The 72,089-nt window shown below is 46.0% G+C and overlaps 1 protein-coding gene and 1 long non-coding RNA gene across 2 annotated transcripts; one reads left to right on the forward strand and one right to left on the reverse strand.

Annotated features, from left to right (window-relative positions):
• Window positions 1–1,596: 1,596 nt before the first annotated feature.
• On the forward strand, window positions 1,597–33,265 carry basp1 (brain abundant, membrane attached signal protein 1). The gene is made up of 2 exons (XM_023815782.2): window positions 1,597–1,802; window positions 32,275–33,265. Exon 2 carries the CDS (start codon window positions 32,286–32,288, stop codon window positions 32,940–32,942), a length of 657 nt encoding a protein of 218 aa, XP_023671550.1. The 5' UTR covers window positions 1,597–1,802; window positions 32,275–32,285; the 3' UTR covers window positions 32,943–33,265.
• LOC140589047 (uncharacterized) lies at window positions 21,389–22,469 on the reverse strand. The gene is made up of 3 exons (XR_011990235.1): window positions 22,280–22,469; window positions 22,052–22,183; window positions 21,389–21,626 (listed from the first exon to the last, which is right to left on the reverse strand). It is a non-coding gene; the product is annotated as an uncharacterized lncRNA (long non-coding RNA).
• Window positions 33,266–72,089: the final 38,824 nt, after the last annotated feature.

Genomic DNA, 72,089 nt, shown 5'->3' on the forward strand with positions numbered 1-72,089 from the left:
TATTGTACTCCTGTTATTGAATCAGATCTACAAGGAGGGGCAAAGGCAGCGGTTACTCTCACATTACTATCAAATTACTCTGATTGTTATTAAACAACTTTCACTTTGCCTGTGAAGATCTCAGCATTAGTGTCTGCAGCATATAACCAGGGTGTCACTTATTTAATATGTGAATTGACTGGGGTAATTGTTTGAAAGTGATGGGTGAGAGGATGGATGGATGGATTTGTGAGGAGGAGAGGCTGGTTACCAGAGCAGAAATCAAAGCCACACATACACTACCAAATGTCACCACTAGGGGCCACTGGCGAGTTGTATTCAAACACGGGGCCTGTTGTCAATCACCATCCAGACTGGTTTTCAGCTATTGACGACTGGCTTTTGGAGTTTGCGGGTTTTTTGTTTGGTTTTGGAGGGTGTGAGTCAGAAGATTATACATAACTGAGTTAAAGGTGAAATGTTAGTTCCTGTATACATCGAGTTAAAAAAATGTAAGTGATTTACTTTCAATTAAATCCATTTTCTGTGCTGCTCTGGTCTTGTACCGGCTGCTGTAAATCAGAATGTAAACGTAAAGGTAGACAAAGAGCACAGACAGAGCTGTTCCCTGTTCCTGCTGTCCTGACTCCTTGCGGCTGAGCCCAGGATACCGTCTTCCTGACTGCTGCGATGGATGACAAGTCACTGTCCCTGCTTCCTCCTGCAGCAAAGCCATACATCACCAGCAATCAGCCGTGATTAATATGCCCTGGAAGTGGCCCAGTGGCTTTCCTGTAATTACACACTGTCTCTGACAAATTCAAACAGATACAGGTATATGTACAAACCATCTTTGCTCAGACTGTCGGTCTTCCTGTTGCCCTGTACTACATGAGTGTGAATTACTCTATAAGGTGCCATCATATAGAGAACTGATTTATCTTCATATCCAGAGCATTTTTGCATTTATCAAAGATGTTTATGTGAAGGCTTCGATCTGATTTATCCTCCTGGGATTCAGCCAGAACCCTAACTGGTGACAATTTACAGATCTGCAAATTGCAGTCTGAACGTTTCAGCTACAGTGTGCCAGCCACTGGGCTATAGCTGTAACCACAACTTTTTTTTGAAAACCTTCCTAAATGATGCACTCATACATTCACATACCACATACATATTGACATACCTCCATGTCATATCTCCATATAACGAACAGACACTGATGTCATGTAAGTGTCATGTTCATATTACGCAGGTTTTAAAAAAGGTATCATTACATAAGTATTTCAATCCAGACTTCAGAAAGATATCTTATAACCTGTTCTAGGTCTACGGTGCCAGAGATTCTACACTCTTCTTTGTATCGTCTCGCTAAATGTTACAAATATGGTCTTGACCTAAATGATAACTGGGTTATGAAATTATGACTTCAGAGGATAATTTTATTTCCCTGACACATGACATGCTCTAATATTCGTCGTTCAGGTCTAGTGATGAAAAGACTAGTTTGTATTTCGAATCAACCCTTAATGGTGGGAGGGGGGGAGCATAAAATGTCGATAAAGAAAAATTATTTGTCTGGCGCCACAGTGGGACCGTAGCGAGCTCGGCCGGCACAACAGCGCCCTCCCAGGTCAGCAATGCCGTGAGCGGCGCTCGAAACAGCCCCTCAGCTACAGTGCGCGCGCTTGCGAGGCGCAGACGGAGACGCGCACAGCGCCACTAAGCTGAGGCACCGCGACCGAGCGCACAGACCCCGCCGCTGAAAAAAAAGCCCAGAACATCCAGCCGCGGACCCCTGTACAACTTCCCCGCAAACACCGGTAAGAGTCACCTAAATGTCCAGCTTCATGCATTTTATTCCTCAGTTTTGTTCAGAAGTGGCATATTATTTTTTTTAACTGTTACATTCTTCTCTAGTTGCGTTTCCATCTCCATTTGCACTCCAGCGCAATTTGGAATAATAGGATAATATATTTGATAGAGAAATGGTGTGCATATAGAAAATGATCCGCTGGTAGGATACCTTTATGAAACTATGGGCCAGACTTTAGAAATGTTTTGCAATAAAGAAAAACGTGAAGCCGTTTCTGTTGGATTTTTAGTTAGGAAAATGGTCGCACAAAGGGGCGTGTTAATCTCTGCACTTGTGCTGTAGTCAAAATTTCTTTTATTCGATACGGACACCTTCATCGGTGCCGATACTTATAATACGTGAACCATGTACACGTAATTAAGTAATTTATCTGTAAAGCAGGACCAGATATTCAGCCGCTCAGATATTAAAAAGTTGTCTAGTTTGATAACTAAACGAATTGCGGAAAATGTGTTTTTCCACGATGAATTTAGCTTTATTTATCTATAGAGACCCCACACATATAAAGATGAATTCTTAATTCTAAAAGCATTTTAACAGCACCCCACCCCTTTGTGTCTATTTGGGGGTGTGACATCTGGCTCGTTGACCAGTTTTTTCTTTTTCTTTTTTATTTTACTATAATTTCTTTTAATATAAAAATCGTTATGCTGGCTTTTAATATTTTGTTCGTTGTTGTAGAAATACGCAGGAGCCGCTCATTGTATTTAAGTTAATAATGCGTGAATCTAATGAAATAGTCCATCTTGATTTTATGACAGAAATCTGAGGATGCTCTACGGCTATGATTGTTATCATCATTAAAATAGGAACAAGCAGTTCGCGTGGCGTGGATTGGAATTATCGTAAATGTCAACGCAGCCGGATGCAAATACGCCTTCATATGGCGCGCTATAGCGTACCACTGTTATGTCTGGGGAATGAATGAATCACGTTAAGTAATTGTTCGAGTCCTTTGTCTCATAGGGGCACATGCGCATTAGAGGTAGGGTGTGGATGGACGATTGATCCCCCCCACTTACAAAGTGACTTGTGCAATTTACGAGCCACTAAGAAAACGTGTTTTAAGCGTGAATGATGCATTTTCACTGCTGTAATTAAGGACGCTGATTCCACGCAACCTATATATTCATGTACTAGGAATTTAGACACATGTATATTACGTGTCCCTGTCACTGCAAAGACAGATTCCCCCGTAAAAGTAAAACCAATATCCCAGAAAATATCCCACAGCAACCCGCAGGCTTCCTAACGGCGTAGACTAATGTATCTCTGGGACTGGGAGCGATGAGGATAGGATTGGAAATCGTTGCTTATAGGTGGATGATGCTATTGCTGTAATGTTATGTCATCCCCGTTTTGACGGTCCGGCTTAGATAAGCGTTAGGAAGATGCGCATTAAGGCTCCCTTAGGATGGAGCGCGTTGTAAAACGCGGCGGATGCCTAACAGGATCGTTTTCGGCTCCGGTATTTATAGGTTATTTCCTTTTGCCATTGAATGAGGGGAAATAGACGTCCTTCGTTAGATACCAGTATTGCGCATCCATCTGCATTATTTATTTATTTACGACAGGGGGGTGGTCTTCATATTTTCCTTTTAAGGGTAAATCAATCGTCGTTTTATCCTCATCATGCATGGTGTAGAAGAAACAAGGGTGGAAAATGGCTGCTGGTACTGGCCGGGCGAGGTACCGCATTCGGTGGAAGCGCACGCGTCTTATGGGGCGCCGCGCTCCGGAGCTGTTTTAGGCTGGATTTCAGCGCGATCTTTACTGGCTGCCTGCTGCCTTTAGTGGGCGTATGGTGATACGGTTCAGGGGCATAACGCAGGTGCAAACGTACTACAGTATATATCTGCAGCTCACACACTACGGGTTCACTGATGGTGCCATTATTATTAATATTATTACTACTACTGCATAATTGAAACGTGCCTGCGTTTGTCACATTGCCTGATGGAAAGGCGATGCTCATGTGCTTCTGTGAATTTGCATGTAGCTCATGCATGCACTGTGTCATCTAAGAGCAACGGGGACGCTGGATCCTCACCGGTGCTCCATAAATACCCCTCGTGGGACTCACTAGCAGCGCAGAGCGGGATGGTGAATCTCATTAACTAAGAAAGTGATTTAAGTGTTTGGCTGACGCTTATTCGGCCCAACTTACGGTGATTTTCTTAGCGTTTAATATGGCTGGATGTCTCGCAGGAACGATGCCACGTGACTGCCTTGCTTAAGGTTACTACAGGACCCTTCATTTTGCGTGCTCATGCCGGTAAATGTAGGTATTTGCTGAGAATTGCACTTTATATAGGGGAGGGGTTGCGGAGTCTATGAAAGGGTGCAAGAATTGTGGATCTAGGGGCAGGGTGGAGGCCAGCAAGTACAGGAGTCCACGGCTACAGGACAGAAATAAACAGTCTGCCAAGTTGTTGTTGGTGTAAGCTGATTGGCTGATCAAAGAAAAGTTCAGATGTGATAGGCCCAGCTTTCTAAAAACCATCCAAGTACTGACCCAATGGCAAGTGGGCATGTGGCATAGAGGGGAGGGGCTTAATAGCTGGTCATAATTCTCTTGCATTGCATCTTAAGTATTCACTCAATTTAATCCATGGTTCCATATAACTCGATGTCTATGATAAGACACGAAAGAGTGTACAGAAGACGAGCCGACAGGGAAATAGAACAAAATGAAACATGGGAAAAAATTCCTGTTGGAACCACATATGGAAACTTAGTCATCTCAGGCTTGGTGGCTCTCTAGGTTAGGTTTCAGTAATGACTAGTGGTAGCGCAGAAACGTGTGCGTTTAATCAGAGGGTAAGGTATGGTTATGATGTCAAGACACGTATGAATATAGAACACAGACGAGAGGAGGGGTTGAGTTCGCCTCTTTGGCTTCGTTTTCCCAGCAGAAGCGGGAAGATTTTCGAAGACTTCAGCGGGCCTTTCTATTTTTGGGCCTCTGCCATCTTCGCGAAAGAGTCCCAGTTCTGTCTGTTTTCATTGAGGCGATGGATGCAGGTGGCTGGGGCCGTGGAGGGGATCACTGGGATCTGTGCGGAGCCGAAGCCGGGTGATAGAACGCCGTCCTGGAGATGATTGGACGGGGCTGAGTGATGGAACGGCTTCGCGCAATCAGGGCTCCGAAGGGCCGTAATGGTGGTCTCTTCCCCCCCAGACCCCTCGGGGGCTCCTCGCATGCACATGCTACTACACCCCTCCCCTTCTGCCCTGCCGCTGCCCGCCTGGCCAGACAGCGACGGGCACGCAGTCTGGGTCCTGATGTGACTAGACTTGTCAGTTGGATAAAGTGGAGGCGGCTGGCCCAGAAGGGGGACTTAGGCAGCTGGATGGGGTGGGGGGAGGGGTTGCACAATCTTCGTCTACCTGGGGTTTGTCTTCAAAGCGATCCATCAACTTCAGAGAAAAGGAGGGAACCGCAGACCTCGGCGTCTCTAGAATCTACAAGTCTGCTAACGGTGAAATAAGGTAGCTCAGAATACAAAAGGGAATATTAAATATTTTAACGCTGCTTGTAATGTACCGAGGATTTATTTTTTTTTTGATCAAAGGCGCCTGGCTGCTGTCTGAGGTCTTTTTGTCACTGATTACCTCCTCCTGGAGAAGCCTTGGCGGTACGGTGCTGGGCGAGCCGCCTGGAGCAGCCGCGCCGCTGTTCCGTTCGATCGACCGCGGGGGAGAAAAGCCTCAGCCCCAGGCGAATCGATCTGCTTGGCCGTATCTTACACTCTCAGGTGCGCCAGCGTGCCTCCATTCCCCGTACGCTTGATAAAACCGTCGATTTTGTCATGCCGTATGATGATGGTTATTGGGACAGTAAGAAATCGTATGACACAGAATGAACAACGTGCGATTTGAAAGATCTAAGAGGCCTGAATGAAAATACTGTCACCATATTAATTCATTTTTATCCCCTTTAGATTCCTTAATGATGGACAGATTAGGTGACAATATTGACTGTTTCTCTTCCCTGTTTTGCTATTGAAACAATGTATTTGGCTGTTTTTTTTTTTTTTTGCCGAAGGGCACTGCCACATCGACGTCCCATTGCTCAGCACGTAACGAGTAGCACTGAAAACCTGCTTTGCCGTGAGAATATCTTTTTTATCTGAGAGGCGAGTTCGTCTGAAATACAGAAGGTTTGACGGCTCGCAGTTACACCTGGCAGCAATAACTGGGTTTCGTTCTCGGAATGGAGAGATTTGTCGTAATGGACCAAAGATTTGTGCGTAATGGGCAGAAGCTGCGAAAACACATGTTTGCTTCTGCTTTTCTCTGCTTCCAAATGTGAAAGCTAATGGGGGGGGGGGTGATGTGCTTCGGAATATGTAGGGGAGCCGAAACTTGTAACTCCCTTCTCTCATAATTACAGCGCAGGAGGGAAGACGGAAAAGGGGAACGGAGAACGATAATTATAGGGCCTCGTACTCATGAGGGGAACGTGGTGTGGAAGTGACATGGTGCTTAAAGCCGACCCCCCCCTGGTTCTCTGGAGAAGATAGCACATGCCAAGCCAGCAGAGGGGTGGAAGCATTTATTGGCATCCATCTTTGATGATGTAACATTTGCTGAGATTATTTGAGGCATTAGGCAATAAGAATATGGATGGTCTGTGTTCATACCGTGACTTGTATGGCCTTTAAGCGACTGGATGTTGTAGCCTGGACTGCTCAACAAACGCATAATTGTTTTCTTCAAAAAATATATAAAATGGATTTTTAATGTATTATGTAAAATGGTAGGTGTCTGATGCAAGCTAGAGATGATGCAGGAAATGAGACCTACTGGTCCAAATCAACATTTGGTGTGTGGTGGACTTGGATTTCTAACCAAAAACCTGTTTAAATGCGGGAGGAGGATTCTGCTGTACACATGAGTACTTGACCCCTGCTACTTCAAAGAGAACCCAGTGAGGAACCTGAGGCGGTCCATTTAGTGAGAACCCAGTTAGGAACTTGAGATGGTCTACTTTAGTGAGAACCCATTAAAGAACCTGAGATGATCCACTTCATTGAGAGCCCAGTAAGGAACCTGAGAAGATCTGCGTCATTGAGAACCCAGTGATTAGCCTGAGATGATCCACTTCAATAAGAACCCAGTAGGGATCCTGAGCTGATCCGCTTCCGTGAGAATCCCATGGGATAACTAACCTCAACCACTGCAGTGAAAATCATGCTGTATAAAAAGGTATAAACGTGGAAACTTCACAATTGAATAGTGATTTTGTCTCTTGAAGAGTATCTGTATACGGAATAAATATCAGCAGCATTGAGAACTTGCTTGGAAATCAATGGAGATCGCTCCACCCCCTTCGATCTGAGAGGCCTTGGTGGCAAGTGAAATGTGTTGAATGGAAACTGCTTAATGAGCAGTTGGAGAGGAGCGATCGAATCCCACACCCCCTCCGCTAGCCACAAGCAGAACGAGGCCACTGTACTCGGGTTCGAGTCGTCGGCTTCCGCACATGACAACTCGCCAGGTTTTTTTTCTTTCCTTTTCAGCTCGGTGGGACCTGGTGGAACATTCATTATTGGGCATTTTCCGTTACCACCGGGCTGGAGGGGTAGCGGGACCCAAAGTATGCGCCCTGGCATGCGGGCCTGTATTTCTCGTTGGCGGGATTTTGGACCCCATGTTTGTGCCTGGCTCCCACCAGCCCGACAGAATACTGCTGCTGCTGCGGAAAGGCAGAGATCGAGCGTCACAGGCATGGAAATTACTCAGCTCTGGCCCAGCTCTGGAGCACCGTTCACTTGGGACCGTTTTAGTAGATGCAGAGTAAGGATGAGCTTCTGTCGAGATCAGCAGGAATTTGGTTTCTCTCTCAAATGGGTGGGCTACTGCGAGACTGGGGGTCTCAGGGGCTCTGCCGCTTCTTGTTTGTTGTCAGTGACGACTTCTGTAATTAAGCTATTATCTTCACTATATGTCACCTGCTGTGAATCAGTCGCTAATTAGCCAGCTTCTCCTGAGTGACCCTGAGGGACCACGGGCCCATGATGGGCCCCAGTTTGCTGCACTCTGGTCCGAATCCATGACACTCCCCTCGCTCTGGCAAGAGCCACACTCATCGCTTGAGTCCCAGAAATCACACAGCCAGACAGGCTTAGGTGCAGACAATTAGCGCGCTCTCGGCCGGCGTTCAAGTCCCTCCGCATCTCAGCTACTTTTAGCGGCTCTGTGATTTTTCACTAGATCATGACCTCTTCCATTCTACCTGGATTAGCATACACTATATGGACAAAAGTATTGGAACACCAGCCTTACCAACATCTTACTCTGAATCAAAAGGTATTAATACGAAGTTGGCTAACCCTTAGTTGCTATGATATCCTGTACTCTTCTGGGAAAGCGTTCCACTAGGTGTTGGAACATTGCTGGTGGGATTTGCTGCCATTCAGGTGTGAATATTGATGTTGGGTGATCAGGTCCTCTTCTGTCAGCTTGTGTGGCTGCCACATTGCAGCTGAACTCGCTCCCAGATGTTTCCACATCACTTCAGTTGCAGTTGACCAGGGCAACTCCAGCAGGACAGAAATGCTGAGAACCGACTTGTTGGAAAGGTGTCCAGTGATGTCCAGTGACAGTGCTAGGTTGACTAACCTCTGCTGTATGGCCCCCCATTCCGCTGCCATTGGTTGATGCTGGAGATCACATGGCTGTGCGCTTAATTATACACCTCTGTGTCAGCAATGGGTGTGGCTCCTGTGGCCAATCCCTGTAATTACTATGGGTGCCCCAATACATTTGTCCATACAGTGTAACTAGGGATCCTGAAGAACAGTTTAAAGCTGTGTTCCCCAATCTGGTCCTCGGAGACCCGCAGACGGTCCACGTTTTTGCTCCCACCCAGCATCCTGCCAGACGTTTCACATTTTTGCTCCCTACTGGGACCTGGGATGGAGCAAAAACGTGGACCGTGTGCAGCACCCCTAGGCCCAGATTGGGAATCTCTGGTTTAAAGCATGTCATTCCATCTTGCACGGACCTTCAGCTTCTTCGTGTGTTTGGTTTAGATTCCTTATTAACGGCATAACGAGGCAAGTCGATCTGTATCAGTCCATGTCACATGGGAGAAATGAGGACTGCGTGAATGAGCAGAAATAAATGTTAGATGCAAACCTGAACAGCCAACGCTATAAATTTATAAAGAGGCTATTCTGATTAATGGTCTCTCAGGATTCCATGCTGCTCGTGTTCTACCAGAGGTATGATTTGAGCAATTACACAGTGATGCAGAAGAATCTCTTCACAGGTCACGTTATCTATTGTGTAAATGGCTCCGGGACACATTTCCTTCTTGCTATCATCCTTAAAAGCCCGCCCCCGATTGCGAACACAGCAGTGACAGGCTGAGGATAGGTCTCCGAATGTTCCTGCAAGACGGAGTCCGCAGGGCTGCCAGAGCGAGCTGAAGGCGGTTGTTTGTCCCTGAGAGCTCCATCTTGTTTTCTCAGCCTGGATGGTCGCCGCAGGGAGGGACCGCCCGACGCGCAGGACAAGGCAGCGATGGCCAAGAGACAGCCGCGGTTGCCTAGCAACGGGAGCGGGCGCGAGTGGCAATTAGCACGTCGCCGCTGTCGACCCTCATTTATGCAACCCGCCTCGACAAGCCAACACGGCGTCAAGTGGGAAATTGTTTTGTTTGCACTGGTTATGTCGGCGATGGGGGACTGATTTGCTTAAATAGCCCCGCATTCCTGTACTCTGGAAGAAAGAGGTTGGAATTACGATTCCCTGTGTACCCGACGAAAAAGGGGGATGTTTTCGTTGTCATTTTGGCTTTCTGAGTATTTCTGCCCAACCTTTCACCGACCTGGAGTAATCTCATTATGTCTGTGGCCAAAGTGTGAATGTTCAAATTTAATATTAGTGCGTGATTAAATTACTCCATTGCAGTTTACCACTGGCTTTCAAACGAGGCTGATTCGCTTACGAGATCTGAAATGAAACAAAGAAGTGAAAGTGTGTCATTGTGAAGATATGAGATGACATGCGGATAACTTGATCTGGACCGAATCAGTTGCGGCGTTGCTTCAGTGCCGGATGAGCATCACTGTGATGAGCTAATGTTCAGTGGCCTTTTCATGTCACTCATCTCTGCAGATGGACATCTAACGCCAGCCTTCATGTCAAGGACTGTGCTGGAGGTACAATGCTCCATTTATGAGATTTAAGCCCGTAACCTACAGGTATGAGTCATCAAACACTGCATAAGGTGCAGTTTAAGGGTGCAGATTACAGAACACCTCCCAAATTGTACTTATTTAAAAAAGAAAGGCCTTCTATTTTTCTAATTTCGATCTGCCCAGGAATGTTACTTTCTGAGATGTTACCGGTCCGTGAGCCCTGCTAATCCTTCGTTTTTATTCTGCTCGCATACTATTTCCATTTTATCTCTTCACTATGGAAACTGCAAATCTATTTAAATATGAAAAACATACAGCCATTTATTTCCAAGCTATTAAAAGGAACACATTACCATACAGTAACCAAAATATTTGCAAATATCGTAACAAAGAAACAGCTGCTGTATATTTACTGAGAATTGTTTCCATTTTGGTCATGTTGAACTGTTACATTATTTGAAACCATGAAGCACCTCAGCATGGATTTCCGACCAGAGTCATTTGGTTTTGTCATATTTTTCCTGATTTGGACGTATGTTGCATCATATTTTCTCGGTTGCCAGTTAGTGAAGGAGAAGTTCCGTACGCACGCCGCTTCTTTTGTGTCCATATGAGCAGCTAGTAGAGGCCAAGGTGTCCTGTTTCATAGCCCGAGTTTCACGAGCGTGCACGTCTAGCAGAGCCACCAGTTACATCAGAGGCGAAGGTTGGCACAGGTCACCCCGGGCAAGATTCAGCTCGAAGTTGAATCTTCAATGTGGCCTAAATGGCTCCACTGTGGGAGCCGAATACCTACAACGTTTAGATGCACTACAAGCGTGACTTTAAGTCAACCAGCCAGCCAGGATTTCTGAGATTTTGTACTGAAAATGGGGAACAAAGGCAGGGTAGATTGGAACACCCAAATTGACGCCTACAGGATATCAGCCACCAACATTTCAACTCCACCAAATGGGTGCATAAGAGTTACTAGATGACACAAAACCTCATATGAACATTCTGGTTTCTATAAGCTTTTCAGAGTCTGCCTCCAGCGAATGAGTAATTTGCCATGAAATACCATCGTAAGCAGGCTTTAAGTGGTCCGTGCAGAAAATCAAAACACACAAAGCCCATTTCAAAGAGCATTATCTCAGCATCTGTTAGTCACTCTACAGTGATTGATCAGCTCATCTTCCAAACCATCAGTTATGTCCAAAGGCGTGTGATGCATATATATATATTACTCTTTTTGAATCAGGTATTTACTGCAAAAACGTTTTTTTTTTTTTTTTACTGATTTTAATTTTGGGTACAGGGCTTGATTTAATGAAATTAGACATTATCTTTCTGCCAACCGTGCCAAAACATCAAATTAAATAAAGCTGCTTGATAAGTATTTGTTCATTGTGTCTGAAAATGTGATTCCGTGTTGTGAAGAATCAGAGGCAGCCATTCAGAGCAAAGCTAATTCTTTTTGCAGTGACTGTTTTTCTGCGGAACCTAATATGCATTTCGAAAGAAGTGCTTTGTTGCTGACACATGTTACATCCGTACTCTGATGCTGTAACCTGGCTCCGGATTAAATATGTTTTTCTTGAAATCTTTACTGAGATGTTCAGCCAGGATACAGCATGACGTCTCTGACAAAGCTTATTATTGATACCCTAGGATCTGAATGGTGGTTTTGTACGGAGGGCTATTATACTTGAGCCATTAGTATTTGTTGTAAAGATAGAAATGTAGAATCAATGTTTCATGATTGTTTGCTTTGGGCTTTCTGTGGCTCTGTGATTGACTACATTTGCCTGGCACATTGCCTTTATCTGCTGACGACCTGCAGGGGTCGGTCAGGAAGCCGTAATAAAATACAGGCTGCGTGTCAGTGGCGGGGGGTGGGTGGGGGGGGGGGGGTGGTAGATCTATGTGGATAAATATTTGACTTACTCAGTGAGCTGCTCCGGCACACTCCCATTGGCCGATCTCCTGGTTGGCCCAGCATCCATTTTGTGAGGTTAAAAGATGCAGCTCTTCTGTATTACCCCCCTCCAGAGTTGTGCGTGGTTGCTAAGCTCCCCAAATCCCAACCACCCTCCCCCACCCCCCCCAGCCTCATTTGCAGACCGATTCTCCTCTGAACTCGGATTGATTAATAACAATGTCCATGTCTTCCACGAGCGGGACAAAGAGAGAATTCCACGGCGATGTGCGTGGGAGGGATTTGAGGAATTCTCTGTCTGCTTGCTGTCTGTGATGGAGCAGGGAGAGAACAGCAGCCACTGGGGGGGGGGGGGGTGCAGGAGCAGCCTCACATTGGAGCAGCTGCTGGCTCATAACCCTTCTCCATAATGAACACCTCAGAGGTCCATATCCCCCCCTCCACTTCCTGTTATGATTACTGGAACTGGTAGGTCAACCTCCCGAATTCTCTTTGGGTCCACGGATCTCAGATGGATCGCTTTCCGTGCGGTAAGTGCCGAACTGAGGCGACAGGTGCGCCGTCGGGAATGAGGGTCCTCGGCATCTGGACGCCGTGCTGGTTGGGGGCTGCTGGGTTTGTGGTAGGAGATAATCGCCATTTTGCTGTGGGGTGGACAGCACCGGGCTCCATTAGACAGCCCCTACCCTGCTTGGTGCCGTTAAAGCCAACGCAGATCCTGCTGGCGGAGATATCGGGTGGCCAGTCACCGAGGCTGACACCCTTCAACATCACCACGCTGAGGGCTTAAATGACAATGTTATCATCAAACAAGTTTCCGTTTAATTGATTTGATCCTAAGACTTACTCTTGCTTGTGAGGTTTATCCTTTACTGTAGCCTCATGAAGTCCTTTGTGTAGCTTCTGCCGGTGATTATCGTAATTGCTCCAGTTTCGGGCATTTATCGTAATCAGCAAGTGTGCGATAAATCACCAAAATTCGACGAAGCACAGGTACATACTCTCTAGTCTCCCAATTACCCCGAGGACCTCTGTTATCACTAAAGGCGCGACAATAAATTTAGGTATCACAGTATGTGCTTTTTTCCCCCACAAGAATCATGCAAATTATGGGCGGCAGTCATGTTTCCTTCAGCAGTTCAAATGTGTGACATCGCTGGCAAGGATTCGCATTTTCTTCAGATGCGTGGCCACAGGGTACATGCATGCTGCTCAACCGCATGGCTGCAGAGAGCAGATCCGTTAGCATTAGCTGGGCCTATCCGTAGTGCTAATCCTGCGTAAGACTCTAGAGCTCATTAGTCATGGCCGCCTTGAGTGACAGACACCCAGGAAAGACCCTCTGAACGCCGTAAGGGTGCCGGCTGGGTGTCTCCAATCCTGAAGTGGACAGCAATGTGAGGATTTAGTCACTCCGTTTTTTTCCCTTTACAACTCCCCTAAATCATGACGACATCGACCGATAGCTCCAACGCCAGCTTCTGGGACCGTGTCTTCATGAAGACCTTTTAGAGAAAGACAATAACCAATTAGATGGCGGGGCGGTTTATTGGAAGTGAAATAACAGTCACACCAGGTCCCAATAATTTGTACTCTTAGAATCTGAGACTATGGTTTCAAGACTGTTTTATCACTTAACTGATAGTGGAACAACTAGCCTAAGATCATGTAATGTGTCCTGTTCGTTATCTCAAGGGTGCGAGTTTTTGGTTTATTGTTCTTTCTTTTATCAGTATTCCTTTATTTCAGGAGTTATCCTCATTGGTCGAGCTGAGGCTGAGGGAGATATATTTATCATGGCAGATGGTCTTTGAAATCCCTTTCCCGCTGTGTTCCCGGCACGTGACTTGGCTTTGCCTAGTGGCCACTCTTCAGCAGGGAGGCGGGAGGTCGCGTACACAGTGGGGCCCCTCTCAGCTCTCCGCCTCTCGCGTTTCGGGTGAAGATGTCCGACCGGCTAACGGCCCCGAAGCCCGACGCACGACAGCAGACGGGGTAACATGCAGCATGCGTGTTCCTTTTTACCGTGCCACGTGGAAAACCACGTCCCCGCCCGGCAATCCGCAGGGGAACCGTGGGAGCAGATGGGAATCGGAGAGCTGTGGTTTGTTCTGGTGAATTCGCCTCAGGAGGCGGCACCGGAAAGTCTACGCGGTGACAGCAGCCTGCCCAGAGGACGCGGCCGGGCCGTGCTCCTGTCTAATGAAATCAGTAGGTAATTCAATTAAACCTCTTAGAGAGAGAGAGAGAGCGTTCGTGAGATGGAAAGACACTGAGGCATCGCCGCTGCCACCTGATTCATTTGGCTAATTAAGTTTGTGAATATTCACTTTTACCCTGGGGTTACAGCGCCCTGCCCTCCGAAATAAAAGCGACGCGGTCGCTATGGCAACAAGGCTTCAAGACCCAACTGGAGAACAGGTCGGCGGTGGCGCTCGAGGCCGTGCCTCGTTTACCCTGCCCCTCATTCAGCTGTGGGCCCTGGGTCTCTCTCATTTTGAAATCTAGGAATTGCCTTCTTAAGTCCCGCCTCCGACTCCTTCTGGCTCAGGCGATTGGCTGCCTCTCGGCAGGTCTCAGGAAGTGCCCACACATTCAGCCTAGGTGGGGGGGGGGCAGCTTTTGGAGACGGCCCGGTTCCACCGACAGTCGCGTTCCAGTGAGCTTGACTCATTATGCAAACGATCAGGCTGTCGCAATTTGAATACTCTCATATCTGCGTGGGTTGATTATTAGTTATCTTGTATAAACAATAGGTTCGACTTTTTCTGGTTCAGAAGGTCTTTTATGGAGATACCATCATTGTAATATTGCAAGAAATAATTGCGTTTTCCAGTGTACGGCTCAGCGTATTTACGTCTCCGATGCTACGCTAACAGTCTGCGTCTGCACCGTTCTGCATTTTTGCATGTGGAAGTTCACAGGCCGCCAGATTTGCCGAGTTAAAAATGATTTGCGTATTTATGTGCTCGTCGGAAAATTCACCAGCACGTAAGAGAAGAGCCTCTCTGCAGTGGTTTCTTTTCTGTTATTTTTCTGTTATTTAGTTGGCCCCTATTTCAAGTCTGGACCGTGCGCCAAAGCCCTCTGTCTTTAAGCTGTTTTGTTTTTTTTTTCTTTGGGTCAAGTTCAGAGATTGAGGATGGAAAATAAACTAAGGATTCTACAAATGAGATGAGTATTTTTTGTGTGTGTGTGTGTGGTTGTTGTTCGGCCATCCCAGCTGCGGTTCCTTCCAATTTCCAAGAACCTCCCCCTTTGACTGCTTGCTCCGCCCATCACGCCAAAGTCCTCTTGGGATGTCGCCGCAGGGACCTTCCCGTTCCCGTGAAAGACATTAATATCTACCTAAATGCGATAAATAAAGGACAGACAGTGTTGGCTGGCATCCCTAGTGCTATCTGGCCAATTAGAGCACGAGGCTACAGTGATGACCTCATTGTTCTGTGGTCGCCGTGACAACTGGCTGCCTCCTCTCTGAGGAGTTACACTCTGATCGAATTTACTATAGCGGAACTTTTGTGACAATAGGTTTAACTTTTTTAGTTCCTGTATAGATAACGCTTCCCACACTGTGTATATATACACATAGCGTGCAGACCGGCTGATACGTGGCATGTACATGCAAATATTCTCCCCTTGATTTGATTTTGCTCACCCTCAAAGCAGGAGCTTTTCAAGCCCAGAATGGGAATACAAAGCTTTGGAACGCCCCATATAAATGCAAACGCAGTGAAGTACAGTACCAATGCTGTACCTATAGGGGGCAGTAGTAGTGGCAGCGGAATGGAGGGAGGCAGACATAGGTGAGAGTGCAGAAGCTTCTCAATGTTAACACACCGAGGTGGTTTGGTCCCTTTAAGCCAGGGGTCTGTGTGTTTGGCAGTGTTTACATTATGCTTTCAAGGGGGAGGGCATTTCTTTTTTTTTTGTTTTCTTTATGGCAACCTTGAATCCAAGCAATTACGTGTAAAAAGAATGGAAGACTTGGGCAGGTCAGGGGTCACATATTTCCCAGAACGAGCATCCAGGCAACTATTTAACAAACCGTCGGAAAAATATTTGACCCTCAGCACTGCTCGTCCTTTGGTAGCTGTGCGGATAGGTGCCCCCGACATGGGGAGTGGGAGTCTGTCCGCAGGCGAGAAAGTTCTCTGCTGCGCAGCTTTGCACAGCTCTGCACCCAGCCCCCGTCGACATGTCTGTGCATCTCACATTATCGTTGATATCATTAGGTGCCGTCACATCGGTTTCGACTTGCTGGGATGGCCCGTGTTTTCTGTCCGGGCCTTTAGGTTCCCCCGCGGCCTGTCCTTTATCAGAAACTCCAAAATAAACCTGAAATTACAGACTGGGTATGAGGAGTGCATTTTTTTCTGGCTTGCTATTTATTTGCTCGGGTGGGGGGGGGGGGGCGCGTTATTCACATAGACGGTCAAAGCCGGAGTGGGGGGCCGGGGGGAGGCAGCAGGTCCAGAAGCACCCCAGTTAAAGGGTGACACATGCCGCAGAAACGTTCTAAAATGAGACTCAGCTTTGTAGGTAGGTGTGAAGTTCTTATATACAGTAGGTGAGCTTACTAAAGGGGTTAGTGCACATCGTGCCCCCGTTTTAAAGGGATTTATTTTCACAGTGGGGCTCCCCACAGGTATACTCCATGCCATGGTGAACAGCCCTCAGTTTGTTTCCATACTTTACTCATCCATCCATCCATCAATCCATCCATCCATTTTCCATACTTGTTGGTCCTGTGCAGGGTCCATACTTTACATGAGCGGGGATTTCACATGAAAAGAAAGAGGCACATATGAACATTTTAGAATACGCCCAGATAGCACAGCCCAAAAAGCACTGCGCTAACTCTGCTGTCAACCCCCGGAAGGTTCCGGGCACACGAAATTCACATCGGCATTAGCGAAGGAACAGCTCTCAAAATAAAATTTCTTGAAATGCCCCTCCTTGCCTTTGGCTTTCTGTTGTAATTCTGAGGTCCTGTGTTGTGTAACATGCCCTTCTCTCCCTTAAGACGTCGACTGGGAATCTAAAGTGAAGACGAGGAGTTGAGGATGGAAGATCTTCTGTGACATTTATTGCTCCCTGCTTGCTACGGGCTTTCGCCCCTAACTGCAGAAAGACCTTGTCTGCTGTTGGCCTTTCATGTCCCCTGCACTCTCTTCTCTGACTAAGTGCTCATAAGAAGCAACATTTTGTTGTTCTCCTGCATAGAAATTAGCCATTCAACCAAGCCGTGTGGCCTTTGAACTGACACATTTTATTTGGTGATCGATTAAGCGATCAAAACAGTGAGCTGACATCCATCCCCGCTTAAATTAATCGATGAATGGGTTAGTCGGCTGGTCCTTTGGTGTCAGATATATGCCTTAAATTGGAATTTTTCATTGAGTGCTTTTTAATTCCTTGTGGGAAGACAACGTAGCTGTCACGTTAAAGTGGAATTTGAGAAACCGGGGAAATCAGCCGCCGTGGCTTGACTGCAGAATACGGCCCGTGATGTCAGAGACGGGAGACCGAGCGGCGTTATCTAAGGAATGCACTGCATCATTAAATTCATCTACAGCATCACCAAGTAGAATCTGTGCAGATCTCCTGCTGGGGCCATTAATGTGTGAAGGCCCTCATGACAAAGTCAACAAGTACGTAGCCAATAGCTGGAGCAGATATCACGCTGAGGTAGGAAGGCCGCTTGGCACGCACTTGGTATGTCCAAACAAACATTCTTTCGTTTTTAAATACTTGTTGACTTTTTCCAGTGTACTTATGATGAATCTAAAACCAGATCCAGTTATGTAAGTACTTTGTCAACACAGATGAAGAATGGTTTTGCACTCCGCGTCCTTAAGTGCCCCGTTTTCTGCATTTTTAAGAATCTTCAACGGCGTCCTTATAAGTGGCGGCTTTGTCGTTTACCTACCCTGCTATCCAGTAGAAGCTGAAACATCTTATAAGTGCAGTGATGCGTGGGCATTAACTGATATGTGGGCTTCATGGTCGGTTGAGAAGATGCTGTTAGTGGTAATTTGTGTTGGGGAGCAGATGTAATGTATGGGGCCACCGCAGGGACCTGAGGCAGGCTTCGTGCGGGAGGTCCTGGCCAGTCTCAGTCGATGAGCGCAGCTGAAAGCTGCACTGTATACATCAATTAGGTCGCCCACACTGCTGAACCCTCTCAGGGATGCTCGGCATCTTCAGAATCAGCCTGTGTTCAGCTACAAAGTGGCGCTGAAATCCCAGCGACAAGCTGCCAGTGCTGGGGAGGAGATCATTTAAGTGACCTCAGCAGTGCAGCACTGCTTCATGCATCAGGCAGTGAGGGCACTGGATTCCCATCACTTTGAGGTGTGTAGCACTGCTTCATGCTCAGCCAGTGAAAAGTGAAAAAGTTCAAGTTGGACTTGAACTGCTGACTTTTTGATCACAGACACAGAGGCTTAGCCTGCTGAACCATCCATCCACCAGCCATCCCTCCATCCCTTCATCCATTCATCTATCCATCCATCTTCCAGCTGCGTATCTGGTACTTGGCCACTGAGTCAATAATTTCAAAGGCCCTGATTTCTAAACTTTGTAGAACTTTTAGTCAGTTCCTCATGTGTGTCATGTCTGTATTGAATTTACTTCTGTAAAATACCGTTGATATATTCCGGAATAATGAAGCGGAGGTGGCTGAGGTGTTCCTCAAACCTGACGGACAGCGGCGGAGCTGCAAACCACTGCATCATGGAGCCTTTGCACACAAAGCCTGTTACTCAGATGGTTGCCTTTCTGTCAGGGGGCTGAAGCTGCCGGCTCCTGTTCTCCGGCCGTGTAAAACATCGACTTTAATCTGCTGCAGGAATTTACCTTTTGAAGTAACCGCTGAAGGAATAATCATTCAGCAATAACTTATTAAACAACTTCCAGTTTGTGCAGCCAGTGCGGAATTACATTTACATTTATTTACTCAACTCCTACCCTGCAGGCCTCCCTGCAGCTTCTCAGCGTTTTCGGGCCGAATCGTTAACAAACACATGCGGGTTCCGCTTTCATTCCTTGTTCTTATATTTCTATAAGGATTCTCCTTCCAGGTGCACCTCTCAAACGATCTTATTGTGCTTAAATCTTAGACAATCATTGACTTACTTGTTAAATATGTCGAAAGTACTTCTTAAGAGTGCAAGTTAAATATTAGTTCCTTATGTTGGTGTTTGGCATAGTTAGACTTTCAGAGTGTTTTGAATACTTCTCAAACACAGCCTGATTTATCTTGGAGTCACTCAATGCATTTCTGTATGGTTCTGTTTACTTGCAATAGGGAGGAATTTCTTGATAATGATAAATAAGGCAAGAGCTCAAGAAGTGGGTGAAAATTAGCCGGAAAATTTACCCTATGGACTAAGAAACAGCAGAACGTTGAGTATCGTCTGTGGTCGAGTATTTGGAAAGTGTATGACTAATGCCCTCGGGATAAAAACATGAGCTTTAAATTTACGTGGATAAGTCCCCAAGTGGAATGCAAGCAGAGCAGATAAGAAAATCATGCCAGTTCTTCTGGAAACTGGACGAAAACATGCCCTCCACATATGGTGCACCTGGCACGTCGGTTTGGGAGGAGTACCCAGAGGCTAAAACGGAGTCTAATTAGTGTCCGAAGAGCGGCAGGCTGTGACAGGAGCTGACGACTCTCTTCCTGTGTGCAGGCAGGGAGAAAAAGATCGCCACGTTTCAAACTGTTTAGCCGTCAGATAATTGGCTATCGAGCGGCCCAGCCGAAACCTCGCAGACACCTTAGCGAGGGGGGAAAAAACAAGTAGTAATTGGTCATTGTTTTATCTATAATACAAATAGGTTACTGCGATTTTAAAGCTGAGAGCCCTTTGTGCTCGGCAGAGCAACATTTCGCAGGGAAGCGGATCTGGAGACTCTCAGAACCCAGAAGCATCTGACAGCAAACTTTTTAAGTAGCTACAACCCTCTCCAGAGGAATATTACATTTTATATTTCTCAATTTAGCTATGAAAAATGGGTTCATGGGACATTATTACTCATTGCGGGATGTGTGGAAGAGTGCACGGCATGAGGGGTAAAACATGCCTCAAGTTAACAAGATCACGTGTTCGGGAAACGATGAGCTTCATACCGCTTGTGGCAGAGTGATGAATCTGTCTCGGAGAGCACAGACTATCCAAAGCATTTCACTGAGAACCACTGACCCCACATGACTAAGAACAATGAAAATACAATGAAATAGCACAGAAATATGTTTACAGTCATCATAATAGCTATGCGACGTATCGCACCACAAAAAGGACGGCTAACTCGTTTGCATTTAGCGGCGTCATAAAGCGAATCGTCATAGAAAATATACTCCGGCGCAATGGAGAGCGAGAGGGAAATACTCTCACTAAACATAGGTTTCCATTGGTGGCTCACGAATGTCGAGCTGCGCAGAATCTCAATTTAACCTGACTTTGGTGTTACACAAGTTCACAGTATATACTGATAGCATGTATTATTCATTGTAGTATTTATTGATTTATGGGCTTCAGCCTTTGTCTGGCCCTGGTCTCATATATTTTATGTGATATTCTGTATTCTTCCAAGCTGATAGTATTTATTGAGTATTCATACAAAGTACTCAAAGTGACTCCTGAGCCACTGACTTCACCGCATTGCATGTTCTCCGGAAGCTTCTGCTTCTATAGTCCTCACCTGCCACTCATGCCCCCCAACCATTCATTGCAAATTGGGTCGAATGGCACATTTAGTTTAGATATTTGTTCCATGCCAAACTTAATTTCAGTTAAGTCATTATGTAATGGGCTGAATCGCTTTAATTCTGAACCGTCACCTGTGGTAATACGATAATAAAATAAAGGGTGATGGGCGATCAGGGGTATGTCACTGCACGGCCATTGACGGTATATCACCGGTCCTGCCTTTGGGGGACGAGGGAAGGCAGAGGAGTCTTTGTGGGCTGATGGTACCGCGTCCATCTGCGGTTCGGTCGACCCGTCCTGGGCGCTGTGGCAGCTCTGGACACGGTTCTGGGGGCATCACTCCGGGCCCTGGCCTGAATGACATTATTGTTTGGAGAAGCGCGTGAACAATTGATGCGACTCGCACAGGGTGAAATACAGAAGTGGGCTGGCAGGATCACATGTTCCTGGGCCGGGACCCAGCCTGCTTTGCCAAACCCCGCCTACTTTCATGCCATTGACTCCATTTCAGTGGAATTAAATCATGCAGCCTGGTTTACACATATTCGGATCTTTTAGTCATCAGTCACGTAATCGTTTCTGAAGCAAAATTATCAGGGAACGAAACAATTTTTTATCGGCTTTTTTCATTCATATCTGCCATTCCTAAATGGAACATACATTAAACAAACAATGTGCGCATTTAGTTATTTTATTTTATATCGATTTTTTTATTGTTATATTAAGGTCGTCCCTTAATCATAAAATGCAACACTTCCTCCGTAGTCTATCCAAGATGCTAAACGGCAGTGAGAGCGTGGCACCTTGTGCCTGCCGTTGGACTGTCAGGTTCCTGAAAGGGTTAGTAGACTAGCAAGGTATTAAGAATCTATGTGAGTCCAGACCAGCTGCTGCCAGTGAAGCATGATGCCTCAGAGGATCTGGCTATCATCAAGTCCCTCTTGTCTTCTGTCAGACGGAGGTGTGAGAGCCTCTGCTGGAACCTGGGAGGAACGGGGAACGTATTGGACTCCATCTCAGAGCAAGAGCCTCTGGCTTCACTGGATAGCTGTATAATAAATGGACTCATATAATCTCATGTCTGTGGCTTTCTCCTCTTTTACTCTTCCTGGCACGGCGGCAATGTGGGAAGAGCTTTTGCCGCGCGTGACATCTGTGACTCAACCATGCTGTTTTTAAAAAATTCCCTGCTTTTCATGCCATAAGATGTTGATCCTCTCCTTAAAGGCAGTGTGCTGAATGTGAACATCCCCTTTAAAAACCAGTACCCCTTTGCCTGAACACATACTTATAAAATGTAATGTTGGCAGTGTGGAGAGTGAGCGTGGTTGAAAATTTATCAGACCAGAGACCACAATCCTTAAGAAGCAGGACGATCTACCTCATCCCCACATTGCAATTGACTTGCCTGGTATTTACGATGCTGTTATTATGGTAATATTAAGAGTGCAGCTTGTTCTTCACGTAGCTTTGGAGCAGAAATCCTGGTTACGGAGACCATGTGCCAATTGCTGAACTACAGAGTGCACAAGCAGGCAACCTTAAAAAGAAAAGTCTTTAAAGGGCATTGAAATTTCTTCATGACATTGAAAGCTTGCAAGATCTGCATTAAAATAGCAGAAACAGGGATGTTTACCGGAAAGAGGAGACACACAGCATACTGGGAACCATTTCAGCTGATAGAGTGGTTTTTTTTTGAGGAGGTAGGACGGACAGCGTCTGTCCACGTCTTGGTTCCCTGCCTACATCTGTTGCAGTTCTGGAATAGTCGAGGAGGGCAAAGGCAAGAAAAAACATTTTAATGACTATAGTCTTAATTTGCCCCTGACTACTGTCATCATTTGGCACCCCCTTTGGAATCTTCAGAGTCCGCATTCCCCCCCCCCGGAAATGACACGCTGGCTATGGAATCTGCATCTGGCCCGTCTGCCGCCGTTGAATAACACTAACTAGAGATGCACGCAGAGCTGCGATGCTAAATGACAGTCGTACCTTTCAGAGATGGGGATTGGCCGACCCGACGGGTCGATCCGCTGGATTGGACCCGAGACGGTCACATGAAACATTTTGCTGCGATGCTGCCGCCGCGTAAAATTAGCCGCTGATCCAGCCGGCCGGAGGTGCCGACCCCCCCTGCTGGTGGGCCACTTTCAGGAGCGCATAAATCTCACTCTACTAGCAAGCAATAAAGGCAACGACTGTTTGACTTGGCTGTCTCTACCCTCAGCCGGTCCAGCTCAATAGGCAATTCTGCAATGAGAAGAGGCTCACAGTGTCTTAACAGACTTGGGCCTTGTTGTAGCTGTTATCTTAATTTGTCCCACATCTCAGATGCAACAGACAGAAAGTCGTCTCACCTTATCCTTCATCTTTTCCAACCAATCGTTTGGTTGAAATTACTATGCACCTTAAATAGTATGGATATATTTGCAATTAGTTATTCCTGAGCTATGAAGTAATCCAAGTAATCCGTGCAATTTGTTAATTCATAGTCGGTTTTCAGGTAACCGTGACCCTCTGAGCGGGAAGCAGCCAGCAGTTAGTTAACTGCGAGCAATTACGGAAGATGGATTGATGTTTTTATTATATGAAGAATGTCAAACAGCTAAGTCATGTCATGCTTTAATAATTAGGTCAGTGCATATCACCCAGTTTGCAAGCTCCCAGTTTGAACCACCAGATGTCCTTTTCCAGTGCGCCTGAGCTCCACAGTTTTAGATGTCGAGCTTGTTGAGTTTTCAGATGAATGTGGTTAATTTCAGTCTCTGCCTCGTTCATGACTTGATATAATTATGAGCTGAGAAGGGAAAAAAAAAACTAATTTTCCCTGCGCCTGGAGGGTTTCCTTGCTGAAATGATTTTTAAGAAGCACAGTAGCTGCAGACTGGGGCCCCGGTAATCCTGAAATACCTCAATAAAAATTCAGCTGCGTAAATGAAGCCTGAGAAATGGTGCTAGGAATCAGGATGGGGGGAGTCTGATAAGCCAATAAAATGGGGGGAGGGGGTTCTACATTTTGCCCCATAGTCCAGAGAAATTAGACGGCGGATCCGCGCAGATCAGACACCTGCGCTCGCGGTACGAGTTCATCTGGCCCCTTCTGGCACAGCGAATCCCTGGGGAAGCTGATCGCCGCGTGACAGCGTGTCGTCTCCCACGTATCGGATGGCGGACAGCCACCGATCGCTAATCCCGCCATCTTGTGGCGTCCGTCATAGGTGTCAGTGCCGAAGGGTTAGGAGCAAGGGCTTGACCCCTTGATAGAGATGCTAACGGGTCGATGCAGACCCTCGGAGACAGGAGTAACTTCATTACATCCTGCAAGATGATAGCCTTTAATTGGCCTCAGTATCACTATGAAATTGCATACTCAAAGTACTCGTGAGTATTGTTGTAATTCTCTTTGGGTATATGAGTATACATTGACCAAAATTCGCTAAATAATTACTTAATTGCTCAATATAATTATAACGATATAACGCATGTCAGGATGCATTTAATATTCATGTATCTTTCATTAATTTAATCTCAAGGCTGTTTAAATCATTATTGATGAAGCTGTGAAATAGCATGTGGTTCAGCTAGCATGCTTTTAATTGTTTCGCGTTTTCTGCGTAATGTCTGAATAGCTACGAGGCGAATGTAGATACAGTACATGGCGCGCCTGCCGTGGGATTTATGTGCTGTTATTAACAGGAGAGAGTAACGTGTCCAATATCTTGTCGTCGGCAAAATTGTTTGACGTCTAAATTATACATGAAGTCTCTCTAAAAGCCAACCGACCCATTTGTAATACAATATTTAACTCAGTGCATTATGATAGGATGCATTATATAATAACTGTAATCAATAAGTCAATGACAAATGTGAGCGAAGTTCAATTTTGCCTTGGCAAACCTTTGTGTCTTGGCTAACCCTTTAATTAATATATTGAAAATAATACGAGCACCGGGTTGGGGGGGGGGGGGGAGAGACTCAGTAATTGTGTAATAAGTACATACACTTCATTCCCTGGATGCCTTTGTTAAGTCGCATACGGTGTTAAGTAGCTTGATTAAAGATGTTAACGTGTTTCTTGGGGTAGGTGGGCTGTGATCCAGTTTGAAATGATTTTGCTTTGCAGCTGACTTTGAGTAACTCCCTCGTGGGTGCAGTGTGGAGAGGAAAAGGCAGATCAGAATGTTATGAAATCCCTTTGTTATTTTGGTGTCCAAGCTAACATATATCATATATCACCAATTTAATTTCCCTATCGGATTAATGGAGCATGAATGTCTGTGTAAAGATGTGGTACTTTAGCAAAATCTAGGTTATTATCATATTGCTTTAATGGCTGAGATTTCTCTTTACGCTGACCTTTGATTAAAGCTTATAATTACCAGAGATGGCTGTGACAGCTGGGTTCGCACAGAACTGAAGGCAAGCCCACTGCGGGCCACTTTTCCATCGCAAGGGAGATCCAGATCACCTCCTCTGTACCAGAGGACCAGCAGTACGGTTCCTATTTGCTGACTGAAAGAGAATAGCCGAAATGGAAGGTTCCAGAACTCATGGATTTAAATAAGTTGTGGCCATTTTGGCTCCTGGGCCTGGCCGCCGGCGCTCTTCATCCGTGCCTGAGGAGGTCGTGGTCCCAGTCTGTCAGGACATGCATTACCCCTCCCTGCTCTCGCTGAGGCACCACCCCCTTCTGTGAAACAGGCCACGAGAAGCTCTCGCCATGGGCCATCCAAGTCAAAAAGATTGCAGTAAATTGTTCTATGGTTATTCTCTAAAAACATCCTTTAACTGGGTTAATAGTTACCTATCTGTTGACCTTTCTGAACCCATCCCCCCACACACAACCGTTGGGTCGATACTAATTCCCAACTAAGGGTTTCACCATCCAACTCGGCCTGGGAATCGATCTTCTAAACTACTGATGAATTGTGTTCCAATGCCTTTTCTGGCTAGACAAGCAGTTTGCCTGGACTGTAAGCAAAACTCTCCTCTTTTGGCATCTCTGGACTAACGTTTGAGCCTTAGCTGAACATACATGAAGCCTAAAGTATGACATTTGATATGGAAAAAGGCTGGTCACTATTCATCTAGTAAAAAGAGTAATTTAATGGATGCCCATTGCATCAGTAGACAACGTTGTGTCTTAGTCTCTTGATGTATAAAATGAAGGCAAAGCAGTTACAGTATATTGTCAGTAGAGCTGATGAGGGAATCAATGAATTCATAATGTGACAATTCTGTAAAGTTCTTTAGATGTTCTCTGGCAGTAGCTGGTACAGTAACTAGTTACGAATGTGTTGCGTTTGCCCAAATTTAAACGTTTATAATCAGACATGGTCTCGTTCTTTTTTTTAGAATTTCTATTTGATTAGGAGACGGCCTGAGACTGAATTCTGAACTGGAGTTAAAGTTATTCTTGCTCGTCGACTAGCTCCCAGAATGCTTTGCGTTACCCAGTGTCTCAGCACTTCGCCAGTGTGCCAGATTTTCTGCTCTATTTTTCCAGTCTCCAAGCTAGGGTCTGCTCACACCCCCATGCAGGCGATACAAAATAACTTCTTTCCCAATAAGGTTGGCTACTCGTTGATAAACCCATGTTGGCTTGAGTCTCATTTGGTGTATTTTTCAAGTTTTGTCAGTATGCATGTGATTTTAATATGCAAATGAAAGTTAGTTCAAAACTCCTTTGAGTGGAACAGATCATTCAACAAGAATACTAGCAATGTAATCAGACATTAATACACATCTTATCAGATATTTAGTTCCTGAGGTGCTGAAGAGACGAGGAAACTCACCGTCAGATCTCTGAAGCGAGGCCTTGGCTGTCACGCCTGTATCTGGCTTTTATTGGTTTGCTCTGTTGATTTACTGCACACATTCCCAGCATAGCCATGACAGATGTGTTATAATGGAGATGTTGAGCTCCTTGACACAACGTAACAGGCTCCATACTGTGGAGGAATGATTTTCTGTTGCCTGCCTCTTATTTGATGTCTACCAAGTAATGAATCAATATGTAAACATATTTAATATATATTACTTTCATCGATATCCAAACCACTTACCCAGTACTGGGTCTTATTTAGCCTAGAGTGGATCCCTGGATTCACAGGGCGTAAAGCAGAGGGTCACCCAGGAAGGACACACACGTGTTTACACATCCTTCATGACACAGAGAGGACATACAAAATCCATCCACGAAGATAAGGGGATTCAAACTCCCAACCCTGCATATTTAAGGCAGTAGAACTCCACACTGAACGACTTTACCAGCCTAACATTCTTTTAACATACATTTTTAATTTAAATTGTAGAACTTGAAATGCATTTTTTTAAATTTTATTCCCGATGGCCACAGCCGAATCCTATTTCTTTGCATTGACCCACGACAGCAGACTTCCCCCCCCTTCCCCGCACCCCCCTGCTTACACCTATACCAAATATGCATATGATGTGGGATTTTGTGCGGAACAGAAGGATCTGCTTTGCGCTGGCACGCTTCTCAGCGATCTGCAGGAAAATCACCTGCGTCGTCATGCGCCGCCTGCTGGGATCCTCATCCGTTGCCATGGAGACTTCATCCCAGTAGCATCTAAGTGGAAAAAAAAAGAGAAAAACCAGCTCACTTTGCCCCTGTTTGCTCCCTTTATCCAGTTTTTACAGAGTGCAGCTCTGTGTCTGGTTCTGTGCGTTCGGCGTGCATGGCGGGATTCTTCGGGTGCCCGAGATGTTATCTGTTAACATTCTATCCTCCCGATGTCTGAGCTTGTGCTCGCGTGAGCCATTTGCCAGATGTAATGTTCAGAGGTCTGTTCCATGCATTCTGACTCGCGGCCTTGGATGCCGCCGCTTTTGCCTGCGACGGTTGACGTTCTCCCCTATGCGCTTTCTGGGCCCGTTCGTCTAGCTTTCATCCCTTGGGCCTGGAACCCTCCGTGCCGAATGTAGGAACGGGAAGTCCAGATTTCCTGGTCGGCATCGTTTATGGTTCCCAGAGCCACATCCGGCATGATGCCACCATGTGTGAGGGTTCCAGTGACATAAAAACAGATTATTGGCCACAGTTAGGATCTCCTCATTTCTATAACTTTTTGCAGCCGTCTGCACAATAAAAGAGAGACGTTCCTATTAAGGTTTAAATTATGTTTTTTTTCCCCCCCAGCTTTCATTTGCAGGTATTTTGTTGACAGTTTAATTTTTTGATAAGCAGTTTTTTTGTTATAGTCTGGGGCTGGGTGTTGAATAGGTGTACAGAATGTCATAGCTTCATTAACTCACGCTTAATCCCCATTTAAAACTTCTCGGAACTGTCCGATGTTATCTGCGAGATTGTGTTTGCGTCTGATTTTTCTGTTGAAGTGTTTCTGAAATATTTGTGATAGTTTATATATGGGGTAAAATAGGGCAGAGGAATCTGCTCGTAAGGGGAATCTGTTCTAGATCAGCGTAAGAGAGAGGGGGCTTGAAATTTCAAGATGGAGGCAGGCCACTGACCAATAGTATTGGTAGAAACGTGTTACAAAGTAACACATTATTATCATCCCACTATATTTGGCGGGTAAAAGTAATGTAGCTAATTACCTTTTCAAATTAAATACCACAATTAAAATACCGAAATTTAAATAGGCTCATTACTCGTTACTTTTGTCTCGCGTGAAATTATTAATGGGCAAAAGCAGACTTTTCCTGCTTATGATCTAATGTCACTCGACGTTACGGTGGTGCAATGAACGGGTGATATTAGGTACAGTGACAGATAAAATTTGACACTCGCCATGTCACAGCAGCAACACTAAAATGATATAACTACCCAGACAGCACACATGTATAGGCACAATGCCTCTATCGGTATCTAGCCACTAGCACAACGTCACAGATACAACAATACCAAATGTTGATTTGACATTCCCCCAGTGTCTGCACGATGTACTGCAACAGTAATACGATGTTAATGAGATGACTGCAACATGTATCTTACTGTTATTATTAGGCTATATAACCCACAATAGGGTTATACTACATGCATTTTTATACTATACAGTAGATTTGTTCTGTATATCCCGCATGTAGTCATGCTGTTTAAAACCAGATACCAAACAAACAATTTAACTGATTAGAAGTTATTTAAAATATTGGCAACATGATAGAACTACTAATAGGTCTGGCAGTTATACTGAAATGATTAAAGCAAAGTGATTGAAAAAAAAAATGTGCTTGCCGAAACACAAGTTCGCATATGTTATTATTTAAATATTGTTAATAGGCCTAAATGGAGTGCAATAATTGAACAATGTTTTGAACTTAATCTAGCAACATATGTGTGCTGGGAGTATATGCATTAATAAGGGAACTGAAGTAATGCAAAATTACTTTCCCTAAGAACTAATTACTTTTATATACAGTAATTGGTAAGATAATTGAATTACTTTTGAATGAAGTAACTAGTAACTGTAACTAATTACTAACTTTCAGTAACTTGCACAATACTGTTAATCAATGTTGAAATATGCAAACCGCCATTGGGTCAGACTGTACTTTATACACATTAACTCGGCAGACAAAGACACTATTGTCCCTCTTGGTGTCTTAGTCATTGTACCATTTACTTGTCATCTTACCGACCTGAAAACCCATCAGGAAATGCTCAATCTGCTCTTGCACTTATCTCATCGTAGGTTAATTATTTGCCTTAGTGATTGTTTACCAAGACAAATAATATTTCTGTTCCTGTTTGACTCAAGGAAGCTGGAAAAGTGAAATATGTGGTTCTTGCAGAGAGAATAATGTCTATTTAAATCCATCGTCGTAATCTGCCAACACAATGCAGCTCCCGTATTTCAGCGACTCGCTACACATCAGAGTAATATATTGCGTGTTACTTTACTCGTAGAATGCGAATGAAAAATTTACTAAACACGCTGCGAATGATCAATACGGGCTCATTGTTCTGCGCCGAATGGCAGATCAATTAGCCAGTTTGTTGCGATCAATAGCTAATAGATCTCGCCTTTGAACCCGAAGGCATTCCATGTTAGTTCAGCACATTGGCTGGATGTTTAGTCAGCATCAGGTTTGTTAGCGGCCCTGCATAACCCGGTCATTTACGACATTCCTTTAATTAGCATCAACTTCTTTAAGACTGCTTTCGGTCTACATGTTTTATTGCAGTTTACTTTCCTCTTTGTGACATATTTGATGTGTAGCAAAACTAGCCTCTGTCCGATTGACGTCTCTGTCAGTGTCACTCAGGCCTTGTTTTCCTGGTCTACTTCCTGGTACCCTAACCCTAACCCTAACCCTCCTCTCTGTCCGCTCTGTCTACTCTGTGACCTCCTCACACTGGCCTTCCATGTTTGTCTGGTGCACAGAGATCAATGTCCCTACATGGTGAAGGATCCAACTTCAATTCATCCAACAAATGCACCTTCCCCACTTCCTGTCTCTCAGTACATATAATTAAAACAGCAGACACTGTATTGTATTGTCTGTTTAATTAGAGAATATCTATTCAGATGCCCGCACATTGTTCTAATTGTCTCAAAAGCGGAACAGACTTTGTTCTAAGTGGAAGTGTCTGGTTCGTGTCGTATCTGCACCTCATAGTGACCTTCCGGCCTGCATCCGTTCCTCCTGCTGCATGTCGTTATCCACGATGAGTCTTTTCCCACCGCTCACCCTGTCTACCCCGGAGCTTAAAAGCTGCAGCATTGATCCATTTCACATGGTCAGCGACCGTTGGCTTACTTTGGTGTGGTTAGCCTGCATTGTCGGGCTGCAATGGAGGCTCTGAGTCAGCAAGTCCAGGAAGCCATCCTTCAGCTTCCTTCTGTAAGGGGAGTCTTCGACCTGTGGTCTTGTAAGCGTGTGTTTGCAATGTGAGCTCCGTGAATGCGGTTGCCCTCGGTGACTATGGCACCCCAGTAAGGCCAAAATAAGAACTTTAAGCCATGGACCTCCATAACTGAAAACGTGATACCCTTCTAGAGCAGAGAAACAAACATTTGCATGCTCTTAATTCTTAAAATTAGTTGCCAGCTGAATGCCTGAATAAAATCTCACGTCCACTGGACAGGTAGACATATTTGTCGTGGAGATTGTGAAGCAGTAGGGATCCAGCATTTTCGCACAAGTTAAAAGACCCTCGATGTGCCGGGTAACACACCAGAGGATAACACAGTTTTCTCCTGGCAAATTGTTATAGCTGTTTCAGTCTGGCCCATTTTGTGTGTGGGGTGCCCGCTTGTATCCAGACAGATTTAGCTCCCTGCCTTCTTACCCTCATGAGCCCGGGCCCTTGGTGCCTTGCCAAGCCTTCGGCCCGCTGCCCTGGCCACACAGAGGATATTGTGGTGTCAGTGGACCATGAGGCCTGCTCAGCACATGGGGCCAGGAAAGATGTGATCACGGTCAAACATCCTCCTCCTCATTTCCTGTGTCAGTCTGGCCGGGGATCTGCATGCATCTCAGACCCAGTACTTCACCAGTTGCATTTCAGCCGAGGACGTCGCCGTGGCAACGCCGCACTATACACTATAGCGCGGAGCTGTTGCACGTTGGAGTGACGTGCTGGGGTGTGATGAGGAGGCTCTGTGCTTGCAGGTGTATCTCAGCCTCCCTTAGTTTAGCTTTTAGCTTAGCTTAGCTTCTCAGTACACCCCAGGGGCAAAGAGCAGACTGAGCCCAACCAGGGAGGGGGTCGCTCATTATCATCCTGGTACCTGCGTCTTCGGTGGCACTGACTCCTGAGCCCCCCCCTAGCTGGCAGTCTGCCACCCCTAGTGTTCCGTGCCGCGACACACGCAGACGGACCCCCTACTTGGTCATTGTTCCGAATCCTAAAGTAGTGCCATCGCAAACCCAGAATGATCCATCGCGATTGTGTGCCCTCTTCCGGCGAACCCCACGGGTTCAATAAAGCCGTCACCACCCAGGTGCCAAATGCCCGCCGGTTTCCTGGAGACAGATTGGCCGCGCTGGCACTCACCCACACATGCAGCTTTGCGGCCGTGCCTTTTCAAAATGTCTTCCCACGTGCCCAAGGTGTTTCAGATCTAAGCTAGGGCCCCATTCTGTCATTGTGAATTGGACTTACACACGTATGATCGGCCTGGAAAAATCCAATTCACATCCTGCAGGTTTTTTTGACATGAATCGGCCATTTTGCATTGGCGTTGCCATAGTAACAGCAATGCCCGTTTGAAAGCCATTGGCAGCTCTAGCCTCAACGTCCTGTACTGCTTACACAGTTTACAGGACTGTGTGATCTGATCCGTAGCCTTTACACAATTTCTACGTGGGATTTTGTTTTCCGCTAAAACTGAGTAACCCAGGGACGTATCTCTTTGCAGTCGCCATTACTGGATGCACTTTAGCAACTTATCCCTTTTGCAAAAGCCTGCTTTGGCTGAAATCTGCGAAAACAATATGCTACAGTATACCTGTTAGTCACCTTTTAATCGATTCAGTCTGAAATTACGGCCAGCTTTCCAAAAAATGAAATCACTCGGATTTTGGGCGGAAATGCCACTCTTCCTTTACAGAAATACTAACGCTGGTGTTTTTGCCATTTCCTCAGCACCTCGGACTTGTCAGCACACGTAGCTAACGCGCTTTGTTTCCCTGCCTTCTCAGAGACCGGAAAGATGGGAGGCAAGCTAAGCAAAAAGAAGAAGGGCTACAATGTGAACGACGAGAAGGCTAAGGACAAGGACGCCAAGGCGGAGGGGGCTTCGGCCGAGGAGGGCGAGGCCCAGAAGGAGAGCAAGGAGGAGGCACCGGCAGCGGCCGGGGGAGCGGAGGCGGCGTCCGGCGAAAAGACTGAGAAGGAGGCGCAGCCAGCCGGCGAGCAGACGGCGGCTAAGGAGGACGACAAGGGTGCAGCCGCCAAGGAGGCCAAGGAGCCTGAGAAAGGAACGGCCAACGCCAAGCCCAAGGCCGAGGCAGCCAAGAGCGAGGAGCCTGCCGCTGCCGCCCCAGCTAAGGAGGCCGCTCCGGAGGTGAAGGCCGAGGCCCCGGCGCCCCCGGTGGCCGAGAGCAAGCCGGACAGCAAGAACGAGGCCGACGCCAAAAAGACTGAGGCCCCTGCGCCGCCGGCAGCTAAAACCGAGGCGGCCGCTGCCCCCCCAGAGCCCAAGCCCACGGAAGCGGCGGCCCCTGCCCCCGCCAAGGAAGCCCCGGCGAAAGAGGCGGCCCCTAGCTCTACAACGGCCGGCCCCGAGAGCGCGGCTCCGCCCAAAGAGCCTAACGCCACAGAAGCTCCCGTTCCCAACAAGGATCAAACCGTAGCAGTTCAGGATTAATGGACAGCTTCTTTTAAAACAGAATCAACGACAAAAAAAACGAAAGAATAAAATCAAATTGAATTGCCCATCCACATTATTATTATTATTATTATTAATATTATTTTTCTGCTGTAGTATTTGGACTTTGATACAGGTCTGTTTTACCTGCCCGCCTGCCCTTACATCCTCATCGTCCGCAGCCATGGAGTTCCACCACGCCATGCATCCCTCCACCAGGTTGCCCCAGGACCATAAACCATTGTGCTTTCCTGGGCTATCCACGCTGCAGATGTCTTAAAGTGAACCGGAAGGGTAGAATCTCTTTACCAGCTGGACATGCACTCTTCCAGACCCCGCCTGGACCTTCCCCGCCCCCCCCCCCTCCCCCTCTTTCCCTTCTCCTCTTCCCTGCCCCCCTCCCCAAACGCACACCCTCCTCCTGGGGTGCTCTGCTCTTTTGCTTTGCGCGTAGGGCCAGCGCCGAATCGATTGCGTCATGATTCTCCATCGTCCCTGCCACCCTCCCCCCCTGCCCAAACACGCGCACTTAGCCCCCCCCCCGCCCCCTCCCCCGTCGTCCTCGCATCTGGTACTTTTCACCTTGCTTTGGTGGTTGTCGCTCCCCCACCTCGTCCCCCCTCCCCTCTGCCCCCTCCCCGCCTGTCCTGCGCAGGCTGGAGCTGTCACTTTCCGCCCGCCCCGGCAGGACTCCGGCAGCTCGAGGCCCATCCTCCCCCAGCGGTGTCCTCCTCCCCGTCGCCCCCCCCCCGGCCCCCCGATTCCTCGCTCTCTTCCTAGCTTACATATCTGTCACATGTCTGTCGGTGTCTCAGTGTCTCCCAGCCTGCATCCCAGCCGGACTGCCTATAGACGCCTATAGACCTTTGCCGTCTGCGGTGTTAGGTGATTAACACCCCCACTGCGGTACCAGTGATCTTCCCGCGGTAAATCACGGGAGAGGATCCATCCTTTTTTCTCTCTGCGCTGACAGCTGGTAGGTCAGTGAGCCAGAATCCCGGGGTCCGGCGCGGCTGGTAAACACTGATCCCACCGACCTCCTCCATACCTGCTCATTCTGTGGTCTTTTCATTTTCTTTTTTTCCCTCTAGGTATATAGATATATATAAATATATATTTCTTGCTATTTAGGTTTCTACTGGCTAGCATGCAACGTTCCCCCGGATGTCGATGCCGCGCCCCCCTGGCGCGGCCGCGCGCTTAAAAACGAAAACAGACATCTCCCCGACGTCTCCAGAATGTTCTGTTGGCCGGGCCACCTCTTCCTCTTTTGACCGAAGTAAATGCATGTCAGTGGTTGAGTGCACCTGTAGTCCTGTTTATCGATCAAGTGGAAATGGAATTTAAAAAAAAAAAGAAAAAAAAAAAAGTCTGCATTCATTACAGTTACGGTCATTCTGTGTCACCGACACCAAACGCAAACCACTGAGGAAAAAAAAATGTAAAATGGATGCATTCAAATTCTATGTACTTGTATACATGGTGCAACAGTAATAAAATGTAAGTAATGGATTAACAAATGCCTGGAAGCTAATATTTTGTTTGCCGCGTGGCTTTTAAAAGCACAGAGTAGGAAGGGATCCAGCAGTAATGCTTCTGGATAAGTTAGAACCTGGACGTTTAGAGGTCTTACAGCGAGACAAGGTCATGTCTCTAATTCATTTACATTTCCCTTGTTAGCATATCTTCAGATATTTTCAAGTCATCTTGAAGCTGTTTAGATATGCCTAAAACTGTGATATTCACATATTAAAAGATATTTTTGTGCTCATAAATGCTAATATCATTAAATTTGTAGGCAGCTATTAATTATTACAAGGCGTCTTTAAATGACTTATACGCGACTTAAAAATATCTCAGAATCACCCTCTATCCCCCATGTAGGACATATCATGTATTGCAGGATATCTCAACCTCTGAATCACAACTCAGATTGCCAGAGACGTATAGTGTCTCTTTATCTCTCCAGAGAGTCCAGATAAGACAAAGGGTTTAAAATGAGGGGCACAGCATCATCATCAGCCCACATCTTCCAGTTTGAGATTATGTCCGGCACCCAGGGGGGGTGAGACATCAATGGACGAGTCTTTCACAACAAATTTACTCCCATCCCGCAGAGGCCCAGACAATTCTCTGAAGCACCCACGTCAGATCTGCTTTACTGGTCTCCGTACAATAGGCTAGCATTTAGCCAATGGTGTGTAATGTTCCCCTTTCGAAATTTGATGATAAATTTTCAGCTTACTTATCTTGGACAAAAGGTAGGGTTCGCTCACAGGCATCCGGCTCAATCTACTCTGCTGATGGTATCGTCTGGCCAGGTGCTGGCTGTGGATTTTTCAAGCACAATTTTTTTTAGCTAGAAGGAATTACAAATCCAGTATGTCACAGTGATAGACAATTGCCTGTCTGACACTGAGGTATTATGGGTAAACTACCAGTGCAGTGATGCGATAAAACAGCGCAGAGTCCCGTTTTCGATACCCACGATCTGGCGGGGCGGAGGGAGGTAGGGTCATATAGGCTTGTCACGGGGTGTTAGGAATGAATTCATATTATTGTCTGAGTTCAAAGATATACATCTCCACTAACGGGATCCTACACATGGGAAATTAACAGCACCTGGGCTACTCAGCTGACGCCATGTTCATTCCTTCAGTATCTGACTACAGACTCCAGGCCTCATGGGAAATTCACATAACAAGCTGTGGCAAGGCCTGCGAATGGCAGCCAGCATTCAGTACCATGGAGGGTAGCCCTATTCTCCCATGTATTACCTGCCGACATCATTACAAAACCACAGCGGCTTTGACATAGACAGATAATGCTGTGCTTAGGTACCAGGATGGGTCTGGACAAGGAACCCAACACTGACACCAATGCTCTGATAAAACACCTCTGTGAATATGAGGATGATAGTATTTTTTTCTGTTTACGCTACATGTTCACATTCGAACAGACATCGTAGAATTTAAACTGAACATTTATATTCGATACACTCCAGCGGAATCCATGCCAATTTGGGGGAAGAGTCTCTCATCAGCCTTGACCAGAATAGTTTGGACGGTTTGCACTAAAGCTCACATCCGTGTTTAGGACTGTCTGCTGCGCAAGCAGAAAGAGACCGAACGTAACGTCACAGGTGACTGAGAAGCAGTTCCTTAAATCGCTTCTCAATGCAATGGTGCAAATCGACGCATGCGTGCCAAAAATGGCGGGCCTGGGCATTCTGTGTGAGACACCGTGGTGCTCATTTGATGCTTGGGCGAAGACTCTCTGTCTTTCATGTGGAGCGCTGGCCTTGGATGAATCACCCCCCTCACCCCCAACTCCCACCAGTGCTGGCTGCTTCAGGTCATAGCTGTAGGTGCTCTTCTGGTCATAGGCTATATGCTCATGTGTCCTACTGAAGTTCTACAGCACTTTCAATCTGCCTCCATTTATTAATAATAATCAATACTTTATTGATCCCCACGGGGAAATTGTCAACATCAACAATATTATCTATCAGAAGAACAGCAAAAACCAGGACACATTTCTCAATATCAAATACTATTGACAATCACAAGCTGCCTGTCGTATAAAGTATCACGGAGAGAATTTGAAACCTTTGTAGTTTTATAGTGTCACCAAACTTCTTCTGGCTTCTTGGTTGACACAGATCGCTAGTGCAGCCACAGTCGACCGAGGCAGCGTGAGAAGGGTTTTAAGGTGCATTGGACCTTTTAGAAAACACAGTGGGACTCAGCCGTCGACCAAGATGGACGAGTCCGGCCTGGTACAAAACACGAGCGCTCCGCTTGACGTTGAAAAGACGAAACCCTTCAGTGACACGTTTTAAGAAGATAAATATTTTCATCTACAATCTTGGCTTCTGAAGAGACTGTTTGAGTCAAAAGGAAATTCCCTTCCCCAGTCCCTCGTAACTCAGACTCCCATCAAAACATGCGACTTGTTTCAGTGCCCTATAAAGCTGCATAGGTGCTTAACAGCCCCTTTTAACCTGGATAGACACACTCGCTTGCCCCCACATTAGCTATCCCTGGCTGAGTGGTGCTGACATTCTCATAACTGATGCTGCATTCCACTGCTTCACGCAAGAACAAACACTAACTTCATAAATTCTTGTCGGGGCTTTCTTGTTCCTGTTAGATTAATGCTGGAAGCTGTATTGTCTTATTCTGTGCCTCACTCACATCTATGCCATGCGCTATTAAAGAGTCAATAATTGCAAACGACACACGCATGCAGCCGTTAAACGCGTTACGCTGCGTCCTTTTCGCTATTCTCATACGATAATTTTAATCCTTTGTTTTACAGAGGATTCCTCTCTGATTATGAAATTCTCCTTCATTTAAAATAAAATAAAAGAATCACAGTTGACCAGGAAAAAAAGAACATTCCGAAATGGAACTCCATTCTCTTCTTTTGAATGATTCCTTGTTACAGCATCTTCATTTTATGCTCTTGGTTCTGGAATGTGTAGTTATGGAAACAACGGGAATGGGAACCATCCGTCAGCCAGGTTCCTGGTTTAGTCATCGGACCCCCCCCCCCCCCCCCCAGAAGACTCTCAGTCACTGGTTCCTGGATTGGTCATTGGACCCCACTCTCCACAAACATCATTTTTTTCCCCCTCTACGAGACATGTTTTCTTGATTTGACTTTCCAGGGGGCCTCTCTGATCAAAAAGTGAGTTACGACGAACTGTTTCCACTTGCTCTAGCGAACATGAAAAATTCTCTGGGATGCTCGGCCCTGTGGGTCCAGCAATCACATTTCCATCTGTGCCCCCCCCCCCCACCTCCTCAGACAAACAGCTTGCTGGAAGGGCAAACAGTAGCAGCTTAAAGCCAGATGGGTTTGGGCGCTATGATGGCATCTTTGGATGTCAAATATGTTTTTCTTGGAAAACGGACCATTTGTAGCATGACCTGAAGTATCATTCTGGGTTTGGGCCTGTTGCTGCAAGGTCACATTTGGGCTCCATGTCCCTATGACACAGAGTGTCCTGGAAAACGTTCCGGAATGTTCCCTGTCTCATGATTCCTTGGCATTGGGATTGGTTTCGGTATATTTGCTTTGGATATGCAGTTATGTATGGATGGGTCTTGCAAGAACATTCGCAGACATCCATCACAGTCATGAAAACTATTTCTAATATTTAAGTCATGAGAGAATAAATGAATCTTACTAGGCTGGCTCTGATACTCTCATAAGATTCAGCTCCTCTATAAACCAAAAATCACATTTGATGCAGCTGATTCTGGCCCACGCTACCATCGCAAAGGACCCATCCAGAAAAAAATGCATCCCCCCCCCCCCCCAATGTAAATCAGCATCAGGCTACTGCTTGCAGATTAAGAACTGAAGTCCATGGACTAAACTGCCCTGAAAGGGTGTCAGGAACCATGAGAAAGACCTTGACGCAAAAATGAGATTAAGTTGCAGTTATGTCACAAAGGGCAGTGACCCATATTACGCCTGCAGTCTTATATTCAAGGACAAACGAATGCATAGGCTACAGCCCGGGGCCCCACCGCACCTCAGGAAGGATGGATCAAGTGAAATCAGCAGCACCTAAATCTCCATGCTGATGTCAGCCCCCATATAACTATATTTTACAGGTTTTTTTATGCCTCAAAAACTTATTCGCAAACAGATACGTGGACATCATTACATTAACGATCAAAAAACACCCCCGCCCCCGACTCGACAACACTAGGTCTCATTTTCAAGGGTGCAACAGCAACCAACATAATCCTCTTCATAATTTCGTTTCTTCTGTCCCCGAAAGGCTTTCATTTATCTCCCATTTACTTTTATCTCGTCAGCTGTGCTGGTTAATTTGCTGCTGGAACAAACCTGGTAATGATAGTATTCAGTGATAATTAATTATTTCAATCAAATAGATTGAATGTTATTGCTGTATAGGGGGGTGACCTCACATATTCATTGGAAATTAAAAAATGAAATGTTATTAAGGTTCTTATACCTCTTATCTACAGTATATACACACTTTTTGAAATAAAGAAATAATAGTATTATGTGCAGGAAAAGAGACTAGCTTATTTTTTTAGGTGTACTGGGCTTTTACTGTTTATTTCCTTTACTAAATGAGAACCAGCTGATTTGCCGATAGATTTGGCCACTAACCATTTTGATTTCCACTACATAGAGTTTAAAAATGACTGCATACCGTTCATTGAGGTTCAGTGTCTGACGTAAAAAAGACATGAACGACGTACAGATCTGTCTGCTACATTTTACGTTACATCCTCCCGTGGAAAATGGGGCAGATGAGCACCAAAATAATGTATTGAACTTTTTATTTGATGAAAAAGCACCATATTTTGGCTGCTGCATCGCAATACTTGAGGTACATTTTCCTTTAAAAGGCAATGAAAATTAAGACCTCTTACAAAATCCCTTACCAAACGTTATGGCAGAAAGTGAGTAAGGCCCAGGAAAGTGAATTACTGTAGGTCAGCGAAAGCGGTCGATGTGTCAGGAACACACGTGCTGCTGATTTTCTGCCCCGAGAGCCATTGCTCCTCGATGACTGTAAACCATCAAAACCGGGAAAACCCAAACTTCCCCGGAATCGTGTGGAATCTCAGCCTGCCAGTTTCAGCGCTGTGAGTCTCACTTACAGAAGCGTGTTTACTCTTCGTGTTAATAAGTATTTCTGCTGACTTCATCTCCCACATTCGCTTTTCATTTAGTCAGATTAATGACAAGTTTCCAGTCGGCTTTTAAACTAAACGTATGCATATTCATGGTCAGGAAAAAAAAAAAAGGTGTTCACATTTATTTATGTGGCCCGGTATTGGTGATTAACGCTATTCGGCATTACTAATGGCAGCAAATGTACAATAGATGAAAACCAGATTTTAATTGTGTGTTCATCTACATTACAAGTCTAACATAGTAATAACCATCCTAATTGTAACTCCGCCCTCCCCTCCTGCACAATCAGGGTGTGATGTTAAGGAAGACACCAAGGAACAGATTATAATTTGGATCACATTTGCGGGCAAGATATCCCCCTCTCCCTGGAGAAGGTAATATACGTTAAGGCTGTCGAAGGTAGGCTCTTTACCTCAGGCTACCCTACATCAATTTAATCCGTGAAGCATAGAAAAACATTTTGGAGAAGAACTACTGCCTCAGTGTGCAATCCTATCTCATCACTCAGGTACAGCAGCGGACATCAGAGGGGGCTCCAAGCATCTCGACCCTCTGTGCCCCCACCCCTGCCCCCCACCCAGATCAGACACGCAACCTGGGTTTCATTCGCAGTTGCCATCAGCTTGCTGTGCTATTGATGGTAAGTCAACGTGATGGACCATCGCTGTGAGGGCGCTGGAGTGGTCTAAGTGCCCCCCCCCCCGTAACATCACCGTGGAAGTTAGATTGAAATCGCAGTGGATGGGGGTGCCTTTGTAGCTTTTAAGCTTTAGCTGCAAATTTGCACAAGTGTGTTTCAAATCTCATTGGCACTAATAAGCAATTTGATGTATCAGTATAGGCTGAACATGTGTTACATGGACACGAGCATAACTCTACAGGAAACAAGAATTAACTTAAACCATGAACCAAAACAGCCGCGACTTTCCAACTTAAAAAAAATGCGTAAATGCCTTTGAACTCCACCAGCTAACAGCTCTCAGGTAAGAGATGAAAGAAAAAATCCTGGTTCTATGTGCACCTCCCCAACCAATGAAACGGGTTATGTTGTGGGCTGCCAGCCAACGCACGTCCTAAACACCAGCGAAATGCAGTCTTTGTATGAAATTTCTTGCATTTATTCATTCTGTTCCTGCCGCCCTTTGCGTCGCATGATGGCGAGCGGGTTGGTTTATAGGACGCGAGTCGGCAGGCGCATTTGTACATGCGCCCGCATGCGGGGATCGACAGGCGCGCAGCGAGCTTCTCTTTCAGCGCATTCTGGGAATCCAAACGAGGCCCCTGCTGACGGCTGAAATGCCGCATGATCTAAAAATGTCACTTCTTCTCCCGCTTAAGCGAAGCCTGATTCGCCATCAGACGGCAGGCCCGGCGGGAGGGGGGCTGTTTGTAGTCTTTAACAATCGCACACATGCCGTCTCCCCTCTCTGCTCACCAGCCAACGTGCCGCATCAAAAAGCCAGTATGATGCTATTAAGAGCTGCGTGTGTGTATGTGGGTTATGTATGTCCCCACAATGTGATAGACACCTGTTATTTTGACATAGTGGGGACCGTTTTTCCAGTCCCCACAAGGGAAACTCAATTTTATAAAAGTCTGTGGCTGCAATCAAAAAACTAAAAATGTCTTGTTTTGTCTGGATACTTTCGGTTAAGGTTAGGGCTGGGTAGGGGATAAGGTTGTCATTGTTGGGATTAGAGTTATGCCCATGGAAATGAATGAACAGTCCCTACAAATATAGGAATATAGCGTGTGTGTGTGTGTGTGTGTGTGTGTGTGTGACCATGTTCCTTAGTGTGTCCTTTAATATTCTGTCGATTCCATATTTTACTCATACGGTCTCTGTTCAGGCCTCCAGGCACAGATATTAACTGTAATGCACTGTTAATTCATATGGATTTAATTGATTTGTGAGATGATTCTCCTCAGATGCAACACAGCCCTATCTATCCATCACCCTCCGACTGGACAAAGATGGGATATTTAAGCAAAACCATCTGCTAATGGGGAATTGATGAACAGGGAAAGCTGCTTAGTCTACGTTAGAGCTAAATAATGTGACAAGAAATTATATCTCTCTTGCAGGGAGAAAGAAAAGTGTTTAGGTCAGAGGAGTCAGCTGAACTGAACATTTATCATGAGTATATATGTTTGGAGACGGCAGTTAGAGAGATTCTAGTATTTAGAATTTATAACCCTATCACAGGAAACTTAAATTAGAGCAAAGATACAGAAATGTGCCACAACAGTTGTTCTTTAGCCAGCATCATACATGCAATCACAGCACACAAACACCATGTCTCAAATTAGCAGTAATACCGTGAGGAATAAGGCATCAGCTGACCAAGACTGGCCAATGGTAATAGCTGCTGGGCTCTGACATCATCGGTTCACTGGCTTTAGCACTGCCTGCGGTTGAATATCTCCCCTAGCAACAGGCTCCAGTTCCATCAATCTCCATGAATCGACACGCTGAAGAAACGGCAGACGGCTCATGCTGGCAGGGATGGAGAAACGGTTTATAAGCACAGTGCTCCGGCGTGTGGAAGTACGATCCAAGCCAGCGTCGGGCCCGCTAGTCTTTGCACCATGTAATTGGCATCGAATCCTTTTTTAAATGGTTGCCTTTTGCCAGTTATTGCTGCTGTTTTTTTTGTTAGACTCTCTAGTGTCTGATTGTAGGATAGCTACGTGCTCGAACCCATGGGTTCGTGCCCCTTCAAAGACTCTGCTGTTAAACAGAGACTGAAATATCTGTTAGTCTTCATGGGTGAAGATTGTATTATTAGGACAATAATAACTGTATTGTTTTTTTTTTCCGCTAAATTTCGGCTAAAAATTCTGTCTGTTCTTGTATGGCTTTGGGGCTGTCAGACTGGAAACACAGATGGGTGCTGGGAGTTTGCTGCCCGGCTGCTGAGACGCGCGGTTCAGTCATGGTCAGTTGGGCGTGGCTCCCAGCGTTCAGCTAGGTCACGATGGGGAGGCTGAGGCTTTTCTGCTCCTCCTGGTCCGGGGCTCACGACTATGGTCCACATCCTTTAATCCCACTCCAAGCAATAGGCCGCTTCTAAGTGCTGTTACCGTTCCCCAGACTGGAGCCAATGTGACAGACCACACAAAGCCCAGTATAACTGCCGGACCCAGCTTGCCTGACATCTGGAAGGTCTCCTGGTCCAGATGTCACAGTCTGTCCTTTGAATAAAACAAGCAATAAACACCACGCGAAAAAATGGATGGGCAGAGTCTCCACGGTGTACGCAGAATACTCACACAGAAGTGATCTTACTTGGCTGTTTATGGGATATCCCGAAATTAACCCAGTACATGACTTGTGTGTGTAAACATGATGTAAAGAAGGACCCCCCCTGTCTGTTTTCAATATGGTACCTTCAGTCTCAAAGCAAGTTTTTTATATATATGTTTTTATTTGATTTATATGTGTTTCTATATATTTTTTTATATAAGTTTGTTTTGCTTTATTTTTCCTGAGTAGTGCTACACAGTAAATTCATTTATTCGTGCCCCTAGTGTTTCAATGTCTGCATGAGGGTCTTCGTCTGTAATACCCTATCGTCTCATTTGGGTCGTCCCCTGCCTTGTGCCCCTGTGTTATATGGGGGGGGGGGGGGGGATGGCGAAAATGTCTCCCTGTCCAATGGTGAGAAATGATGGGAAATGATGGCTTGTCACAAAATTTGGTAACAAAACCTGAAATCCAAAATCCCAGTTTCAGTAGTTTTTCAGCCATTGGATCCTGGGTTCTTCAGAATTTGTAACATCACCGCTAAAATGTAAATTATAATAAAGCTAATGGCAACAGATCTTTGCAAGATTGAGTGTCCCTCCTTCAAGAGATACCCTTGTAGATGTCCGTCGCAGTTGATGTTTGTTTAATTATTCAGCCTTTGGATTCTGCTTTGATCGGATCTGTTCCAGGTGTTTCTTAATTACCTGAACAAACGTGAGCTTCTCTGTTTCCCATAGCTAACTAGATGTATGGGGATTGTTATAGCCAAGCCCCTGCTTTAGTAGGGAAGTGTGTTTTATTTTTCTGTATTGCTTTAAAGAATTGGCCAATGTGGGGGGCAGCTCTTTGGGATTTCTAACACGTATAGGTCAAGCTTTCAGGAGACAGGCAGTGAACTTTGCACTGGGAGCACAATAGATCTTGGCAAGATAAAGGGTAACAACATGGGCTTCCGAAGCATCTGCTGCTGCTCTTTATAACCATCTCAATATACCATCGCAGCATTCAACCCAACACAATAATTAATACCCATAACATATAAAGATATTTTAAGGGTGTCTTGGACATAGTTTGTATTTGAAATCTAGTTATTATTCGGGGAATATGAGGAAGGCATTTCACACGTTAACTATTAATTATGTCAGCAGCCACTTGTACACTTGCTTCCTATCTAAAGGTCACTATTGCCGAATCCTGAAATAACCTCATTGGCATAATCATTGCACCAGATTAGACCTTAATGGTCATGGGCTATTAACATAAACAAGTCTGATGTTTCTGAAGTAACCGAAACGTGACTGAAAACCCTTAAACGCCTTGTTGTTATGTAGCATGTATGTATGTATGAAAGACATAGTACACGTTTTTCATTGTGTGTGTGTATGTGTATTTGTATATTTTATAATTAATTATATACACTTACCTGCAGCTGTAAATCATTTTCACACAGAGGATCCCTACCATTATGGTATCCCAAGAATATAAATTTTGTAGTACATCTATTACAGATATTTAATATACACTTGAGTGCACTTATATAATTTAAGATGAACTTCAAAAAGCAAGATAATAAGGAGTGTAGTGACAGTAATAGTTCCTAATAGGACAACAATTGTGCTTTTTAAGTAGGCAATAAAACAGTAAAGGGCTGTAAATTCCCTGTAAAGGTCCAAAGTTTTGTACTATAATTGCTTATTTAAATCACAAGTGATGCATTACATCTCTTGTGTTGCATTTCTTATCTGCACATGGGTTCAGAGGTTTCCAGACCACTGCATCATTCTGACTGGCTGAAGGAAAAACAGGCACTGGCTTTGAGTCTGTCGGACGTCCATGTTCCCTGATTCATTAGGCTGTAGACAGACTCCTTTCTCAGGTGTCTTGCGTCACACTTAGAGGGATAAGCCGGTCAAAGCTGCCTGACCATGTCACATTTTCCGCTGCCGATTCCCGTTTGATCCAGAGTGACACCTGTGAGCTGCTGGCCCTTTAAAGATAGGAGGCGATGAAATGACGCTCAGTCATGCCCTATTAAGAGACTCTAGACTTCATTAAGTCCAGCATCACGTCAAATGGGGGCTATAGAGAAACTTCCCCCCCCCCCCCCAGAGGATCTATCGATTGTCTCCCATTCTGTCCGATGAATCGTGCTCCCGGGCTCCTCTCGGCTTGATGACAACGCCAGTGGTGGAATTTCGCTCGAAGGAGCCACAGCTGTGAACGTCAAGGTGACATGAGCCCCTCTGATGCTGTGATCTCAAGCAGGGTGTCACGCCCCGCTCCGTCCGCTCCTGATGTGTGCCACGCCCACCTCGTTACCTCGTGTTCATCCCTGGTTGTGATCACCTGTGTCCTGTTATGTCTGGCTAGTCTTGTGTATTAAGTCCGCGTCTGAGTACGTCTCGTCAGATCCATCATTGTATTGTGATGTATTGTTTCGTGCTCGTTTTATGTACTGGAATAAACCCAGATTACCCGTCAGTCCGGCTCCTTTCAACTACTTCCCCGCTCGCTTGCCTGCGTGTACGGAACCGAACGTGACACAGGCGGTCCGCATGCCACCCGCGTTACGATTTATCGTACGCGGCGTGACCGAGTCTGGCAGTTAGAATGCCGCCCATTGGCACTATGGGCATCCGCAGCTACAGCCGTTTGACGTTTAAGTGCAGAAGTGATTTTCTCTTAGTCACTGGGCGGAGCTGCTGACAGCTATTTAGGTGCTTGAGATGATTTCTTGACACACGCAAGCTGTGAACATTTTAGTAAGTGACATTTGGAGCCCCGAGTCTCAACGAAAAAAGAAAAACAGCCTGTCGTTTTTTAATAAACTGGCATTTTGGGTACCGTGTGGAGTGCTCAGCGTGGACATGTACTTCAGGTGTGGGGAGAGATCATGAGATGCATCAGAAGAATCAGGGAATCATCATAAAGGATTCAACACGGACCATTACATTTCTTCCCTAAAAGCTCAATGCTCTACGAATATTTTATTTCATCTCCAGTATTTTACAGTAATGTATCCTGCATTTCAAGGTTGAATTTTTCAACATTTTGCCAGGATGTGTCTAAATCAATTCACTGCAGTTAGTTAAATGCAATGAATAAATACAGACTAATATCTATAGTGCCTATAAAACCTATACTGTGAGAAACTGATGCAAAGAATGTTTTACATGCATTATAATGACTGTATGGTGTGTGAAATATGCCAGTATTGCCCGATATAGTATAAACCATCACCTGGCTCGATAACAACACATGCAGTCTGGTCTTTCTGCATTTTTTTTTTGTGCTGTCCACAAAAATAAACCAGTCTAGCAAAACGTATGATGAGCAAAACTGAAATAGAAAAATAGCTCTGGTAGCACTTTCTATGAATGCCATGTCTGTTTATTATGCATTATGAATGCTTTATAAAGCTCTCATCTATAATGCAGTATAAATACCTTCAAAATGCACTACAAATCATCCTTAATTCTTATGCTGACCATTGTAATGCATTATAAAGGTATGGATAGTACATTGTAGATAAGAGCTTCATTGGAGCTTATGAAGTATTATAATCAATGCTATAATTCCTTATGACTGCCGATGGATGCTGCAGTTATATATTAATTCTAATACTGACCATTATAATGCATTATGAAGGTATCTATACTGCATTATAGATGAAGTGTTATATATTATATATTATAGGTAAAGTGTTACCATAGCTTTCCACACTGAATATTCCATGTTTTGTAACAAAGGCGTCAGAGTCACTCATTGTGAACTTGGGTCTTAATTTGGTGCGGAGCGTTAATCTTTTGTCATGTTAATTGACGCAGACACCAATGTCTACATCATCTTTGTAAGGTCGCAAAAAAGTCACTTCAATTTGCAGGGTACAGCAAAGTTTGATGTATGACTGTGTCTGCTGATGCTGCTTTAGGATCAAGGTGCGCAAATTGATTTCACTGAATAGATTTGCTTTGAAAAATGATGACATTCAGCTTCCTGGTCATCAGCTCTTGCAACAGCTTAATCTGTAATCAAATCATTGCACGTGTGGACTTCTGAATAATTCCCTGGATGCATCACAGGACGTCTTGAGGAACGCGAAGCCAAGGAGGTCTGCAAATTGTCAGTGCGTCAGCAGTGTGTTCATAGTGGTGTCTTCCAGTGGTCTTTGTGGTCTCATGGTTCACTTAGGTCTGGATCTCACTGCGATCAGCAGCATGGCTGCATCTGAGAGCGGGCAAGCTGGAAGGGAAGGAGGTAACCGTGATTCCACATGCGAGGCAGCCTCCCCCGAGCATGTTTTGTCAGTTCTGGGGTGTCGGGAGTCGGTGGGACAGCTTTTCACAGGAGGACGACGGGGGCCTTCGGGCGAACAACAGGCTCCTGCTGCGATTCCGTCGTTGCTTAACAGAGACTGAAAAAACGTCACGGCGACCGAGGCGACGTAGACGTCACGAGGCGGAGGATCTTCGGCGGGGTGCTGGCATGGCTCTGTAAACGATGCACCCTGACAGATGTCATCAGCCATGGTCACGGAAGCTCAGTGGTCCACAGCCAAACTCACAAATGCCTTATTCCAGGCTTGCCAGTCACCGAAGGAGAGCGGCTGACACACTTGGTGCTCGGTTTCCAAGCTTGCAATCTGTCAAAAGCAAAACCACAGGAAGCATCAGACGCCGGTAGGTCATGGGGTTAATTAGATATTGAGCTGATTCTCGACTTTGCTTCCAAATCAAGAGATTTTGTGTCCTACTGACTTACAGCTGTCATTCCAGATAAAGCGTATACAACCGTTGCACTCCGTTTTCCGCCTCGAAAAGCTTTGGAATTAATTAAAGATGCCATGATTTACATCTCAGATGAATATTTTTTGTAGACTTCCAGTGACGAGGCACTTGCCGGCTCTAAAACCACGAAGAAAAAAAAAATCAAAAAACGATACTTGATTTATGAACAGCACTATACATATTCATGGACTTAATTAATATTTGGCCTGAGGTAGCTGACTAGCTGATTTTAATAACTGCATAATCAGTATTTGCTGTACTGGGTAACATGGTGGAGACTGGCAATCGTGAATAAATTTAGACTACACAGGAACACAGAGTTGGGATAGCTAATACATATTTATGGGCTTTTTCATGCCGTTGTAGAATCCCAGCCTGTTAACTTCATCCCGTCAACCCTAGTTGGAGTGTACGGTGGTGTTTGGGAAGTAATCAGATTTCTCAGTTTTCCCAAAACGCCTTTATTTGTCTTTTTTTTCAGTGGACTTTGTTAGAAACAGGAATGTTTAGCGGTCCTTTAATAGGCAGCATTAACCACAGCAGTAATATGGCCACCTGGCCCTGAGTTCCTGCCTTGGCTTCTTGCTTTGAATCCCCCTTCCGCCCTCCCGCGATCTCCTGGGAGAGACCTATCAGAGTACCTTAGCCTGATGCAACATGATAAGGGTATTAGCGTTAGCGTTGTTCAATCCGCCCGCTACCTCAGGAACATGGATTCCCCGGAGTAGAGCTCACATCAGGGATATGCGTGGGCTCCGGCCCCCTATCGTCGTGCGGCGTCTATTTAACAAGCTGACATATCCCCATATTACAGGGTTCCGGAAGAAGCTGGAAGTTAAGCGAATGCTAACGATGCTAACCCTGTGACTCTGTGATGTAGGGCCTTGCATCCTAGGACTGCTGGAGCCTTAATGCCTGGAGCCTTTTTTTTTTTTTTTAAAGCATTTTTAAACTGGTTGTGAACTTTTAGCTCATTAACCCCCCTAGAGCAGGTTGCCACTGGTTTTTTTCTTTCTCCCTTTGCCACAGGTTGAACAGATAACACCGCAGTCAGAATACGCTCCGCGGCTGCCAAGGCTCCAGGAGATGCCTAATTAGGCCGAACACCTTCATCCGTTAAAACCCGGAATGACACGCTTTTAGCCACCGGCGGCCTTTTAGCTTAGCGTAGCATTTTGTGTGCCGGTATTAAATGCGCATTTCCTCACTTCAGGAATGCTGCCTCGTCTTAAGGTTGCGTCGGTGCAGAATGAATAGACAGACCTGAATCCCCCAGCTTGCGTGGGGGGGCGACAGCAAAGCGGCCAAGGGGGGGGGGTTCGGCGAGGTAGGCCAGCTTATATGTGCTCCTGCTACTGAAGCGGCTGCACGGCATCATGGGACGCTGAGGCCTGGCAAAGGGCCCCTTCCCCCAGTCCTTATTTATGGAACAGCGTGGGGAATAAAGTGCAATAATCCACACTCCCGACCACTTACCTAAGCGTCCCTTACTCCGTCCAACCTCACCTGCTACCAGCTGAAGGACCCTAGCATCTCATTTACTGCTCTGATTACCTAACAATTAGATAATAACGACCCCAGAGTCAGCGATCCCACAGGCTTCCCATGGTCCTTGGCAGGTTCATTTGACTCAGAGGACATTTGCTTGATTGCATTTGACAAAACCACATGTGCATTTCATACAGTCTCACTGAGGCTAAGACCGGTGGCTTTAATGTTTAATGTAATCTGGAAGCTTTCTTGGCTTTCAGACGGCAATGCAGTGAGGTGTAGAAGAGGGATGGGCGGAGGGGAATCTAAAGCGTTCAGAATTCATGGTCGATAGACTGTATTCCCTTTACTTTTCTCCAGGTGACAGTCTGCACTTCAACTTCATTTTGGCATGGAAAATGAGACAATGGAACAGAGATAAGTCTCCAGGATGGTGACTGGATAAAAACTGAGTGTTTCAGCAGTGACCAGAAGTAACAGGATGTCTTTCTAACCCAGATTTTTGCTTAGAGGAAATGTGTATATTTATCTGTGGTTGTGACGCCTGAATATATATATATATATATAGAATATATTCTACTGAATTCAAAGGGATGTTCACAGAAGATGTTGGAGAAGGAAGCTATTGAACTCTGGCCCCGAATCCACAGGCGATGAAAATATACATGCCATACACATTACACTGATCCCACATCAGCTGTGCATGGAAGCTCCACCAGATTTTAACTGGGATTTTGGGACGCATTACTGGGCGATCAGCGCCAGCTTGATGACGGTGATGACTTAAGGCACTCAAAGCTGCAGAAAGTGCCGTTGTATGTGGAAATATCCATGCAGTGGCTTTTAGAAACTTCATCTTGGGGATTGGTTTCTGGGCAGAGGAACTGGCTTGGTTTGGGTAGTCCATGCAACTTGTCCGTGCTGGGTGATGCCAACTAACTCAATCAAGATTATACCAGCTGAGATCAAACCAGATGGTCTTCTGGTAATTTCTGCTAGTAGATGGAGCCCTTGATGACTCTTCAGCAGGACTGGGTAGTCAAAGCGAGGTGAGGAGGTGGGGAGTGGGTAGAGGGGAGCGTGTGGAGGCTTGGCTTCGGGTGAGGGGTCCAGGGGCTTGCTGAACTGCACCCTGCTGACGGCCTTGGCTGACATTTTGCAAACATCCCCGGGCTGACCTTGTGTTTACCTCACTCCTCAGAGATCCTCAGCCTAATGGAAAGCTCTCGCCCCGAAAGCCACCTTCGCCCTTATTTCCGGGGCGGCGCCCCCTGTTGGGTGCACAAGCGTCATGGCACCTGTGCCCCCCTCGCTCCTTCATCCTTTGTTCTAATCCTGAGCTTTTTCACTGAAAGGCAGAGTCTGTCATTTGTACCATTTTTAGAAACATACACTTGTTTGGAATGACATGATTCCCCCCCCAGCGCTGATTTGATAATCAGGACCGTCAGATTACATGGGTAGCTTGTTGTACATTACAGTTTGCTGCAGCTGCTTGCTGTCACGTTACAAGAAGAAACGCTATTGCTTCTTCCCTCTCTGTTTTTTTTTTTACATTTACTTCCTCTTCTCAAAGTGACTAAGGTTGAAATTGGGATGTTTCGACGAAAATAGATAGATTAAAACCGAATTGTTGTAATTTCCTCTTCAAAGCTGTCTTTCTTCGATCATTTCGGCCACCTGCTTTAGCTACTGCATGTTTTAGTCCATCTCGGGGGAGTCTGTACGTTTCATTGGCCTGCTGGGTCACCACGGCAACCGAAAATCCCACCGCCTCCTGTGCGCTGTTCTGCAGCTCCTTCGAGATTGGCTAGTCAGATACGCAGGCAACCGAGAGACCGCCCCAATAACGGCGCTTAATATATGCTTCTGGATCTAATGTTTGCGGGAGCAGTCTCCCTTTTCAGCAGAGCTGCGAGTTTTAATTAATGCTTGGCGGAGTGGGGGGGGGTGGGGGGGGTGGGCGTGGTGGTGGACAGAGGAGTCAGCGAGGAAAGAGGAGCTGACAGTGGGAGGGAGGGCATGTGTGAGACAGGACACACCAGAGCAAGACCAGACAGGAGATTCGAGGACCAGGGAGAGCGGGAGAGGGCGAGACAGGGAGACAGAGAGAGAGAGAGAGAGAGAGAAGGGGAGAGAGACAGAGAGAGAGAGACAGAGAGAGACAGAAGGGGAGCGAGACAGAGAGAGAGAGAGAGACAGAATGGGAGCGAGACAGAGAGAGAGAGAGAGAGAAGGGGAGCGAGACAGGGAGAGAGAGAGAGAGACAGAAGGGGAGCAAAAGAGAGAGACTTTTGACTTTTAAAAACCTCTTTATTAACATAAATGCACAATTAAGCCTTGCTCAAAAAGATAGATGAATAATATAAGGAAAAACAAATAAAAAAGAGAGAGAGAGAGAGAGAGAGAGAGAAGGGGAGCGATCTTCCTGCCAGTCACCTCACTGCTTTTTAAGGCCTTTAAATCCTCTAGGAAACACAGGATGACGTGGAAATTCCCTGATCCAACAGGAGTAACAGGATGTGGCCTGCTTTCAAGCGCCTGCCACAATCTCTACATGTGCCCCCCCCCCCCAGCCACCCACATTAGGAGAGGCGGTGTTCAAAAGAGCCCCCCCCTCCGATTTTCATGGCACGGCAGTGCGGTGCTGTTCTCGATCATCTCCCCCATTGATGGTGGAGCTGGTGCCCAAAGCACGTCTGAAACGTGTGCCGTTAAACGGCCCACTAGTGTGAGCACAGCGTACATAAGTTCACACAAATGCAAGTGTGAGCCCCGACTGACACGATCCAGGAGAACTCTGCACTCCCACTTAATTACCTGACGAAAGACATGTTCATTATTTACTGAAACATCCAAAGATTTCCTTTAACCTGGGACTGTCAAGCTGTCTGTAAACTGATAAACGTGTCCGTTGCAATACTCGTCTGTGCCTGTGACTAAATGTTTTGATCGAGAAGAAAAACCTATGTAGGTAAAAAATACATTTTGGTCAAATTTTCCACCAGAACTCCCCAAGGGGTTAACCCGTTTTTAGCAAAAAGATCAGAAAAAACTTTTTAAAATCAGTAGCGTCTTTAAAATGTGGAGAGCACCCATCTTTGTAGCTTGGTACATCATGAATGAATCATGGCAAAGTCTCAGACTGCTGGATTGGACTTATCCGAAATCTTTAGGGGAAGCAATTTCAACGTGTCCCTGAGAGATCACCTGTTCATCTCATTCAGTGCTTGAGCTCCCACTGACTACGGCTCTACAGGGAAGATTCCGTTCGTATTGAACAGCCTGCATCTTCCTTGTTATTTTCTGTTTCCAGTCTCATGAATGAAGGTCAAGGATGTAAATGACCCAGCCTTGACCTTACATAGTTCAGTTTTGCAGGGTGAATATCCTTAACTCCCTTAAACTGACAGTTACAGTAACATTATGGTTTTTGTTTGTTTCCTTTTTAATTGTATTAAATCCTCGTGATTTTTCACAGCTCCTTTGTGTGACAACGTTTTACATTTATATTCAGTTAAATTCTGCTGCTTGATTAGACAGGAAGGGTCTCATTTCCTATGACCTGAGCTTCCCTTAATTTGCGGGATTTGCATATAAACTTCAATATTCGCGTATAAAGCTTCTGCCAAGGAAGACTTGGATTGGGTTTCCATCGTGAAATGCCACTGTGCCAAGGTACGAAAAGATAGAGAAGACCAGGGATGTGGCACGCTGGCAAGGACCACCTTCTACCCTGGTGTTTATGAGTGGGCACCTCGGGGGGGTACAGCGCCCCTGTTCACCCCCACCCTCTCCCGCTTCCTGTGGCCTCTCTCGTCAGCCATGCTAAAAGTGCCTCTGCTTTTGAAATTGGGGTTTATTCCTCGCTGACTGTTCCATTTACCTCGCTCCGGCCTGCTTACATTCAGAGCTGTCTGTCCGGGCCAGGAAAATCGGCCCTGAGGAGCGTGGTTAAGTGTCAGTCTGTACCCTGCACACTTGGTTTGCTCTGTGACACTGAGCTTTGGGACCGGGGAGGGCAGTTGAGAACCGCGACGGCGAATGAGTGTGCAGTGCTGGCTGCAGTTCCAGGAAGGTAATGAATCCCTTGTTTCTTGTTCCTTATACTGTAAGGAAGCAGTCGCACTCTGAAATAGCACACCTTTATATTCTACTTCTGCTATATGCAGTTGCTATGAGAACAATAATGCATACTTTGGTTCTCTGTTTGTAGTAATAATTCGATAATGTGTATTTCATAGAACACATTGTTTTTTCTTGCATTTAGCCCGAAATTTTAGGTGCCCAGGACTTTGCTTGACGGCAGAGACAGTGTAAATACAAAGGCCAGTTGCTTATCTCAGAAACATTTCCAGAACCACTATGGAAACCACACTGAAAGTGCACTAAGCAGAAACTGGCACCATGGCGTTTAGGCCCGAGCCCGTAGTGTACCTTCAGATATCCTCAGAGAAAAGCCCTTCGCAAAAGATGTTAGATGAGAGAAACCCAACTCCTTTGAAACTTGCAAGCCAGATTTTATGAGTCTTTGCCATGAGCAGCTGGACTCCTGTCATCCGTCACGAGGAGAGCCATTCCTAGAACCGGCACGGCCCCCAGCCGACAGTGGACGCTCATTTTTATTTCATTACTGAGCTGACACTTTCATTCAGCCCCGTACAGGTTTGGCCATTTTCTCAGCTGAGGGCTGCGCTGTGGGAGAACCTTGCCGAAGATCCACCTGGGACCCAAACGACTTTCAGGAGATGATCCTTCATCCGTCACTCCCAATCCGGATAGTCCTAGAACCTCCTGGTGATCACCTGAGTTTCATGTTTGATTTATTTTCCATTTGCTTATTTATTTGGCTGATGAGTGTTATTCAGAGTGACATCCGCAGCCTATCATGAATTAAAATGTTGCACTGATATATAGTTGGCAAACTAGTTCGTATATAGACTGCATAACATGCTGCAATGAGCGTTTTGTTATGATCTGTCCTTGTCTATGTAAGGTGGCCTCGTGACACTTTTCGAAACTGAATCGAGCGCACTTTCATATGCAAACGCTGTGGATGTCAAACAGCACTGTGATTATGGCTGTAATCAGAAATTATTCCATTTGAAGCTTGAGGCTTTCAAACCCACTGCGTGTAGGATTACGGCGTGCTGTCAGTCAATCCCAGGTTCAGATTAATGGGAACCATTCAAGTAGCCAATGGGACGTGAGTAAAATCTGTCAGGGACTGACAGCATGCAATCATTCCACCCACCTTAGGCCTTAAGTCTTATATCTCCCGTCGCTAGCAGTGTGAAGCTAGTCAAAGCGAATATGTGATTGTTGTATCCAACGAAACAATTTATTACACTGGTTCACCAGTCAGAACAGAGTAACCCATGATAACATAGCATGTTACTTTAAATAGCCATCATTTCTGTTCAACTTTCGAATGTATTCCCTTTTCTTTCATAATTATTAATCAATTAATTAATTGATAATTAGCGATTGAGCGAACGGTCATGAGTTTATTCCGATATGTGCCTTGTGTGCTAACGTAATAATTAGCATCATATGTGGGGAAGCTGCTTTTGCTATGGCAGCCCTGGTTTTCTCTCACAGATGCTATGGGTTTAATGTAAAACACAAGCCCACAAGGCAGTGATTTGTGTAACGTGAAAGGTGTAAGATTTATCGTTTTTTCCTTTCCTGCTCTGGATATCAATCCTTGGCCCCCACTAAAAGTGAAGCATGGTTATGACTTACGGGTGTCTTTACAAGATCACAGAAATAGGCACTTCTGTGATCCAGGTTGGCTGGACGGCGGGATTTTGGGTAATATCCTCCTGAGAAATAGGTTGAGTGCTTCTTCTGCTCCGTCCTGAAAGCCTCAGCACAGTCACAGCTATATTGAGCTTCAGATGGTCGCAAAAAAATAAACCCCTCAAACGAACAATCAACCTTGTCTGCTTTTCAGCTGGGCGGACTTCACGGTTACATCAGCTCGAGGCCTGTTATGATAAGGGCCAGATTCTCTTTTGTCCCTGGGGACAATGGTCTGTAAACACAACACGGCAAAGAAGCTTGCTCATAGCTAGCACTGTCTCCTGTCTCTAAGCAACTGGGTCCTGTCCTGTCGGCCGTGACCAGTCAGGCTGACCACAACACTGCCTGAGCAAACAGCAGCATCATGAATATTCTTAAAAGACTATTCATGCCAGCAGACAGACATATAAATTTTGAATTTCTGAAATTAAATCCATTGTTGTCTGGGTTCAAGCTTTTATTGAGCTTCAGTTTCAGGTGAAGCTATAGGCCCTGAAGTGGCTCTCGCCTAATGGGAAAATCTCATCTCTCCTTCTTGAGTTGCAAACTGGGCATTTGGTTTTATTTTGGATGCTCATTCGACTTCTTGCTTTACGATTGTGGATTTTTCCAAACACTCTGTTTGCAGGTAATATGCCTTTGCCTGCCCCTGGACTGTGATCCTGGTATGGTGAATTGGCTTCTAAAATTAAAATCCAATCTTACTTTGCTGGTTTCTCTTACTCATGATGAGAGCATAAGGCACAAGGCCAGGAACACAGCCCGATAGATAGGCAGTCTATCCAACACATAGACACACCTACTGTAGAATGTACTCACACTTAGCCTGGGTGCCTTGTACTGTGTCCGAGAACGATCCCCCCCCCCCCCCCCCCCAGGGTGTGATGGACAAGGAAACACAAGTTGATCCTTGGATTGATATTACTGTGTATGATTTGTTTGGTTTATCAGATTTCTGATTTCCACTCTGCACTTTTCTGTACCTTGACTTTGGCTGATTTGCGATTTGGTTTCGAGCTCTCGCCCGCTTTTTGGTTCACGTCTTCTTGTTGCCCCTCAGACTTCGCCGCTCTGATCTGTGCGCATGTTCTGTGAGCGCTTCAGGGAACACATTGTGCTTAACGCTCTGGGCCCAAGCACGCTCGCATCATCACTGTGCGACATTTTGTGTGTGATCACACAGCACAGTGGCGCTGATTAATGGAAGCTGTCCTTATTTTATGATTTATTTGGCGTCATTTTGAGCACGATGACATAAATCCCTCAAAGATGAATTGAGCATGCAACGTAACAATTTTCATTTAATCATGCTGCATGTATAAGAAGACGGTCCCGTATTTTACATAATATCTCAGAGTTTTTGGGTGTTGTTCAGTGTTCCAGTTGTTCCTTGATACTCGAGAGCTCACATTTCCAGCAAACAGTGCACTTCTGCCATAGACCAAAGTGATCCCCAAAGTGATTAGCCTTTCCTAATCCCCGGTCCATGTATAGTGTACATGTGCACATGCGTGTGCCAGTCACATCACTGATGTAATGTCTGTGTTCCGTGCTCGGGCACGGCTAGTGAACACACTATGCCTACCATGCCCAAGTCTAACTGAAACGTGCCCCGGCCGACCTGAACAAACGTGCCCAGCCTGGCGTGGATCGGCTAGGGTGAGTTCACCCTTAGGGACTCCGGTCAACCCGACTGCATGCTTTTGGGCTGCAGGAGGAACCTGACACACAACACGAGAAACCTACAAGTCTCAGAATGAAAGGGGGATCGAACCTAATCCCTGGTGGTGTGAGACAACAGTAATATCCACAGAGCCTGACAGCAATAAAGAAACATTAAGCGCATATATATCTCGAAGCAGTTATTCATTAGGTTTTCTATTTCACATGGCAGTTTTATTTTACACATTCAATACAAAATCAAGATAGATTTAATTGCTAATTTTTTTTTTTTAAAAAAGGTGCACAGTAGTGAGTCTATTTTCATTATTGAGTTTATATGCATAGCACCCAGCACACTCAAAGCCAGACAATTTACAGGCCAGGAAGTCTGTGTTTTATCTTCACTTTTACGCCTCAGATAATGAGTCACTATTCCCTGGCATCTCATCTCTTTAACGAAGTCTTATTGAAATTCCAGTGCCAGTCGCCATGAGCAGACACCACGCAGCACATTGCAGGAATAGTTATCTGTGCCTTCGGACCTTCATTTGGTTCCAAACTCAGCCTGAGACCTTGGAATCGTTTGAAATGTAATCTTGAAGCCTGATATTTGTGCATGTGGTCTTGAATGTACACTTGTCATGCTGAATTAGCTGAGTGTGTGTGTGTGTGTGTGTGTGTGTGTTGGGGGTGGGGGGGGTGTGTGACAGCTCACCCTCATCTGAGATCAGTGTGTCCGCCACCCTCGTCCCATCCGTGCCCTTCCCCAGAGGCTGGGCTCCGTGCTGCCGGGAGGGTAAACGGGATTGGGGGGGGCGGGGCCTGTTATCAGGCCGACTCTCAGAAAGCGGCCCTGTGTTCCATGCAGGGCTAGACCAGTGCGATGGGAGAGGAAGAAAAAAGAGAAAGAAAACGATCTCCCATTTTGTGCGAAACACTGCCCCCCTTCAAATACGATTACGCTCAAACACTCCGCCCCTGTCCACAGCCTGCGGATAGGTGCAAATGCATGTACTGCAGTTTAATTACGACGCAATTAAGACATTATTCGCACAGCACATTAGATTAAACATACATATGTATTAATGAGCAGACGTGTTTTGTTAGAAGAGTCTATTCTAGGGAAGATAAAGGACTTGGGAGAGTCTGGTAATGGGATGGCAGTAATGCAGAAATATGTGCAACTAAATTTATTTTGTATGCTAGATTTATGCATATATATATATATATATATATATATATATATTATTCTGTATGCTGATCAGGTGTGTGTATTTTAAACCGCATTATCTAGTTAAGCTGCGACTGCAAATGCGATTGCGTCGAAACTGCTGGCTAATGGTTCCTGTGCGCCTCTGCATTCACACTGGGAATGGAAGTACTGCACCAAGGACAGGCACGCCCCGGAATGGCTAAAGACGCACGCCAGGCTGCCAAGCGTTTTCCTTTCCGCGGTGTGGGAAAAGGGCCCGGGAACGTTCAGTCTTATCTAACGTGCGGGCGAGAGGCAGCGGAGCCCGAAGACCGGCCTACAGAGAATGAGCTGCCACAGGCTTAATCACACGGTGACTCATACCTCTCTGATCAGACAGTGCCACACTCACCAGTGCTAATGAGGCCACGGTCTCCATACCTTGTGCTGGACTCCACCGTTTGACAAGTAAACTAATTTAGCCTTTCAAGCAGCATTGCATTTTTCATTTATTATTGCTGCAGCCGTTCTAAGATTTTTGTCTTAAAATGCTTGTATTCCTGCCTGTTAGATGTAAAAACAATCCAAACTTGCAGGTCATTTAACAGGGTTTGGATGATGAAGTGCAACTTGGCGAATCCACGGTATTCACTATTCCACTGTTCTTGTCATTATTACATTTTTCGCATCTTGATGCTCGAGACTGAAGTTACAAATCCATCCATCCATCCATTTTCTGTAACGACTTTTCCGGTTCAGAGGAGTGGGGGTTCTGGAGCCTATCACAAGGCAGGGAACGACCCAGGATGGGGTGCCATCCCATCGCCGGGCACATTTACATGCCAGTCACACGCACCTATAGGACATTTGGTTTCATGCTTCTGGACTGTGGGGGAAAACCGGACTCCCAGGGGGAAATCGCACGACGACACAGAGAGAGCATGCAAACTCCTCACATATACAGGTACATAATATAAAAATACTAAATATTCAGAAACTCTTTCCATTAACTGCACCTCCATAATGCATTTATAACAATAACAAACATTATAATTGTATAATCATATAATGATTGTTATTTATACATATTAAAGCTGTTACGGTATGTTAGGATGCTGCTTATGAATGTTCTATGAATGCATTATGAAGGCATTATGAAGGTGCACTGAATGTTCTATGAATGCATTATAAAGGCATTATGAAGGTGCAGTTAATGTAAAGCGTTACCAAATATCATATGTATCATGTGAAGAACTATTACTTTTGTCACGCCATTCAGTTTTCTGTTACCTGATTTCAAATTACCTTCACTTTTTGGCATTTTCTGGCAACCCATAATAGGCTAATGGATTAAATGTTTAATTCTTGCAGTAACATCCAATCCATTCTGCCTTTTTAATGTCAAAGCCTCTTGTTTTATTAACAAAGGAAGCCAGGATGAGCTGCAGGACTGCCGATGCTCTGTCAGTTTAGTTTTAGTTCTCGTAAGACAGGGATAGAGGTGGAGGGTGATTTGCCAGGCTTGTGTCTTTCCCCTAGTGAATGAATCGCGGTCCTACATGTTTGTGTGCTTCCTACTGTATGAGTCAGCTAGCAGTGTAGAATCAGTAACACCAACACAATTTATAATACATTCCGATCAAAGGAGCAGTTATTTCAGTGATTTGGTAATCGCAGTGATTTCAGTGATTTGGTAATCGCAGTGATTCTGGTGATTATGATTTGCGATTTCCCAGTTTTTTTTCATGTAGGCCAGCACTGCACTGCGGTCGGCGCATACGATGGTCACGACGGTCACGATCGCGGCAGGTTCAGAGGATTTGGACCTCTTAGTTCCTCTCTTGACCATCTTTATCTACATAACGCTGTTCATTATACAAGCCATGTTCCATAGGGTCCTGCAACACCAAACTGTCAATCGTGGACTTTCTTCCGTGAACATCTACAGTGTTTACAGATTTGCATACACCCGAGGCCACACGAGCACGTGCTTTTCGGGCCACGGAGGAGAGAGGCTCCTAGGGGACGTGCAGATTAGTCCAAAATTCCCTACAGTATTTTCCACTGCCGCATTATAAACTCAAAATGGAGGTTGGCAGTTTGGAAATATCTCTTCTGCAACCGTTTGAAAACACAACCAGTATTGGACTCAAGGGTCAGGCCTATAAAAGTGTCACCCATCTGATACTGAGGAAGTCGACTGTTAGGCGAGATTTGTGCATATCTGACGTCTTTATAATAGCTGGTGAATTCCCTGTTTTATTCATGCAGATTCTGCAGTGGTACCGTCAAGCCACACTTTCGCCTGATTTTAACGAGGCACTCGCGGTTGAGCACATTGTTCTAAATGTCTAAATGAAGGGACACCTTTTCTCAGTGCTAATGTTCAGGATGTCAGTGTTAGTCTGTCAGATAAACCCATAGAATGGGGCCAGACACTGTTGTAATATCCAAGCGTTCTGGCATGTGTCACTAAAATGGCATTCACAGTCACCGTCACACAAAGCGCAGATGCACGGGTGAAAAGAGAGATGGGCTAGGACCAAAATAAAAATCTGTAATTTGCACGTAACTGTCTGTAGTTGTAATTAATTCTATTAGTTTTCCTCTGTGGCATAATTTTGAAATTTGAATGGAAAATGGTAACAAAGTATTGTTCACTTTGTTCTCTTTGTCCTCACTTCCATTTATACGTGATGTTGTTGCTTAGCAACCACATCCTTTTTTTTTTCTGTCTTCAGAATGTGAAAAGATTCCCTATTTTTACTATGCGTGATATTTTTTCCAGGTGCAAATATAGTCTCAGGATAAAGCAGATGTCTGTTTTTCCTGTTGTGTTTTTTCTTTTTTTGGAAAATTCGAAAACATATAGAAATCACAAACAAATGCTCCAAATGACAAACCTTAAGAGGCACTTTTACATTCTTGTAAATCCAGTTAAGACCCCACTAATGAAGAAAAGCCGGCTGTTCATCAAAAAAAAAAAAAAAGTCATTCATGAAATTTAACGAAACCACGGAGCCATAAAAAATCAGCTAAAGGAGACCAAGTCAAGCTTTTGATTTGGCTGGTCTTGGCCGGCTGAACATGATGCGATGTTACATTGCAGCCTCGTAATGTATGACGCAGATGTGATGGTCGGTAGTTTCACGTCCAAGGAGCTGCTGATTTAGCCTTAAAAATTGTGCGAATGTGTGCAGTTACCTCAGCTGGGTATCAGCGGAGAATCACAAAAAGCTGCACGTATTTAACGTCCCTGAGATCCTATTTAACCAATGACAAGCGTAAAACAACATATGGTACCATGTCAGGGAGAGAGGATACGCTCTGTAACCGACGGCAACGCTGGTCATGTGACTGATGGGGCAATGCAATACCACCTTCAGCTATTCCTCATCTTATTTCAGACTCTATTTCAGACTGTGACAGATCTACTCATCTCTACACCTCTTGAAACATCATTTAAAAAAAAAAAAAACCTCAAATCTAATTGTTACTAGTATGGACACCTGAATGAAAAATCTTTTGAAAATTATCACTAAAATATAATTTCTCTGTTGCTCTGAAGGATCTGTATTACACCAGTGAGGGTGTGCAGACGTCTTATTCATCTTTGTGTGCCCACGCCTCACTCCTGGCACTGCAATTAGGGATGGAGCTTAGAGTCAGCTGCCGCAGAGAGTCGAGACGGCGGCTGTAATTGCACATCTCAGGCCGCGAACGCTGCGTGCGGCAGAGGGGATGTGTAACTCCCCTTTAAATAATAAGCCTCGCCTCATTAATGCGTTATGCCCGTGGCAAGTACAAGTGTGTTTATTAAAGGGGAATTCTGCCCAAAAATACAGTATATATATATTTTCATTATTATGTGGTTTTCGGTCTATCCCCTGCTCCTTCAGCAGAAAAGCTACTGTTTGTTTTACAAAAATATCACTGCGGGAATGGAATCGTCACCAGGAGACGTGTCTGTTCTGACTTGGACAGGAAGTCTACAGAGTGCCGAGTTTCTGTGCTTTTATCCATTATTCCGTCCTCGGCCCCCTTTCTGCCTGAACGGCTGTATTCAGCCTATTTAATTCATCGTGAGATTTAACATTCGGTGTCAATCCCAAGAAGATGTTTCAGGGATTAAAAAGTCCCAGTTTCAGAACAAAAATGTTTCATTTTTGACATACTTTTAAAGGACATGTTGAATTAACAAAATGTGTTTGATAAATCCTGGATTCGAACCTAGCCGACGTTTTGTGGTGAAGCTCTGTGTGGTGGACTTCATTTAGTGACTGTGTGCGCGTGTGTGTGTGTGTGTGTGCGCGCTAAATAGCTTTTTAAAGGCTTTCTAAAACTAGTTACAATCATGGTTATACAGTAATAGAGTTTTCTGCTAGGTATGTTTCCTATTATGAATATTTTGAATTCAACAAGGGAAGAAACATCAAAGATAACAATAGTAAAATTCATACTAATAATAACTATCATAATAATACCAGTTAATGGATTGTTTCACAGTTTGAAACAGTTCAGAGTATAAATTTGAGAATTTTTATGAGTGCGCAGCGTTTTCAGTTCCTGTAAATATTTGGTGACACGATGATAGGCAGAGTGCAGTCTAGGTGACATCGCAGAACGTCAGAGTGCAGTCTAGGTGACATCGCAGAACGTCAGAGTGCAGTCTAGGTCACATCGCAGAACATCAGAGTGCAGTCTCGTTGACATCGCAGAACGTCGTCGGCAGATTCTGCCAATGCCAAGCAGGACCTGAAGGGTGAAGCCAGATTTACTGTCAGTTTGCTGCTTCTTCCCACGGCACTCATGGTGGATAATAAAGCTAAATAGATTTAGCTGGGAGTGGGGAAAGGCGATGTGAAAACACGTCAGAGTGTCAGAGAACACAAACACAAAAACACTGGAGGACACAAGTCAGGATCCATTAAGTCAAGAGCAGAAGCTTATTAAAAACAGCACAGCAGAGAGTCAGAAATCACAAGATCTCTTCCAGAGACTCCATCAGTAATGACACGCCGTTCATATTTTTATGGAAGTTCATTTAGTATTTAGAGGTCACTGTGTTTAGTTGGCTGCTGGAATGCATTTCCACACAGAGGAACGGAATCTGCTAGAGCCCACCTTACCGTACCACCTCTCACCATCTCTGAGGCTAACGAGGGCATTAATTAGTGCCTCTCCCCTTCTTATCTTGTTGAGATTTCTCACAAGGGAAACCTGTGAACTTCGAGCCGGGCAGTAAGTCCCGTCTGTTCTTGGAGAGAGATCTTGTTTTGACCTGGAAAAATAAGGTCCTGCGATCGTTTTTCCTTTCCCAGGGGGGGCTGCTGTTCCCAGGTGCCTTTGTGCTTGTGGATTGGGAGACCCCCAGCTGTAATACTAATTTAGTCCAATAAGATGCCCTTTGCCACACAGAAGCTTAGCGCTGAGCCTGAAAAACCCTTTTTTGTTTAATTATCAGGCTTCATTGATTCTGAGACGCGACTTTCCAGTTGAAACACCAGCTGAGGTGAGTTGAAATAGTATCGACTGGCCTAGTTTCACACTCATAGCACACACACCCCCCCCCCCCCCCTCACCCCCCTCTTTCTCTGCACAAAGCACGTCTCAGCTGGTGCTGGACGCCCAAGTGAAAGTCGGAACACGGCACATGTTATGGCCCCGACTAACTACTCATCAAGCTCCGGTGTGGACCGCTGGATGAGAGGCGCTAGCCGTGCAGCCGTCGGAGCGGCCCGGAGCTGCTGTGGATGCTGCGAGGCCGGACAGGGGGGTGCATTCGGGAGAGAGGACCCCCACCTGCGAGGCCTCCCTGCGCGGTTCCGTGCGACGACACCTAGCTTTGCAACTGGAACAAAAGTAGGAGAGAACAACCGAGGGAGGGAAACTCAGCTGTAGTGAGCGTAGCATGTTATGGAGAAAGCTGGGGGATTTCGGTTAAGAACGTATTGAAGCAAGTAAAAAAAGTACAACTCATAGTATAAATGCAGCTGCTCCACGGCCTCTGTGCCCCTACAAAGAAGACGACAGGAAACACAAAATGTCGCATATAAGAATAGTTAGTGAACAATTAATAAACAAAGAGGAGAAGTTGTGTTTCTATTTAAAATTCCACAATATGTGGGCTGGGAGGTGTTTCGTTATTTTACAAATATTGTCCCTTTAATTTCTGTGTGTGTGTGTGGGCGGGTTATCTATATTTTACGGTTATGTGTATATTACCAAATGTCCCCACAATGTGATAAAAACTAGTTTTTTTTTTTTTACATTGCGGGGGTCACATTTTCGGCCCCCGCAAGGGGGAGTTCAATGTTTCATACATCTCTGTGACTGCTATCAAAAGACTAAAAATGCCAAAAGTCTTGTATTTTGTTTGGTTATTCATGGTCAAAGATAGAGCTTGGTAGGGGTTAAAGGTTGTCATATAACATGTTTGGATACAAACGTGTGTGTCTGTGTGTGTGTGTGTGTGTGTGTGTGTGTCTGTCTGTCTGTGTGTGTGTTTGCCCTGCAATGATTTGGTTCCCCATCCTCTAGTTTCCAGGATAGTCTCTGGATGAATGGTGACAAAAATTTTGTGAAGATAACTTCTGGATCGCACTAGATGCTGCTGGTAGGGAAATGAAGGCATGAGGAGTCACTCATGAAGCCTCTGGAAATCGCAGCAAAGGCAGCTGGGAGCTTGTCCGCATTAGAGCGAGGAGGAAAAGTCTGAGGACGTCCCAAGATGGCGTCTTTGTGTTCCCCATAACCGCGCATTTCCCAGCTCCTTGGAAGGCGAGCTGAGGTGTGGAGGTGCTGTGACTGCTATCAAAAAACGAAAAATGTCAAAATTACACTGTGAGACGTTCAGCCCGGCAGGGCGGCGCGTCAGTGTTGCGCGTCGTGCATGCGTCATGCGATGACGGCGTCAGCTTTCTGGACGGAGCCGTTACTTATCGAGCTGGCGATACGGGAGTTATGGAACGGGGCTCGGAGACACGGTGGAGGAAGATGTTTTTGACATCAATGTCTGTGTGTACTTTTCATCTAGGAATTTTCATTGCGCAGACAAACTGGGTCATTTATGCAAAATCGGTTCCTCGTAATGGAATATCGTACTGCAAGAAAGACCTGGCGGAACCCTGCTGTTTATGATGTAGACGGCTTGGGTTCCTTTCATGTGTAACCGCTCTGACTGCCCAAAACATCACTGTGAGTTTAATAAGCAGCAGTGATACCTGGCTGGGGAAGAAAATTGCAGAGATTTCTGGGTAAATCTACAATTCCGTCTCAATGCATTTGGTTTCACGGTAGTGATGATTAAAGCAGAGAGGACCTAGAGCATCTCTCCTTACTCCACGACCACAACCGAGGCTGAATCCAGGCTTCCCAGGAAAGTTACGCCATGAAGAGCGCCCCCTCCTGGCTCCGGTGGCAGGTGCACGGCCTCTGCGTCCAAAGTTAGTCAGCTGAGATACCCGGATTTTAGGTATCTCAGTATTTTCCCGGTACTTGCGTATGGAACGATGGGCACGCGAGCCTCAGTCACACTGTAGATTTTTTGCTGAAGTAAGTCGTTTCCTTCTGCATAAGCATTTTGAGAAAAGGAAACAATGTCTTCTGCTCCGACAGCTGTGCACCATTCTCCAGCTCCTCTGCTTGGACATCTGAGGCAGCAGGGCCCTGGGGGGGTCTGATGGGGGGGTGGGGGGGGGCTGGTAATAACAGGCTTCTCCCCAGTTGTCTTTACGAAACATAAAAACTCTCATTTCACTGCCTCACTGCTGGTCCTTGCGATGAATCAATCCCCTTACTGGGATATGGGGGGGGGGGGGAGGCTTGGTCTGAGGCTTGGTATGTCCACTCCCAAACACACCTCCGATCCTGACGGAGTGCCGCAGTAAGGGAGCAAAGATACCCAACGCACACACCTGGAATAAGTTCCATTTTACTCGCTGTTAAAAAAGCAAACGGCCTTGCCCCACACCGAGTGCTGCGGAAGGACTTCGAGATGTCGGCCTCTAGTGGCCAGTCCTGTGTATTGCGGTTGCTTCCGGAATGAAACATAAAAGGGCTCATGGCACGGTGGAGATGTACAGATAGCAGAGGCGGCATGAGGAGCAGAATGTGCAGCTGGATGATTCGAAGCCCACAAAGGCACCTGTGGATGCTTGATTTACACAATCACTCATTACTGATTCAAAAAATAAACTCCCAGAGACTGATGTAGGATGTCATGCTATTCGTCCTGCCTTTTGCATGGATCCACCTGTGCCTTGTAGTGATGCTATGATGGGTTTTTGTACTAGACCACTGATGTCGTGCAGATGCATGTGAGAGGGAAGAACTTGTAAGTTCTTACTGACCTTAAGAGCTGCGTCAGCTTGACCGCCGGTCGAGTGCCGTGGGTCTTCCTAGGGTTAAGCTGGGTGGGTTCTCAGCGCCAGAGTGATGCAGAGTCACGCTGGCATTTGGAAAACTCCGTTATTCATAAAAACTGGGATTTCGACATTTATTTTGCTGACCGCAACACTTCCATTGTTGTAAGAACAGACATCGGCAGGACGCCTCAGCGTTCCAGGTACAGACATTTTATTGTTAGCGTTGCCTTTCATTGTTCCTTTGCGGACAATCAAACGGGTGTAAATACCCTTTATTGACCTGGAGTAAAAACCCAACATAATCCATGCAATTACCAGACAGTCAATGGTTTGCTGCTGTGAACGTATTAAGCAGGAATGTCAAACACCGAGTTAAACACTGAATCAGTGTTGTAAATCACTCATGAAAAACAACGTTTAGAGGACAGCTAATACCACGGCAGCAGTACTGAGTGCATGCAAGAGGGACTTCAAAAACGATACCGTGAAACATTCCTTAGCCCAGGGATATGTCAGCGCACGTGTTCATCTTATCGCCCTTATCTGCATGTGTGGCCTGTCAGGCCTGATCTGGTTTCGGTGCAGAATGAAGCCAGACAAACAGTCATCAGACAGTGAAGGCAGCTCAGGATGGAGACGCGTGAAGCGCTGCACGGAGGGCAGCCGGGCTCCCGCGCCGGTTGCTAGGATACAGCGGGAAAAGCGAAGCCTGGGAGGTGGGCGGGCATCTGCAGTGCCGTGCTGCAGGCGAGACCCGGGTCACCATGGAGGAAAGGGCCACGGCCGCGGCGGCCCGTCGGATAGCAGCATCGGCAGACGTCGCCCTCATCATTTGTCCAGTTCACTGACACGAAAAAGATCAAAGTGCGGTAGAAATGGGATAAGATGCTGAAAAACCAGAACGTTCAAGATGGCTACAGGTAACCTGAAATACCAGTGCTAAGGTCGACTCAATCTGATAACATGATGACATGCACTCAAATAACCGATCAGTTACTACAGTTTGCACTAATATTATTGCCATGTAGTTCTTACTTCCTCTGTTCATCATCTCCTGTCTTTGCACCGTTTCTGGACCAAATCCAAAAGCCAACCTGGTCGTGAGGCAACGTAGAGTCTTGATAAGGAGACGTGATCGATGAAACATTTTGTTTAATTAAACTGAATACGTTTCATTAATTAACATGCTTAATTAAGCTGAGGCATGCTGTCTGATTTACGCACCCTGTGCTATTTTTACACTTGGCTAGTGACATCTCTGTTAGCCAGACGTAGCTGTTTATCGAACGGACCTGGGTGGCGAGCCTAAGCTCCTTTAATGCACGTCTTATTTGTAAAGTTGCGTGCAAAGCCGTCCGAGGTATGCAGGCCATTTTCGGCTCGGCAGACCCTACTGGTTAACTGGCCTAGACATCGCAGGTATTGCAAAAAAAAAAATAGAAAAATGAGAGCTGTGATTGGACGGGACAGCAGCACCCGATGTGACACTCGCCTCATTAAGCGAGGAAGCAGCTCTGCCTCTGAGATGTTCGAGCTGCGTTGCGTAACACTCCGAATGAGCCGTCAGCGCCGGGCGATGGGCTGAGCTCAGGATCGGTCCTGCTTATACAGAAGAGGAATGAAGCATTAATCACAGGCGAATACTAGAGGGCCCAGTTAATGTAGCGTGGTGACACACGCGCACGCACACACTTGCGGCCTTTCCCACGACGTCCGAAAGGCCGCCGACGGGTCGTATAGGATGAGCATCCCACCTGGGTCAGATCTCGGCAGCTCAACGCCGCCCCCTCCAGGTTGGAATTCACAACGGCGAGGGGAAACTTCTCTGTGTAGGTGTTGGATGCGCTTTGTTCTTGGTGTATTTCCTTAGAGTTCTGTGTTTTGTTAGCAATTAGTTGCCTGCTTCTGGATTTATGTCCCTGGGTGACGGGGACTTTGGGGACCCTGAGGGGATACAGACTTCGGTGATGCATGTGCATTCGGATGCCAATAAAATGTAGAAAAATCAATGACAGAAGCCGCCTGTCGGAGAGCCCTGGGACGGGGGGCCGAGCCGGCGTTCAGCTGCCCATAGCAGGCCTCCAGGATGAGTCACACTGGGCTTCTTCATCCGCCCACCTCCGCTACCTGATTCTGCCATGCAGCCGGCATCAATAAGGTGCCGCCCGCTTACCCTGCATAGGGAGGGACAGGTGTGACAGGCGGAGCGTTGGCAGCGGCCCGGAGCAGCTTCAGGGCCCATGATCGGCAGACCGGTCGGGGGAGGGGGAGTGCACGGGGCGCCAGGCCGAGCAGGGTGGGGCTCTGATCCGCGGCATCACCGGCGTGTGGCGAGGCTTCAGATGTCTGGACCCCGCTGCCAGGGGTCTTTGCTGAGTCCCCCCCCCCAGGAGTGGGACTGCAGGTGAGGATGTGAACAGCAGGTAGCTTAAGATGGCAGAGCGGCAGAGCAAAGGCTGGGTGATGTGGGTAGAAAGAAAAATCAGCCGCTTTGGAATAAAGCAACGAGAAGCTGAGTCGCACCTGGGGGGGGGGGGGGGGGGGGGGCTGGTGTTAATTCTGAGGCGCCCCCGTCCTCTTGGGTCCTGCTCTCTGTGTCCCGCGTTCAGACCGGCATGAACCCTGCAGCTCGAGGTGACATGCCAGAAAGGCTACTATGGTAGAATATCGATTGCAACTCCCACCCCCCCCACACACACACACACACACACACACACAACTGCCCCAGCCTCTTGAAGACACCCTCGTTGGAGATGGGGGGGGGGGAGGGGAGGCAGGGGCAGACAGCATCTGCGGAACGTGGCGAGGTTGCCATGGAAACCTCCTGTGCAGCCTGGGGAACGGAACCGGGTGCAGAGACGGTGCGGAGGAGCGGCTTGTCGCACTGCACTGCACTGCACTGCACTGCACCGGCACTGGAAACGGCGGCTGTAGCAAAAGTATAAATAATTAGCTGCATGCACGTGCGAACAGAGCAATTTAAACAGAGCATTGTGGCCGGGGGGGGGGGGGGGCGGGTCACTGACAGGAAGCCAGGCCGGGGTTTGGAGCTACAGCAGTAACACCCACCGCTTTTCCGCTCACCGCACCAGCGTCACACGCCGTATGTTACTCTGAGTGTCACGTGTTGACATGCGGGCATCTCCTCGCGGGGTTTTGGGAGATTTGTTCAGCCGGAAGGTCTTTCCGTCGACCCTGGGTCCTGTCAGTTGTCATACCACCCCCCCCCTCCTGCTTACACGCGCAGTGTATAATTTTAGATTTTTAATTAGCTCTCAATTAAAAATAAAATGTAACACTAGCTCCTTCTGTTTTTGTGCTTCAGCAAGACTGACGGTTCCTCATTCGACCGATTTATTTGCCTCATTTTAGGCGTTTTGGCTTAGGAAACACGGGCAAACTCAATTTCGAGAGCAGGACATTTTAAAATAAGCAAGTTTGTCTATTGTGCTGGAATCGTGGCTCGGTCGGTACCTGACATCAAGCGGATTCTCGGGTGACTTCTCCCGGATTCCTCGCTGAGCACTAAGCATAAATCAGCGAGCACAAAGATGCAAAAAAAACCCATCATTCGTGACGCTGGTCTCTCGTGCCGTTTGCGGGTCAATAGATGCGTATGAGCTGCGGCTGGTCCAGCTGTTACATGGCTTTATTAAACGGGGCCGAGGTTCAGCACGCCTTTCTGTCGGCATGTAATGAGTTTGCCTTTTACGCCGGCCTTTCCACAGCCGCGGGGTCAAAGGTCACGCATCCCCTTCTCCCCCAGTCAATATCGCCGTGCTCCGTTTCGCAGAAACGTGGCCCCCACCTCTTTAGAGAACACCCCGGGCCAATTTATTTATGTCTCAGTCAACGTAGGAGACATTTTTACAACGCGGAAGGCCTCGCAGGTGCATTGTATCGGCCTGACGTTGTTAAACGCAACTATTACAGCTGACACTGCAGTGGTGACCCTGTTTCAGGCCTGCTGCTAATCAATGTCTGGGTTTTAGGGTCTGGTATTGATTACCTGAAGTACTCGTGGAACCTGTCTGCCTCGATTGTCGTCCACCACCCACCGTGCCTTCTCACTCTTGAGGATCGCTTTAAAACACCTCAGTGGACCAAGCGTGCTCCTCATCTTCTAACGCATGACACAATAAGGTATCATTCTGCAGTGCATCTCCATTACGGACACAGCAAACACTTTCATCCCAAGCAACGTACAATTGAGACGGCAGGGTCAGCAAGTCCCTGGAGCAGCTGGGATTAAGGGTTTTGCTCACGGGGCCAACAGTGCCAGCTATGGGATTTGAACCAGCAACCTTCTGATCATGGGCATGGAGCCACAAGTTCCCCATGCTTGGATGCAGCTACATACCTCTTACTGTGTTTCTGTGTCGCTTGTTTTTTGTGGCTCTAGCTAAATATATTCCTCCCCACGTATGTTACATGGGCACCATATGCGCACCCAGAATCCTTGGGTTTCAGGTTCGGCTGGCTGGCTGGCGTGTTTTGGGCATGGAGGGAAGCTCTGACATGTGGCCTTTTGGCACCTCAGGGAGTCGGTGGCATGAGATAGAGGCCCTTTGCATGGCTGCGGACGAACAGCTCATGGGCCTGTGGCCTGTGGGGTCATGGCCATGGAGACGCTGGGAAGAGGTTGACTTTGTAAACAATAAGGGAGAAATGTGATGAGGATATGGGACATGAAACATAGCGGCTGATTGACAGCTTGACTAATTTCTTTGCTCTTTCTCTGTGTCACCAAGAACTGGAACACTAATTTAACACTTTATTTCAATATATATTTTTAATTTTTTTGAGGCAGACAGCCTAGAAAATGACTCGAGCGAGTCGTACCATTTAATAATTTTTACACCTGCGCGTCTGATTCCGTAATCCATGATGGATTTGCACAAAGTTTGCCAAGGATTTGTTCTGAATGCTTGTGTCTCTGTGGAATTTTAGATAACGCACGGAAATATATTGAATGAGTCGCTACTGCCACCTGGTGGATACAACCACAAATGCGCCTTTGGTTAGTGCTTGTCCGGCCTCGTTGGAAGCAACGTTTTCCAATGTGCCGTAACGCATGAAGGGCTGCATGAGCCCGAAGCTTGTAATCCCCAGTATAAATCTGCTTTGGAGCATTAAATAGACATTTAGTGTGGATCATCCACACAGAATGCATGAATTTTGCTGTTTAGTTTTAGTGGTAATCTGACTTACAATCTTAAATTACTTTTGTACATGTGCAGGTAAATACAAACATACTGTTCATAAAAAACCTATACAGAATGACAAAATAAGTAATAAACCACTGAATTTTTAGTTGTTAGTTATTTAATAGCCATTAGCATTTAACGTCTAGATTTGCTACATGGCCAAAATTGTATAGGTGTCCCAGAGCATCTCTGACGAGCTTTTTTAAGGTTCTTTAATTGCAGAACCTTTTTTTTCTGTCTACCAGAGTATCTCTAACAGGATGCTTTTTTAAGGTTCTTTAATTGCAGAACCTTTTTTTCTGTCTACCAGAATATCTCTTACAGGATGCTTTTTTAAGGTTCTTTAATTGCAGAACTTTTTTCAGTCTCCTAGAGTGTCTCTTAAAGGGAACTTCTTAAGGCTCCTCAAATGCGGCACTTTTTCAGTCTGCCAGAGTGTCTCTTAAAGGAAGCCTGTTAAGGCTCCTGAAATGCGGAGCTGTTCTGAGCCCAAGTGCCTTCAGATGGATCCTTCATCTTAACTTCTGAGGAAGGGAGTGCTTTTGTCTCTCAGGCTGTTGAGACATTAAAAAGGTCTCTGAAATAGCCCACTGTGGATTACTGGTAATCACTGCAATTATACAAGCCTTAAATAAATATAATAGCAAGCTGCAATTATGGTTTTTTTCCTGTTTCAGAATAAGTATGATTTTTGTTT

This window comes from Paramormyrops kingsleyae, chromosome 4, assembly GCF_048594095.1.
Source record: "Paramormyrops kingsleyae isolate MSU_618 chromosome 4, PKINGS_0.4, whole genome shotgun sequence".
Classification (NCBI taxonomy): Eukaryota; Metazoa; Chordata; class Actinopteri; order Osteoglossiformes; family Mormyridae; genus Paramormyrops; species Paramormyrops kingsleyae.

What these genes read in the sequence shown, in the direction of transcription:
- basp1 (XM_023815782.2), top strand. Translation starts at nt 32,286, where the DNA reads ATGGGAGGCAAGCTAAGCAAAAAGAAGAAGGGCTACAATGTGAACGAC.